Source organism: Rhamphochromis longiceps, linkage group LG7, assembly GCF_057381845.1.
Source record: "Rhamphochromis longiceps isolate RC_006_pf linkage group LG7, R_longiceps_female_GT1.1, whole genome shotgun sequence".
Taxonomy (NCBI): domain Eukaryota; kingdom Metazoa; phylum Chordata; class Actinopteri; order Cichliformes; family Cichlidae; genus Rhamphochromis; species Rhamphochromis longiceps.
Window position 1 is genome coordinate 51,250,243 of NC_140563.1, and position 60,948 is coordinate 51,311,190.

At 41.9% G+C, this 60,948-nt stretch overlaps 4 protein-coding genes across 4 annotated transcripts in view; 3 read left to right on the forward strand and 1 right to left on the reverse strand.

Annotated features, from left to right (window-relative positions):
* LOC146666257 (uncharacterized) overlaps positions 1-10,911 on the reverse strand; it is a 56,489-nt gene extending 45,578 nt beyond the window's left edge. The window contains exon 1 of the mRNA XM_085414178.1: positions 10,326-10,911. The gene's annotated coding sequence lies outside the window, so the exon portion shown is untranslated. The remainder of the gene's footprint in view (positions 1-10,325) is intronic.
* A 7,426-nt stretch (positions 10,912-18,337) lies between these two features.
* LOC146666258 (BCL2/adenovirus E1B 19 kDa protein-interacting protein 3) lies at positions 18,338-24,602 on the forward strand. Its single transcript, XM_085411333.1, has 6 exons — positions 18,338-18,559; positions 21,467-21,617; positions 21,880-21,961; positions 22,077-22,150; positions 22,790-22,936; positions 23,872-24,602. The coding sequence occupies exons 1-6, from the start codon at positions 18,517-18,519 to the stop codon at positions 23,918-23,920; spliced, it is 546 nt and encodes a 181-aa protein (XP_085267459.1). The 5' UTR covers positions 18,338-18,516; the 3' UTR covers positions 23,921-24,602.
* A 10,469-nt stretch (positions 24,603-35,071) lies between these two features.
* thbs4b (thrombospondin 4b) lies at positions 35,072-53,692 on the forward strand. Its single transcript, XM_085414179.1, has 22 exons — positions 35,072-35,392; positions 39,153-39,350; positions 39,727-39,986; positions 40,104-40,206; positions 40,339-40,421; positions 40,539-40,590; positions 40,961-41,112; positions 41,931-42,068; positions 43,270-43,347; positions 43,442-43,594; positions 43,671-43,775; positions 43,865-43,972; positions 46,636-46,795; positions 47,682-47,800; positions 48,270-48,322; positions 48,415-48,608; positions 50,680-50,858; positions 51,475-51,523; positions 51,657-51,853; positions 51,964-52,136; positions 52,317-52,456; positions 52,783-53,692. The coding sequence occupies exons 1-22, from the start codon at positions 35,314-35,316 to the stop codon at positions 52,839-52,841; spliced, it is 2,832 nt and encodes a 943-aa protein (XP_085270305.1). The 5' UTR covers positions 35,072-35,313; the 3' UTR covers positions 52,842-53,692.
* Positions 53,693-59,025: 5,333 nt separating this feature from the next.
* On the forward strand, positions 59,026-60,435 carry LOC146666260 (urea transporter 1-like). Its single transcript, XM_085410974.1, has 5 exons — positions 59,026-59,034; positions 59,511-59,648; positions 59,856-59,975; positions 60,013-60,045; positions 60,139-60,435. Exons 1-5 carry the CDS (start codon positions 59,026-59,028, stop codon positions 60,433-60,435), a joined length of 597 nt encoding a protein of 198 aa, XP_085267100.1.
* Positions 60,436-60,948: the final 513 nt, after the last annotated feature.

Consider the following 60,948-nt stretch of genomic DNA (forward strand, 5'->3'; position numbering starts at 1 on the left):
CCGTTTTTAACATAAAACAACATAAATCTGCTACCTTGGCTCTCCATTTGCATGAAATGAGCAATATAATACAACAAAAATTTCTTGCATGAAATAAAAGACAATTTCTGAACTCACCAAGTCCCGTTCGGTTATGTTCACAACGTCACCAAGGCAAGGACAGGTCGGAAAAACAAAAATACATTCTCCAGAGTACAAAAATGGCTTTAAGTAGATTTTTGGCTTATTTTTTACCATTTTTTCACTCATTTAAGCAGCAGCTCTGCAAGGACTGTCTGCATTTCTCCCTCTCGAGCATCAAAAAGAAGGAACAACCCGATTGGGTGTGGCTAATCACAGGAGTCACGCTGCAGCGTGCCCTTTCACAATAAGAGTCTCAACACATATTTTAGCCATTTTACCTGAATTAACATAAAACACCATGAATTAGCAAGTTCTGTACCCTTTTAACATGTTTTTAAACACAAATGAAATCCTATACCATGAATTATATCATTGCTGATGTTTTTAATGAATTTTCTAACCATTATGATCTATTTATTGACTATTTATCACCTGTAATATATTTCTTATGACTGTTTTTACTAACAGGCTTTTATTTGTTGTTAGCTATGTTAACCAGGGTTACACCCTCCCCTCTTAAATGTATGCAAGTCCCTTTGCATAATGCATACTCAGACTACCTGGATATCATGGATTTCAATAGAGCCTGTGACAGCTTCACTTAAGCTTTGGAACAAAGACTGAACTATGCCAACAAGAGGGTTGCCTAATTGAGGGTATGTTAAGTGCTTGGGCTTTGTTCTCTCTCGGGATGATCTTCTGACTGATTGCTCTGCTTCGGGGTCATTTCTTTCAGTTTCATTGTTTACAGGTTCAGTTTCATTCACGTGAGTTTGAGTTGCTTCCTCATCATTAGTTTTCGTTGAATCCGATGCATTGTCCTTTTCATTTGGTGGAGTTATTTGAGCTCCTTCCTTTGCAGGTTCAGGCAAGTTTTCCATTTCAGGTGGTTTCTCCATTTCAGGTATTTTGTCATTTTCAGGTAAGTTTTCCATATCCGGTAGGTTTCCACAATCAGGTAAATTTACAGTTTCCGTCATGTCCATGTGCTCTTGAGCAATATCAGGCACTGTCACATCTTCTGAGACTTGAGAATTGTCTGATTTGGGTTGCTCATTAGCATGGTTTGACTTAGCCTTGGGAGGAAAAACTACCTCGTATTCCTCAATCGACCTTGAGATCTCCTTGGGAGGAAGTGGAGGGTAATACAGAGGGTAGTTATCCTCCTCAGAGTGGTATTCAAGTTCAGGTTCATCAGGATCAGTTGTTGGGTGTTGACGTGTTCTTGGCCGATGAGGCTTTACTTGGACTGCTGGAGGATTTTCAGGGGCAGTTGGCAAAAACCCACAAGGTAACAAAAGGTCTCTGTGGAGAGTTCTAGTGGAACCTTGGTGATGCTCGGGTTTGACTGTGTATACTGGGAGGTTGTCTTTTTGGCTTACAACCACGTGGACGACGGACTCCCACTTATCAGCCAATTTGTTTTTTCCCCTAATCCGAACATTCCTTACAAGCACGCGATCTCCGACACCTAAGACAGATTCGGTTACATGTTTGTCATATCTAGTTTTGTTACGTTCAGCAACTTTGCTTACATTTTTGGTAGCCAGTTGGTAGCTCTCCTGAAGGTGAGATTTGAGGGCTTTAACATACTGTGAGTGAGATTGCTGCTGGCGATGGTTCAGGGGGACATTGAAGGCAAGATCAATGGGTAACCTAGGCTGTCTGCCAAACATTAACTCGTACGGCGTAAACCCTGTACTTTCATGTTTGGTGCAGTTATACGCGTGAACGAGTGGCTTAACAAAGTCACGCCAATGTTTCTTGTCTTCGTCTTTGAGTGTACCCAACATGTTTAGCAGGGTTCTATTAAACCTCTCCACAGGGTTTCCCCTGGGATGGTAGGGTGAAGTTCTGACCTTCTGAATCCCAGCTAGGTCGCATAACTCTTTGATAGTTTTTGACTCAAAGTCTGCTCCCTGATCGCTATGCAACTTCTCGGGAAAACCGTAGTGGATTATAAAGTTTTCCCACAGGGCCTTGGCTACAGTTTTAGCCTTTTGGTTGGGAGTTGTCATTGCTACAGCATACTTCGTAAAGAAATCTGTAATAACTAAGACATCTTTAGTGTTGCTGCGATCTGGTTCAATTGTCAAGAAATCAATACACACCAACTCTAGAGGTCTGGTGACTTGAATGTTTACTAGGGGCGCCGCCCTCTCTGGCAGGGTCTTTCTGCAAACACACCTGCTACAGCTTTTGATCTTTTGCTCTATGTCTGAGGCCATTTTTGGCCAGAAAAATCTGGTTCTGGTTAAATCAAGGGTCCGGTCAAGACCAAAATGACCCATGTCATCGTGAAGGCTTTTGAAAACCATAGATCTTAGACTTTCAGGAAGAACCAGCTGGTACTGTGTCTCTTCACCTACTTGTCTTTTTCTGTACAAAATCCCGTTCTGCAACTCAAGTTTGTTTAACTCACGCAGAAGGATGCTAAGTTGTGGGATCTCGTTGCGTACAGTAGGAGGAGATGTTTCACCTGTTTCAAGCTGGTGTATGATTTCACTGATAGCAGGATCGTTTGTTTGACTTTGTCTTATCTCTTCTTCTGACAAGCTTGGAATGACAGGAAAAGCATCACACTGGTCGAAACTGTCGGGAACAGCATCAACGGACGTAGACAGTGAAGTTACGAGTGGGCAGGCGAGAGCATGGTCTGTGTCAAGAGACTGGACTAGATGTTTCTCACATATTGCACTGACAGCTTGAGTGGGAACGTGAGTGAAAGGATCGGTGCCAGGCAAGTGGTGTTGCACAAACTGACGGATCCGCTCCTGTTCCTTCAGGGAGACAAGGTCATTTAATGGCTCGAGATGCGGACGACGAGATAGGCCATCTGCGTCCATGTTTTGTTTGCCTGCTCTGTACCTAAGCTGGAACTCGAAAGAGGACAGGGCGGACAACCAGCGATAGCTCGTCGCGTCTAACTTAGCGGTGGTCAAAATGTAAGTTAGGGGGTTGCTGTCAGTTATTACTGTGAAAGGACTGCCATACAAGTAATCACAAAACTTTTCCGTTACAGCCCATTTGAGGGCAAGAAACTCAAGCTTATGAGCAGGATAACGGCTTTCGCTTTTGGATAGTCCTCTACTTGCGTATGCAATTACTCGCAACTCTCCCTCCTGCTCTTGATAAAGAGCTGCCCCTAACCCGATTGTGCTTGCATCTGTATGTAATACATAAGGCAACTTGGGATCGGCAAAGCCTAGAATTGGGGCAGAAGTCAGTTTGTCTATAATAGTCTCAAACGCTTTCTGACAACTCTCTGTCCATCTCTCCCCGAAAGGAGCTTTTGGCTGAAAGTATTGGACGTAGTTGGACTTAGAGCTATTGTTTTTTCGCAGTGGGGGGTATCCAGCAGTTAGGTTGGTAAGGGGTTTTACGATCTTAGAAAAGTCCTTAATAAACCGCCTATAATACCCTGCAAACCCTAAGAAGGAGCGGAGTTCTTTCAAGTTCTTGGGACTTGGCCATGTTTTTAATGCTGCTACTTTCTCGGGGTCTGTTTCTACACCGTTTTGGGAGACAATGTGCCCCAAGTACCGAACTGACGTCTGAAAAAACATACATTTTTCAGGCGATAGCTTCAGACCGTATTCTTTGAGACGATTAAGCACATGGAGAAGGCGGGTCTCGTGTTGTTCGAGGGTTTCGGAGTAAACTATAAGGTCGTCTAGATAGACCAGGACTTCCTTAAGGTGGATGTCGCCCATACATTTCTCCATCAGCCTTTGAAATGTGCTGGGAGCGTTTGTTATGCCTTGAGGCATCCGGTTGAACTCAAAGAACCCCATCGGACATACGAAGGCTGTTTTGTGCTTATCTGCCTCATCGACCTCAATCTGGTAGTACCCACTTTTGAGGTCAAGGACCGAGAACCACTTCGATCCTGTCAAGGCGGAGAACGCTTCTTCCAAGTTAGGAAGCGCGTAGGCGTCTTTGATGGTGTTCAGATTCAACTTACGGTAATCTACACAGAGTCTTACGTCTCCATTCTTCTTCCTTACCACCACTATCAGTGAGGAAAATGGCGACTCGGATTCGCGAATGACACCTGCATCGCTTAGCTCCTGCAAATGCCTCCGTACGGCGTCAAGATCTTGTGGTCGTACGGGACGGGGTCTGTGCTTAAAAGGGGTTTCATCGCTCAGTTTGATTTGGTGTTTTACTTTGTTAGTGCAACCAAAGTCTGTATCGTGTAGTGCAAAAACCTCCGACATAGCACTTAACTTTTGTGTGATTCGTTCTTTCCATTCAGCAGGGACTGGAGAATCAGCAAAGTTAAGATTAAGCTCAGCAGGGTTTGAGCTGGGAGTCTGTTTGGACTGCTCTGTGATCTGACTGTTTGGTATGATCTCTTGAATAGCATGCATTTCAGCAATGACACTTTTCGCAGGGATAACTATGTCATGCTTACTTTCATTTCGCAGGACCACTGGAAGCTTTTGTGAGGGTTTCTCAGCAAGGGTAAGTAGACAGTTGGTGACCAAGACTCCACCTGGCAAGGAGGATGTAGAGGGGGTCTCGACTACTACCCACCCGCCTGAGTGTTCAGTTTTTGCGTGGACTAAACCCTCTAAGACTCGACTTTGGCCTGCAGGAATGACTTCAGGCTCTTTCCCTGACAAAGTGACAAGACCAAGGCTGTCGTCCTCTTTTTGCTTGTGTCTTTGTTGTAACACGCTCAGCACTACTCTATAACCATAAGGCAGGATACTGAGGTCTGTATTAGCCAAGGAGAGGCTTTCAAAGACAAGGTCAAGAGTGTTAGTGCCAATTAAGAGAGAAGACTGAACACTAGAGCGTGTGTCTGGAACAATTAATGCAAGAGAAGACACAGTAAGTTCAGTACCAAAACAGTTCTTTGGAAAGGTAATGTCGACACAAATATAGCCTGAATATGGAACATTCTGACCATTTGCAGCTTCGACTTCTAGCAGGTCCTGTATTGGATGGATTTCAAGGTCTGCAAGATTGTTTTCATAGAACGATCGGGACACTGTGGTCACTTGCGATCCGGTATCAAGAAGGCAGTTGCAAGCTTGATCATTGATTTTCACTTGAGCAGTGTACTTAGCTCCAATTAGACCCTTGGGTAGTTTCACAGTGGCTGATTTATTGTTTGAGAATCGTTTTTTGGGTTTATGTGAAGGTTCGGTGGGACTAGTTTTGTCCGTAGCACCCATTTGTCCCGCAATGAGGGCTCCCTTTAGTTTAAAGGCTGTGTTTGCTTGTTTTGTCTATCCCACAGCAACTGTTTTTCTTTCAACTGTTTCCTTTTGTCAGTGACTAAAGACGGGTTTGGGTCATTTGGGCACACAGAGGCAATATGGCCGTCTTCGCCGCACTGGTAGCAGTAACCAGGCCTGGGCCTACTCTTCGCAGCTTGGGATGTCAAAAGGGTTCGTTCGGGTACTTGAGAGTTGGTCTTAGCAGTAGCTTTTGGAGGGTTAGACTTTTTCCTAGGAGGGTTCGGGGTTAATGTTGCGAGATGGCTTTGAAGCTGACTGATTTGTGCCTTTAATTCTGTGACCAAATCCTTTTGAGCATCTACTGGTGGGTCTACTTTCTGGGGTTTCAATCTTGTCAGTTCACTCTGCAGCGCAGTTATTTGTGTTCGCATTTCAGTGAGATCGTCTTGCATGGTGAGCGCAGGAAAGTCAGCATTTGCAGCAATAGAGTGAGAGGCTACTTTTGGCCTGGTGGCAGCAAAATGTTTTTTCATTCGGCTTTCTTTTGCAGTATGCTTGTCCTCTTCCACTCTCAACTGTAGCAGCAGCTCGGTGAATGAGGGGGGTTTATCTTTTTTCTTTTCGAGCTGAAGATCTGTTAACAAGGCATTATCCCAACACCCCCGACAGAATTGACGCAGAAGGTGTCGGTCTGCTTCACTAGCTATGACACCGCCTTTTTTCAGAGCTTTTGAGAGAGCTGTTTGCAAGCGATGGAGGTAGTGTGAAGGCTTTTCACCTGCATCTTGTAATGTGTTGAGGAATTTGGCGAAAAGCTCGTCGCCATCCTCCACAGTGCCAAAAGCTGAATGGAGTAGTTCAAGATAAGCTGAGGGCAAGGCTTCAGGGCCCAGAGGTTTCACCACGTTGGCAGCAGGCGGTACAAGACTGTGTACGATTTTCCGTGAGCGTTGCAAGTCAGACAGATTGGGATCGTGAAGTATGAGCTCTACACTGTGGCGCCATGTATCAAAGTCCACCTCATGACTAGGACAGGGCAGTTTGCCTGAAAAATTTCTGAGGCGGAAGGAGGCGCTCACTGGTGAGACAAGAGCTTCACTTCGCACTATGTGCTCTACTACAACCTTTTGCACATCAGGGTGTGTTATAAAGCTCTGTGGAATGGTAGTTTGTAGATCTGGTTGTGTCTGGTTGACTGACTCAGAATCGCTGATGCATATATAGCTTTGATCAGTTCTGCAGTTTCACTTTGGATAGGTTGGTCATTTGCTTGTACTTGGGTTGTTAGTTCACTATGTGCATCTGGGGTAGGAGCTTCTGTGCTGTGTGTGACTGACTGAGCACATTGGGAAAGGTGTTCATGCAGAACAGCTTCAAAAGATTTGCCACTAAGTCTAGCAATGCTTTGCAGTTCATTGAAAAAACTGTTGGTGGCGACGTTGGTAACAGCTGCGATGTACTCAGGTGACAGGGCTCGTATCTGATAAGTGACTTCATTCGGACATTCAAGTGTGTAGGGTAGTAAGGGTTCAAGTGTCGACAGAGCAGATCCACTCTCATACTCTACAATAGCATTTTTGTGGTAAGAAGACTTAGGGTCATCTATCTTAAGGGTTCTTGCTGTTCGACCATATCTGCTTAAAAAGTCTTTTAAAGCTTCATCAGCGTCTGTGCCTGTAATCCCACTAACAATAACTGAGTTTGGGATTTTAACATTTTCTCTGTCAACTATTTCCATTTTGCCGGACTTGGCCTATTTTTGAGGTCTGGGTCAGAAAAAAAACTTGAGGGATCAATTACTGCTCCTGGCTGGCTCGCCACTTCTGTAACACTTCTGGAGTCGTTACAGTATACTAGGACCAGTTAGGTTCGACTACTAGAGCAGTAATGAGCGTAGCATGTAATAAAGACCACAGACCAGTAAATACGTTTAAATTGCCGGCTTATTATTTTGTGAAGACAGAGAATAGACAGTTATAGACACATTACATAAAACATTCAACATCACACATTTAAGGAAAACAAGATGTTTTCTTTCCCCTTCTTAGTTCAGTATGTTCTGTTAGTTCATCCTATTTATCTCAAAACCTTTTATTTGGCTTTAGAAGGATGTTATTCTCAACCTAGGTTATTGTTTTATTTATTTCAAGTTCTAAGTTCAAGTTTATCCTTTGATCTATTTGCATTAACACTGTGTTATTTTAAATCAAGTTCAGTTCTTTAGGCCCAAGATTTAATTTAATCTTGGTCTAGGTTCACCTTTAAATTCTCAACCAGTTCTTATTTTGTTTTAACCCAACAAAATTATTTACACTTCCATTAACACCATTACAGCATTAAAATGTAAGGTTGACCAAAATAAATTACAAAAATAAATAAATAAATGTAAAACTGAAAACAATTCAGCAAAAGGCTGAATAAATCCCTTAAACAAACAAAAGAAAGTTTTCTTTGTGTCCTTTAACTATTAATCCTGGAATTGCTCCGAATGATTATCCAGTGCTTTGAAAAGTCCGCTGTTCTTTTGCAGAGGTGTATGGATTAATCCTACCAGTTTTATCAGCGAAAGAGCTCAACGTCCAGCAGGGGGCGTTTTCCTTTTTCCTGCTCGGTACAGTTCAATGGGTCCGTGGGTGGCTCGCCATCTTGTTTCTCGCTCAGCGGATCAAACTCCGATTCTAGCTCAGCATTTCCCGATCCAAACCTTAATGGCCTACCATAACAACAAAATAAAGTGCATAAACATTCGAAAATAACACACGGGTAGCCCTTAAATAACAGTAAAAGTCCGTTTTTTCCAGCTTATTTAGCCGTAAATGAGGTGATGCCAATATGGCGCGCTGAAACACCGTCAAAGGCCTTTGAACTGCAGCCTGTGTGTCGTTTAAGCACGAATCCACCGTTTTTAACATAAAACAACATAAATCTGCTACCTTGGCTCTCCATTTGCATGAAATGAGCAATATAATACAACAAAAATTTCTTGCATGAAATAAAAGACAATTTCTGAACTCACCAAGTCCCGTTCGGTTATGTTCACAACGTCACCAAGGCAAGGACAGGTCGGAAAAACAAAAATACATTCTCCAGAGTACAAAAATGGCTTTAAGTAGATTTTTGGCTTATTTTTTACTATTTTTTCACTCATTTAAGCAGCAGCTCTGCAAGGAATGTCTGCATTTCTCCCTCTCGAGCATCAAAAAGAAGGAACAACCCGATTGGGTGTGGCTAATCACAGGAGTCACGCTGCAGCGTGCCCTTTCACAATAAGAGTCTCAACACATATTTTAGCCATTTTACCTGAATTAACATAAAACACCATGAATTAGCAAGTTCTGTACCCTTTTAACATGTTTTTAAACACAAATGAAATCCTATACCATGAATTATATCATTGCTGATGTTTTTAATGAATTTTCTAACCATTATGATCTATTTATTGACTATTTATCACCTGTAATATATTTCTTATGACTGTTTTTACTAACAGGCTTTTATTTGTTGTTAGCTATGTTAACCAGGGTTACAAACACCTCGTAACTCGTGGTCAGACGGACATGTCCAGTGCACAGCAGCATGTTACACGTATGCAGCACAGTCCACTCCCCTGGGGGGGTTACTCTCTGCCAGGCTGCGACGTTGCTGTCCAAACTAATGTCCCAAGAGTACATCATAGTGTGTTACCTATGAAGCCAGCATGCTGTCAGTCCAGTGGAAACACCTGGCCCGCAGATAGGCATATTCTCCAAGTGCATAAATGAAATTAAGAATAAAAGAAAAGGACACGTTAACTTCTCCTGGGCAAAGACAGAAAATGAAGTGACGCAGATAGATGACAGATTCTTTCTTTTAAAAGCAATGTGCTAAAAGAAAAAAAAAGTGCTAGACGGAAGAGCCGAGAGACAGCAATATCTGACCTCTTTAGAGATGAGAGATGAGATGAAAGGGAGCGATACAGTGGTGCAGCGCAGAAGGAGGGAGAGAACAAGGGGGAAAGAGTTGCGCGACAACAGTCGGGATTAACAGCACAGCGTTTCTTCACACAGGAAAAAGCGGGCGCACGAATCTGCACCTGCGCACGTGCACGTGGAGGTGTGTGTGTGTGTGTGTGTGTGCGCACCCACGCGAAAGAGTACGTGTACGGCTGGGATTGTTTCATGCGCGCCAGTGACAAGATTGCGCCAGTGACAAGATTGCTTCAGTGACGGATGCAAACACATATGCAAACTATGAGAAACAATTACTCTCACATGTGTGAGAAGATTACTGAAGCATGTTAATATGATTGAAATTGAAATGCTCATGTTGCCAGAGCAGCACACACACGCGTGTACGCGTGCATAAATAAACACACACACACACACACACACAGATCCATACAAATGGAATTCCCCCATTCAGAGCCTCCTCCTTAAACTTTCTGTGCATAGCTCCAAACACTCACACACTCACACATGCACACACACACACAATCCTGCTCATGACAAATGTGCAATGAAAGCACGCTGCTGGAACCTGCAACGCCACACCACCGACAAACCAATCTGAGCTTCTCACTCTGTAAGCTTCTCATAAAGCTGCCCAGTATCAGTAAATGACTCCCACACCTGCAGTAAAGCAAAAATCCAGAAATCACTAGATTTCTCACACACACTCACACTCACAAATCAGCAGGGGCACACCCCCACTGCTGGAATATGTGCACACACACACACACACACACACACACCTGCCGAGTATGTAAACAAAATGTATGCAGGCACGTGTGTGCACGCATGCGAGGACCATTCAGCGGGCTGATGGGAGCCAAAACAAAACAATAAGTCAAATATGTCCTCGCTGCCAACGTCCACTGCACGCAATCAACACAGACACTTGTACGCTGCTTTTTAAATCTCACCTCTTCTCTGATTTGCCTAACTCTCCATCTCTATGGTGATGCTGCAAGAAGGCTGCTGATGAGATTGCTGTACTATCTTCCATCAGGACACAGAACTGAGTCACACATACCTCATCTCTCTCTCTCTCTTCCTGTTTTCCTTCTGTGTTGTCTTCCCACAAGTGCTCGCTCCCTCTTCCCAAGCTATTCCTTCACGTCGCTTCCTCCCATTCTTCCATCCCTCTGGCATTCATGTTTGCTTTTTTTTTTTTTTAATTCCCACCTCTGTCACTGCTTCTCAGTGAGCTTCGCACCGTTCCCCTTCCTCTGTGCAGAGTCCATCTGCTCCTCTCTTGTCTCCCTTTCCTCTCCAGCTCACCTCTTTCTCTCTCTCTCTCTCTCTCTCTCTCTCTCCTCCTCCTCCTCTCTGGTTGTGTCTTCCTCTATTTCACCCTCCTCTTTTCTCGTAGATTCATGCCTTTCACGTGGGAACCCTTTTATCCATCCCTCACAGCTTTCAGCTCCGCTGTGCCTACCTAGTTGTCTGAGCGTTTGTTCTGTGTGTGGAAGTGAAAGGACAGGAGGGGGAGTAAGAAGGCAAGAGTGAGCAAACAGGCAGTTATCGTCTCAGATGCTCCTCTCAGTTCTCCCCGTCCTGCTCCTTTTTTGCTCTCTCGCCTTTTCTCTCTGCATCTCTTCATCATGACCTCCTCTCCATGTCGCCATGCAAGCCCCCTGTCTCCTTGTAAGCAAAAGGAGGGAGGGGAGCGAAGAGAGGCTGGGGGAGAAGGAGTGTGGGATGGAGAGTAGGAGGTAGGGGGAGGTGGAGCTAGTGAGTCGGTCTAATTAAAAAGCAGAGTATGTACGGCTGCAGAGAGCGAAGAGAGGAGACAGTGAGAGGAGGAGAGGGGAGGAGAGAGGGAAGGAAAGTGATCTAGGGGGCGGATCTAAGGGACATGGAGGAAAGAAGCAAAAGAAGCAGTCAGTGGGGGGTAGAAATGAAGAGCATGGGGTTGTTTAAGGGGGCGGTGGTACGTAGAGGCTAGTAGTGCGAGATGGAGGAAAGGAACGATCTGACAGGACACCAAGGTCAGCTGGAGAGGAACGCAGAAAGGTCATTCATGGAGAGGGGGAGGAAGGAGGGGGAGAGAAGCAGGGAGAAGGCGATAGAAACAGACAGGTAGAATTATTCTACAGATATCTCCCATATGAGCGGGGGCAGCAGAGCAGGGGGGAACCGTGACCAGCAGGATAATAGAGACTCATGGACAATGGCCCTCAAAGGCAGAGGAAGCTCCGTAGTCAATGAAGGTTAAACTGCTCCCATGGTTTCAGGCCTCTGGATTAACATGCATAAGTGCCGTGCATGCAAATTAAAAAGGAAAAAACACCGACCTGTATTACATCAATCGCAGATTTTTTCTTTTCACCTCATTTTCTTTCCTGCCTAAAGTTCCAAGCTCACTTTTTGTTTTTCGGTGGGGCGAGGGGGTGCTGACCAACTGATGTACATCGAAACTATCATCGCTATACTGGCTGTTATTACCTGAGGCTAGGCAGCAGAAACCACTGTACTCTGCAGAGATAGAGAGATAAAGTCTACACCTAAATGCCTTCAGGGCTGAGACACCTCATCCCATTTTATCAGCTCTGATCACTTATCTTGTCCCATCTCCTCCGTCTCGATCAGACTTACATTAACATCCCAGCAAATCTTGTTGGGGGTTTTTTTTCCTAATGTCTAAGATGTTCTGTTTTTTGTTTTTCTAGAACTGTATGGATTTAAAGTGCAATCACATGCATAAAGTGCATAATGACTCCCAGTGATTTTAGAGCAAGTGGAGCTGAATGGAGAGGCACTCCCCTGCAACATACATACAGAACAGGATATAATATACTATAATGCATGGGTACATGTGAATACTAAGGCTTGCAGCTACATGCACTACTACAGATACTGCATTTAACTTCCTGGCAGACAGACTAATATATAAAAAATATATATTTTTGCTTTCCCTGGAAATTGCCACTCAACATCTGCATCCCAGTACTTAAGCAGAGTGACACAGTGTTTGAAAGGATCACCCAGGGTCGCACGCTGGATTGAGAGCTTCAATTTGCACGACCGAAGCCACTTTGACTCCTTTGAGAGTTAAAAGAGCTCGTAATGTTAGAATCAATGTCTGCGGCTGTCAGCGTGGTGGAACGGCAGATGGAGCAGCGGAGGATGATGACAGGAGGACAGACTCAGTGAGGCATCTAAACAGACAGAGCAGGCTGCTGATTAAAGCGAGGACCTTGAGTTTACGGACAACAAAGAGCTTCTGCTGGCGGAGCTTCAGGTGGTGTTTAGCGTACTGTCCATTAAATTTTGATGACGTTTGAGGCTCTCTACAGTCTCATGCGCTTCACTGTGGATTATGAGTTGCGTGAGGGTCAAGCCATTTTTAGGAGATCTTAAAAGCAGCTCTTTATAGCTTCAGAGACTTTCAGATATGGAGGCCGTGCGCACACTGCTTTATGAAGAGCCACATTTTTTTGGTGCTAGTCCACAACTTCAAATTCCACTGTGGTGATCCTTTGACTTTTTCCATCTAGTGCTAATATGAAGCAGAATTTCACTTTATTCAAATACTTTGGTTTGTGACCAAGCACAGCCACACAAAGCTACAAGTTTATATTCTGCACAGAGCTGTCATTTTAAACCCTTTGCTTGGCTTTCTCTGGCTTTGTGCTGCCCACGGTTACCATGCACTTGGGTGAGACGGGGGATTGTAATTATTATTTAAACTAATCCAACGGTGGCCTGCTTGCACTCAGTCAGATCTTGTTTTCAGAGAGCACCTACAGAGCCACCAAAGGAACACCACTAGTTTCCCGTGGCACTCATTAATCAGCCTTTGTGTGTCTGCAGACAAAAAAAAAGACTTTTAAGCAGATCCTATGATGTACACTCAGATCAAGTCATCAATCACAGCCTAATACAAGGTTTGAGGCAAGGGGGCATGTCTAATGGTGATATCTAACTGTAGCCATTACCTGAAAAGCTTTTATTATTTTTGCTATCTTCTTTTCAAACATGATGGATGAACGAGGTAGCGAGTCATTTGCCGGACCTGAGTACAGTTGGCATCTCCCTCTTTGATCTGAGCCATGCCCAGGACAGTGTCAGATATCTTTAGTTGCTTTGATGGATGAGGAGAACTTTTCCCGCTTTGTTTCTGGGCTGAATAATGACTTTCCGTGTCTGTCCCCTCGTCTCGAAACAAGGCTGGAGGTCAGAAGGGAAAATGCTTTTTGGCAACATAATAGATGGGTGAGAAGATGGACTGTGAAAATCGAGAGGTTTCTGGCTACTGCTGTTGCCCTAACAAAACATTGCATCATCCCTAATGCCGGGGCCTCACGTCCACCCTCAAATAATAAGTCTTGGAAAGTGATTTACAAAACAGTTTAGAGGCTCTAAACCAGTTTTACTTGGATCAATGAAATGCCGCGCAGCATGTGGCGGCTCTAGCTTTAATAGAGGTAAATAAAATTGCCTCGGGACGTGGTGCTTTTTAAGGCCTCTTTCCACCAGGTGGGGATGTTGTTCATAAAGTGTTGGGCAGTGTTGCGTCACAATACACTTTTCCAAATGATTCAGGAAAAGAAAAGCAAATCTATTTCACCAAAATGCTCTTTTAACTCATTGGACACTCAAGGGCTTTATGTTTGCTAAATTAGAAACTACTAGCAACTATCAGAATAAACGTGATGATCATGGTTATTTTTTCCTTTTCTTGCACGACTGTGCGCATCCTCCTGTGATGAATGAAATCCAGCAGAGCCTCTGTACCGCCAAGCGTCTTAAAGAAATGTCGCAGAAACAGATGAATCACTGGCCATGGGGTTTATTTGATGCAGAGCAGAAAACAGAAAAATCTGACACACGTTCCTGATTTAATTCATTCAAACTTTTTCCCCCTTTCCCTCTTTCCCTTATGTTCCAGGTACATGTAGCTGATAAAGTGATGATGCAGCAACCATGAACGCCCTGATCTGCTTTGGTCCGTTTCATTTGATGTTTTTAAGGCGCACATCAAAGACGACTCTCCAGGATGTTCAGCTTGCCAAAGATTAAAAAGGGAGGACGTTAGAAGTGTTTTTTAGAGTTGAGCAATGACCTTATCTTAGAGACCTATGAAGCTGTGATTTTATCATAGAAAAAAAAATGCAATAATTATAACAGATGTGCCAGTATTTGAAAATATTTTAGTTTGGTTATAGATAATATCAAACAGCAGACATTTTGCATGAGCCTCCTTAGGCTGAAATGTGAAAGCTGTAACACAAATCAAAGATACATATTTTAAAAGTGTGTGCGTGTGCCATTACTTTCATGTACTCTATCATTAGTTAGAAACAAAGGCAGATCTTATTGTTTCCCTGCATTCTCTCTGTTGCCTTTAGCCTGCAGTATTATTTTGGGCTTGTGGAAATAACAGGTGGGCACTTTATGGGGTTGCTGTTGTTGTAGCTTGGAGATTATAAAAGTGGACTAGTTGTCTGAAAGATGCTGGTTTGATGGCAGATGCTGTCATGTCTTCCTCCTCGTGTTTTTCGCACACAATCCCTGACAAAAAAAATAAGCATAATCCATAAAACCTTAGTCCACAGACTTGCATCGTTCCAGACTCAAACCAAAACAGGTTTGTGTGTCATTTTTCACAAGCAGTGGGGGCATATTTAGACTGTTTGCACAGTCTGAGTTCATTCAGTGCAGTGGAGGGGACTGCCTGCTTCAGAGTAGTCTGATTAAATAGCCAAGATACACTTTTGGGTTGTAAAGACTATGTAGCTATGGGATTTAGAGGAGACAAAGAGTCATTTAATGCTTTATTGTATACTACAGCCCTGTAAAAAGTAAGTACACCACATGATTCAGTAGCTGTAGACAAACCTTTAGGTTCTGTTCTTTTTCAGACATTCTTTGACTCTTGAATACTTTGTAGAGAAACAATCCCCAATCATCATTTCTCCACCACTGTGCTTGACATGTATTATGACGTGTTTGTGCTAAAATGCTTTGTCTGCTTTGGTACTGTGCATTATGGCTAAACATCTCCAGTTTGGTCTCATCTGTCCAAAGGACATTTTTCCAGAAGTCTTGTGGTTTGTTCAGATGCAGCTTTTCAAATCTGAGCTGTGCCACCATGTTTGTTTGTTTTTAAAGAGGCTTTCTCCTGATAACCCCTCCAAACAAGCCGTACTTGTTCAGTCTTCTTCTAACTGGGGCCTGTAGAGTTTGAGATGTAGCTCTTGGGTTTTTTGAGGAGTCTCTGAGCATTTCAGTCTGACCTTGGGATGAATTTGCTGCGATGTTCACTCCGGGGAAGACTGTGGCATTTTGTCAACACACACCTGAACACTACAGAGTGGCCAAAGCGTCTGTTTTGATAGAGGTCCTCACACATGATGATGATCAATTAAGCAACTGCATTTGATTTGCAGCACGCTCTTAATTCCTCTGGTAGCAGTAAAAATGTATGTAGTTTTTATTCGTAATGCGCAGAATCGCATGATTACATATGGTAATTTAACACTGTTTAGGTCTTTTGGTTGAATTATTTTAAGTTGCTAAAGATCTAAAGTATCTGTAGTAACCACAGAGGTAAACTGATCAGAAGCTGACTTTATTGGCACACACTGGGCAAATTAGAGTATAGAAAACTACAATGAAGAGTCAGAGGAGCAAATAACTACAACTCAGACACCATCACATCTATCACACATTTCAAAGCCCTGAGGTCTTCTCTACCACTAACTGTGGGTGCAAGAAAAGAACAAATGGATAAAACATATCAATAGCCTGGATTATTTTAATAGAAAGGAAGAAATGATGAAAAAAAATAAAAGAGAATAAATAAGAAGGATAGTGTCCCCTTAAAATGAAATAACCTATAACCCATTGTAAACTCAAAGAGCTCTGTGAAAATTAAGAATGTCCACTCACTCTTCATGCTGTTTGTCATTCACATCTGCCAAACAGCAAGAAAGCTCCTGGTTCAAACCCTGGCTGGGGCCTTTGTACAGTTTCTACACGCAGTAATTGTTGATTCTAAATGGAGTGTGGATGCAATGTAAATAAAGTGCTTACAGCGTAAAGAAGAAAGCATTGTGACCTGTAGTCTAAACCACTTGGTCAGTAAGAATATAAAAGCACTATATAAATTCCAGTCATTTCCTACAATGCAGTACGCTCTCATTAAAAATCTGCATTATTATAATGGCTGAGTAAGCGGATTTTTTTAAACCAACAGCAGCACTTAATGCAAAATACTAAAAGATTTACAAAATGCCTACAAATGATGCATATCTGTACGCGTGGGAAGGAAGAAAGGAAACGCCTTTGCATGTCTGTGCCAATTGGCCCATTGTCCTATAATCCATCCATGAATCAAACAAATAAACTGCTCTCGTGCAGAATTAAGGTGATATAAATATAAATCTCCAGAGGAATGTAAGAGCCTGTTCCCAGAACCAAGAAAAGTATACTTAATCATCTTTTACAAAGTAAAACAATAATTAAAAGTATTTGCTTTGAGAGAGTCTCAAAGCATGACACGCTGACATGAAGAACAGGCCTACAATTCAGCTTACTGAAATGAGGTGCTGTGCAAAAGTTTAGACCTTTATCCATCACAATAGCTAAAGTGTCCCATAAATGAGTGCAAATATACAGACAGAGGCTGAATTTAAGCCACAAGAAGAGCAAGGAGTTTTGCAACAGATGGAATCACCCCCCGGAGTCCGTTTTGGGCATCGTGAAGTCACTGTGGGCTTACATGAAGAGGCAGAAGTAATCCACAGAAAAACCGTGGCATCCAAGATGCTGTCAAGTACTATCTAACTCTAAATACACTGCTAATGGAGACACTACTAGTTAACTTTGTCTAATAATAAAAAAATGAAAAATGTAATTGGAACAAATATACATAAAGAAAACATGAAGGGGGCTAACACTTTTTCACTGTATTTCTGTATCTAAGTGTTGATAAAAATCTACTACAAAGTACTTTTAGAAAATGTAATGCATTACTTTCAGTATTTAGTCCCTCTAGAAAGTCATTTGCTCCATTAATCTTTAAAATTTACAACAAAGCCAACATGGGTAGAATTTCCACCTGTAACGATACTAGACTGTTGACCTCTGCCCATTTACAATCAAGTGTTGGCTGGTTGATTGGCATCGCCATCAGTTTAAGTATTTATTCAAGCACTTTGATTCCAGAGGTCAATCACTACTTGCTTTGTGTTAACATAACAGACTGCGGTCTTGGGCTTTCAGCTCATTGTGGCCCATTGAGTTGATACAATGTTGCATCCACGTCCATCTGTCCACAGTTTACAAGACCTGCTACTCCTACAGTATCGATCAGAGTTTAGTGACTCTTGCACACAGTGATCACCCAGTGGCTCTTTACTATTACCCACACTGTGCTCAAGGCCAATATCATATTTGTTGTTTTACAGTCATTAACACATAAAATGTTTTACTTTTGTTCATTCTCCCTGTAAATAATTGCTAGTGCTGTACGATATTGCAAATGTTGGTATTGATCAGATACCAATAAATACACAACAATAGCCATGCCAATGCTAACAATAGTTCAACATATGCAGAGCAGAGTAATGGGGCACAACTTATGAGAAGATTATTATTATTTTATATATTAGGATTGTGGGTCAACTTCTGTTGTTTAAATACTTGTGTTGGCAATACATAAAATAGATGTACACAAAAGTTTCAGACATTTTCTTTACAGCGCATGTTTGAGGTATATTTTTTCATTTCAAAAAAAAAAAAGAATTAATTTAATCCAATTCAGTGGGTTACATACTGAACCTAGAGGATAGAAACAAAGTATCAATCTTATCTTGTAGTATCGATCCAGTACCCACACCAGCGTCGGTATAGATACTAATTACCTAGTAACTGCTCTTAACAGATCATTAATGGTGTGAATGGTGGGTGCAATTTGAATAGGTGCTCAGGACTATCTATCCATCTATGTGTGATGTTAAGCTGCACAGTCTGTTTGTTTACCTCTTCCTTCTTGACACGTGGGAAAGCGGAGAGGGAGGGGGTGCGCGCGGGGAAGGGAGGGCACGGGGAGCGGATTAGCGCTGCGTCGGTGTCATTTTTAGACTACACAACAACGCAGAGTGACTGAGGGTAACGTGTACAGGGTAGAGACCGGTTTTGCACCTGCTTGTCCTCCTGGGTCAGTGTCAGCATCTCTCCGAGCTCTTTCTCCAGCCTCTCCCCAGCGTTCAAACATGTCTCTGTCCGGCTCGCAGACGCCAGAGGACGGACTCTACGGTGAGTGATGGTGGCACATGGACCAGGCCGTTGTTTCTTTGTTACGTCATCACTGTTAACTATTTGCCTTTTAATAGCGTGTCTGTAGCCGATTGTTGCATACCTTAAACAGGCTGTAAATTAATTTTGCGTGCGCACGGGTCGATTTATACTCCAATTTCACGATGCAAATGTCAACAGTGTGTGGGCAAAACATTTCAGGCAATGAGAACATTCATTCCCTCAGTGTGTTTGAATGAAGAGCTAGCCAGCCGTGGCTGCTTATCAATGGAGACAAGATACTAACAGCCTGTCAGACTCTGAGAGCAGGTGTGAGAAGAGGCCACAGACGGAAACAAGGCACAGGCAGTTTTATAGTTGTCATTGTCGTTGCTACTGTCATTGTGTAAATGGATTCCCTGACTCACCTGTTTGTATCTCTGTAAGCCAATTAAGCTGCGGAGATTTTCTGATACTTATAGCTCCACTTAGCTGGCTGCACATTGCTTGGAACAGAGGATGCTGGGTAAAACATGTGGATCACTGTGAGCTGTATCATTGGGAGCTGTACAGTGGAAATCACTGATGTGCAGGTTGTTTACTAAATAAATAAATAAATAATAAAAGATCAGTTTGACAAATATTTGATTTCAGCCCAAAACTGAAAACCCATCGCTGATATGTCATCTGATAGTTTCTTGCTAAACAAGAAACTATCAGATGGTAATTTCAAAATCCAATAATCCAATATATCCACCAGCATTTTTTTACTTTCACACACACAAAACATAAACAGATTTCCCTCACATTTGTTGCTAACAGGGAAGGTAGAGTGGGTTGTCTACCAATTGGAAGCTTGGTGGTTCGATCCCTGACTACTTGAGTCCGCATGCTGATGAGTTGTCCACAATGAATCCATTGGACTGTGAGTGTGTGTCAATTTTAAACAAGGTGCATAGATATGTAAAAGTGCTTGTATGAATGTGTGTGTGATTGGTTGTAGTAAAAAAGCATTTTGAGTACTCGATTAGGGTAGAAAAGTGTTATATAAGTACCAGTCCGTGTCTTCACATTTCGTTAATAGTTAGCTAGCTAGGTATTGATCTTCTTTTTCCCACTTTATTTCAGGGTCTCCATGCCCGTTTCTATCACAGCCTTTTTAAATGTAAAAAGAATCACAATTATTGTCTGTATCAATACATTAAAAATATAAATGCAACCATATTTTCATATTTTATTTATCTTTTTTTATTTTTACATCCACATGAATAGGACACAGCTGCTTTAAAGGTAACTTTATATTCAATTCTAGAAAGACAAACAAAATCTGAATCTAATCTGATTGCCCTGCAGCCATTCTTTCAAACTGCACCTCACACCCTAATTTTTGTTTCTTTTTCTTGGCCCTAAAATGGAAACAGTCATTCTCATCCTAGCAGAGCACAAATTAATCTGTTGTGCTGCAGTTCATTGAGTCTTTTCACATCCTGGCTCCACATTACATAAAGCTGATTTGGCAGCGGCACAGATGAATGTGTACAGGACTGCGCCATAGAAACTGATTTAGTGCTGCAGAGTGGCATCACATAGATAAGGCAGCCAACAAGGCAGCTGTTATGTCACAACTCCCCTCTGTAGGAAAATAACTAGGGCAATGGCACAGTTTCCTCTGCCCTCCCTTCCCCCCATTACTTGCTTCCACCCCCTTCAGCACTGTGCCCGCTCATGCATCCACCGCCTCTTGTTATAAAGCGTCATAAACCAGGTAAAGTGACAGTCAGAGAGGTCAGATGAGGAAGGATACTTTGGTAGGTAAATGAGGGGAGCTGTTTCGTAAGTGCTGCCTCTGTCCGAGAGATGTGGGGCAGCATGACAAGGGAGAAACAGCTAGAGGAAGGGAGAGGGTGAATGGCTAATCTCTCACAGAAATAAGTTCTTGCGTAAGCAAGCATGCTGTCAGGCTGAGTTAGCCCTGCCCCACTGTTTAGCTGTGGGAGCGCACACACCATACAACATGCGAGCATGCATATGTGTATATGCGTGCATGTGTAAATCCCTTTCTGCTCCTGTGCCCGATCACCAAACCCCGCCCCCGTGTCCATTCATTCATATGCAGTTTATCTTTTCAGCACTCATTGATGGGAAGAAGCAGGCACACTCTGCCTTGCTCTCACTGTTTATATATGATAATATGTGTGTTTTTTGGACGCGGCTCAGCGTGTCTCCATCCAGCCACGAGCTCTGTGATTCTGAGGTCATTGCGTGTCATGTCAGGACAGCCGCAGGGCAGCTTCTAAATCTCCACATGCCAGTGGACAACAACACACACCTGTCCATTCACTGCCCACTCGGCGCTAAAGAGATTAGAGTTCTAGGAAGGACCTAAAAACGTGCATCAGTAATGCAGTGTGAAATTTGCTCTGACAATGTTTCGGAACCGGGTTAGGATCAGTTACTTGGCAGTAAAAATAATCTGAATATGTCATTATGACAATAAAGCTGAAGTAATCTGCATAACATAGTTGGGTAATCAAATGACTTAAGTCACGTTAATGGCAAGTATAAATAAAAGAATCAGGAGAAAGTGTGGGCTAACTGCATCATTGCATAGAACATTAAAAATGAGTTTTTCACATGTAAAACTATGCACAACACGGTTACTTTGGACCTTTCTGGGATCACACAGACTTCAAAATGAAATATGTACAGTTGTAATTATAGTAAGATTATAAACAAGACAACAAAATGCCCATAAATGTTAAAAGCTCCATAAAATGGCTTCTGTTTGTTTACTTTCCACATCATGACTCCTTCTTGGCTTATTAGAAATCTAATATAGGTGTACTGAGAAGCATTGTTTTTTTTCCCCTTCTTACCGACACCTAAGCGTCAGCACAAACTCAGCTTGCCCTCCTTTTTTCTTGTCAGGCTCCTGGGTCGAGCTGGAGGAGCTGATTGCAGCCGTGAGCCGCAGAGAGAGCCTGACAGGGCCGCAGGACAGCGTTTCCACCGCCCTGCAGGGGGAGCTGGAGAGGATCCTCCTGGAGGCACAGCTGGAGTGCGAGCGGAGTAGAGACAGGTAATGATGCAGTTTGTTGGCACGAACTTGTTTTGTTTGGGGAGTTTGGGGCGGGCGAGCTGCACAGTGAGGTGTAGAAGTGATTTGCACAGTAATGAGGTTTGTTTTGTGCTCAGAGGAACTTTGCTTGTTTTCCACGGCGTGTTTACTTTTTCTGTTCTTGTTTGTTGGGCTGTAAAATTATCACGCTGCAGCTTGATTGTTTCTCCAGACCGCACCCACCTCGTACAAGTTCACTTGTTTGTTTGTTTTTAATCCACAGTCCTCCACAGGCCACGACTCCACAGTCCACCGGCTCACCAAGACCCACCAGTGAGCACGACAGTGACTGTGTCACTATACAGGTGCTGGTTTTCATTTGAACACAGAGACATGGTTAATATTTATCAGATAAAGACATCAAAAAAATATATAATTTTTTCAAATTATTCAACATCATCTGATTCTTGTTGCGTTCAGGAGGATGGTGAGCGACGGGTGGACACTGACTGGGTGTGGGATTGGTCCAGTAGACCTGAAAACATGCCACCGAAGTAAGCCTAGCTCCTTTGAATGTTACTGTTATTTATTCCTGCTGTGATGATTTACTCCAGCAGGCAAGTAGCTTAGTTTGGCTTAAAGACTGACAGCAGGTGACTCGAGGCCCGCGCCTCCAGAGGTACATAATTAAAAGATTCTTTCTAGTTTAAAAAAATAATACATTTTAGAAAAAATGAATTGTAACACGAACCAGCCAAGATTCATGACGTCACCCTGGCAGTATGCCCTCTAAATATGCATACAAGTATAAGTAAACAAAAATAAGCTTTTTGTTTGTTTGTTTTGGTTTGTTTGTGTGTTTATAAAAAGCCTGTTTTACTCACAAAACATTCAATAGCACATTGTTCTTGTCTTTTTTTGTTTTTTTTAATTTAGTTGGATTATACCTTTGAAGCCCATGAATCGCTTTCATTTTTATTTATGCTGCCGCACTTGACATTTAATCTCCTGCAATAAAATAAGCCTGTTTGACAGGTAGCAGTTCTCAGGCTCTCGGTTTCTTTCTTGTATTCTCAGGCTTCTCTCTTGTGCTCTCATTATCTCTGTTTATTTTTATTTTTTTCCCCCCCGCCTTTCAATCTCCGTGCTTCCGCATCTCTTATCTCCGACGCCTCTCTCTTCCTTCTCTGCAGAGAGTTTGTGTTTCAGCACCCAAAGCAGCAGAGCTCCCTCAGTGTCAGAAAGACAGAGGTGATGAAGAGAGGCATCTTCTCCTCCGATGTTCTCCTCATTCTTGTTCCCTCGCTGCTGGCTTCACACCTTCTCACGCTTGGAGTCGGGTGAGATTCATTCACATAAACTTGACATTCTTGGTAATACTTGGGGAAAAAATAACTGGATGCTTTTCATCCTGGTAGAATTTGGAAAGTGTGCAAATTAAGAAAGCGATCAAAGAGTTGACCCCTGTGTGCCCTTCTAAGTGGGTTTAAAATGACGTTGCTGATGTGCAGCTGAAGCTATAGATGTAAGAAAAACAAGCTTGAGACAAGTTAACGGTAGGGAGGGTCTACCTTTTCACTGACAAGTTGCTACCTTATGATAATGCAGTGCCCTTAGTTTCTGAGTTATAGCCTTCACTTATTTGATACATCGGGTGTCAAAAAATCCATATACTACAGCCGGTTGGTTTGTGAGTTACTAGGAAAATTTAGTCACAAAGAAGATGCTGCACCAAAACCTTTCTGTGATTGCTTTGGTTGCTAGCAGATTACCATGGTCTCCTGTAGTTTGCATGGAAGATGCTGATTTGTCTGCACACACTGAAACAATGTGATGCAAACTGGAAACAAATAACTTTCAAAGAACCATTTTTCCCTTTTGCTGAAACCAAAATGTTTCAAAAGGCACATTTTTTTTATATTTTAAAGGGTTTCTGTCCCTTTCTGTCACAGTTTTTGCAGTTCCACTGTTACTGATTGGTTAGTTAGCAAATGTTTGCAGATAAGTCGGCATCATACATGCAAAATAAAATATGTTAGCAACCAAAGCAATCACAGGGAGGTTTTCTCTTTGCAACCAAATTTACCTAGCAGTATTCTGCAACTTCCCCCAATCACTTTCCAACATGTTGGGGAATACATATTTTATCCTCATGATCAGCAGTTGCAAAGTGCTTGATTAACAGTCTCCCCGCCTGTGTGACTGGGGTCCAAGGGCTATAGCAAAGGATCAATCATTGATTCCTGTTTTTTTTTTTGTTTTTTTTCCTTTTTAGGATCTACATAGGAAAGCGATTGGCTGCATCCACCACCAGTACGCTGTGACAGCAACTATACGCCAGTGCCCCTATTTGCTAACAGTGTGGCCAATAAGGTCAAAGTCCACCCTCTGTAATGCACTAATTTGCCTCCTTTCTTTGTCACCTGTCTCTCTATCTATCCAGCAGTACTCTGTCTTTTCTGTCAGCCTCTTTGTTGTCTGTGCATTTCATAGGGCCCTGGGAGCAGATGGCTGCTGACCAGTGAGTCAGACTGAGGTCACTTTTACTCTCCCGCAAAGTAACACTGATCTCAACCAGCTAATCAGGAGTGTAATCCGAGGGGGGGTAGTTTTCCTGACACAAAAGAAGAGAGGGAAAGAGAATTCTACTCAGCTAGAATAATAAATCCCTTTGATGGGAGGAGATGAAAACTGTTTGTTGGGAACGGTGTGTTCCAACAAAATGAAAAGGATAATGTGCGATACCCATTCACCCAACCTCTGAAAAAGCAAAATGTCTGTCATTTGTCAGAAGCAATGATCCTCTGTAAGACTGAGCTGCTTAAAGCGGTTCTTAGCTCTTTCCTTTTTTCTTTTTTTGGTCGGCCTGATGGTGAATCTAATGTAGGGACTTCTAGTTGGCTGAGTGAATGTAGGAGAGGCTCTGGTTGTGCTTTTTGTCCCGTAAACCCATTAAATATTTGACCTCCGACAAAGGCAATCACGATCCCATTAAACTTCACTCCTCCAAACCTTAATGTGTCTCTCGGGTCTTTTATTCCTCTCCTCTGCTCTCACCCTGACAGCATGTATTGTACACATGCTCGTCTTTTCTAATACATGTGGGGAAAGTGAAGAATTTTTAGCCAGCAAAGCACAGAGATGTGCTGAAGTAAGCGTTGGCCACTGTATGTGTACATTTCTATGCTTTGCTAGTCTGGAGATTACTTGCAGGCATGCAGAGACAACAGCAGCAGCAACAACAACAAAAAGACTTTTAAAACATACTGTGATGTTAACAACCTGCAAATGAACCGCAGCATCTGTTTAAAATTGATTCCTGTTTTCATATGAGGTAAATCACTGCTAATGACTTTGTTTGTTTGTCCTGATGAGCTCTTTGGTGTGTATGCCACCGGTGCTCCTTAAGCACATTGTTCCCCTGTGAGCACTCTTTCTCTTGTCTAACCGAAACCTTCCAGGAGCCTTATGACATCTGCCTTTGTCATTCTTACCTCACATAAGTCACCCTCTTCCCTATATTTTTTAACAAGTTGCTGCTTTGACTTGAATCTAGGATTTGACATTTTATTGCCTTCCCATATACTAAAAAGCTGTTTCCTCTTAACATGTTGTAAAAATAGCTGGCTTGGATTTTGAATGGTGGGGTGGGGCTGGGACTGAGAAGCCACGAGGGTTTTGCACGGTTGCCTTGGACATAAACGTGCCCCATTTGTTTTCTGTCCAGCCTGACCAAGCACAATTACTTTATCAGCCATTAGCAGAGCGTTTGATGTGAGGGGTCCTGCTGCACTAATGAGCACAGCAAGCAACTTCTAGACACACCAAGCTGACGATGCATCAACAGGCCTGCTTTGGCAGAGCACAAGAGCACCTGGTTTCCATTCACAGACCCCAACACATAACACGCCCAAGCAATCTATGGGTAGTTACTGGTGCATGTTTTGGCACCAGTTTTACTCAACAGCGCAAAAGGAAACGCTTAGTTCATGAACGAGGTGAATGCACGTGCTCCGGAAATGCCCATTCATCATCTTTGACATAAATGAATTTGTCACACAGCATAGTAATTCAAGTGTGTTGGAGCTTGTATAAATAGAAAAGCAAGTTGAAATTTTTGTTCTATCCGTCGTGGTAAATGAAATGAGCTGTACTTAATACATTAGCAGCAAATAATAATATAACTATGAAAAGAGCTCATTTCACAACAGCAAATTATAATTCTGGGCTGAAATTATTCATGCAAAAAACCATTATAATAGAGCTTGCAAAGGCTCCCAGTGGTTGAAGGCTATTTCTTAGTGCCACGTGCATCGTGAATGTAACCAAATCACCGCTCAAGCAACAACAAAACAACAGCAGCAAAAGGTAAGTCAAATGTGCACCAAAACTGTTCAGTCTGTAGAGCTGATACTTTCCTTCATGACAACTGTAGAAGGATCGAATTGTTCCTATTACAGTTCTCTAAATTGTATTAAGGTCTAAATTTAGCATTATTAGGGGCGTGGTCACTATGCTGCCATAGCTGTGTCACTCTCTGAGGTCTAAGTGGTCACACAAACCCTAAAAGCCTTTACACACCAGACACGTAAAATCAGCTAATATTACTTGGGTCAAAAATATTTTTCACCTATTCTAATTGCAGCTTTTAACAGTGACCATGTAATTTCATCTGACGAATTTGTGACATTTTTTTTTAACCAAGCCCAAGTTTTCCTATATTTTGAATCAAAATAACCAGATCTAAGAGTCCAATCGCTGGATTTGGCAACACGTGAAATACTAGTGGAACTGGTGCAATACCTCAGACAAACTGCCTCCTCAGATTTGGTCCCAACTCTCCGAACAAGAGCTCAAACTGCCCCCACTGACATCCTGAAATATATATAAAGCTGCTGTGATACAGCTCCGACTGCTGGATCACACAATCAGATTCTCCCTGCTGAGGTCTTCTGAAGATTGGATGCATCCAGAATCTGTTTCTTCCTGTTCTTCCATCACGGTGCCTTCTTTATCTCTTCTACGCATAAGATCAGTAAAATCTTAAACAGATTACACAGTTTGATGTATTTTATTGGTAGGTTTCTGTTTTGGGGGGGTTCTTTTTTGAGTCAGGACACTGGAGAGAAGATGGAGAAAACACATGGCAGATTCTCTCCAATAACCTCCTGGCTTTAGCTCAGCAACCAGGAGGTCTATATTTTAATCTGAAATTAAAGTAAACAAAATGCAGTAGAGTAAAAAGGTGAAATACTTTAACACAAAGTAACACAAAATACATCCATGTCTGCACAAAATCGTATTATGTGGATAATGTCTGTATGAACCTATGTGGGTGACTGACCAAGAGCATGTCCCTCAGGGTGGGAGAGATTTAGATAAGGCTTCTAAACTATTGGCTCCTTTGCAACCCACATAATTGTTTCTTGCCTTGTCAGATGACATCAAACGATACAAAACTCTGTGAAAAGAAGAAAATCAGAGGAGTGGCACACCTGAACTGTTCTTTAGACTGTTAATTTAGTCCTGTGAATTGTCCCTGGTTCAACCCCCTAAGCCGTTTATCTTGTTATTTGGACAAACAAGCAGCCACAGGTGGCACTGGCTGTTGTAAATCACCGTGTTCCCACACAGCTTCATCTTATTTTGGTGTGATCCTCCATGGCTTCTTTATAGGACAGGACTGCGTTAAGATCTGCCAGCCCTGTAATATCCTCCCTCAAGATGGTAACAATTACAACTACTATCAAAGAAGTAAAATAAAAATCACCATTTTCCCCACATCGTTTCTTTAAAGATATTACTAGACAATGAGATTTATGCTGAATAGGGTTATAGATATGACTTTGAGCTTTTGGTGTTACGAAAGAAAATCCAAATCCTGTTCTTGAAGTGAGAGGAGACTGAGGCCCAGACAGAATATGGGAGAAATCTGTTCATTTCCTGGACCACACTTCAGAGATCAGACATCTGTCTTTCTGGGAAATCCATTATATCCTCCTCCTATACAGCTAGACAGGAAATAGAGAGTCCAGTTTCGAAGAGTTTGGACACAACAAAAGAATCCAGTTGAACTGGCACGGCGTTTGCGCCTTAACTTTAAAACAAGGTCACTAATTTGAGCCTCCATCTCAAGTAACATCGCTTTACCACATGTGGCCCACTTCCCCCTCATGCGCCACTCATAATGAGGGACAGTAGGTTATAATTCCACAGAACACAATGACGTAGTCAAATAGCAGACACATAACCACACACAGCTTACCGGACCGTGAACACTCCCACACAGGAATGAAAAAATGAAAAACCCTTTTTTCTGTTTGCATTGTGTGGGCTTAAATAGTTACACTCATGTGGAATAAACACATTCATCTCCAATATTTGATATTTGCTACACTGAGTGTTTGTAGAAGGGAGTCGCTGCGTCTCTCTTCAGATGTAATTTGGCATTCAGTAGGCACGATGAATGCATTGACGGCAACGTTTTTGTTTTGAGTTTTATGCATTTTTCCATTCTTCCTGTCACTCTTGAGCAAATAGAAGCAATTTGTCTAATAAGCCTGAAATGTGACAAGCGTTCGATGTGGAACAGAGTGAGTGAAAGAAGCTCTTTTGTGTGCGAGCAGAATTTGTTTTCTTTCTACCTGTCATGTACCCAAACACACGTGTTCGCCTTGTGCTCGTATCTGCTGGGCCAGACTGCACACCAGGAAGAGGCAATAATTGCTTCCATGTGCTGGCTTCCCTCTCCACCTCATGTGTGCGTCCTTCTTTCCTCCGTGCAGCGCTCAATCAAACCAGGTGAGCGCGGCCTGGGTGTGGACGTGAACTGAACCCAGTGTGCTCTCCACTCGAGTGCTTTTTTTCTTTCCCACAGCAAGGTGGACCTTTCTAGCCCAGACATGCTTGGTCTCCGTGCACCAGATGTGTGAAGGATTAGATGAGAGCACCCGGAATAAGACTCAGTGAAGCACAATGTGTCACTGCTCATGCTGTGTAAACAAACCAACTCAATTTTTAAGTGTACACGTGCGCTGTCCTGACATGCCAAGAGAACCGTCCCGTTCGTGTTTTGCTGAGTTGAGTAGAAGATTAGGATAGGTGGATTAAGATGTGTGCCTCCAGCATATGCTTCCTCAGATCAAATATCTTTAAAAAATTCCCTTTCCCATAAGTCTTGCTGACATCAAATGGGTCTGTGTTGACCGTTAGCCTTTAATTTGCTGAGATTCACCAGCTGTTCGGAGGTGAAAAAGGAAGCTTCTCCTGACAGCAATCCTCCACCAGTGATTGCCTTGTAGGCCAAACTGTCTAAAAACATGTTCTTATCTTTATATTTAAAGCATAATCCTCTGCATGAGAGCTATAAGCTTGATTCAGATTTTGGATTTAAAGAAGAAGAATTCTGTGGTTGTCTGTCCTGCTAGTGTTGTTTCTACCTCACCCTCGGCCGATGTGTTGCTGCTCTATTACTCTATTGCAGAACTCGGTTTGTCTGGACATGCAGTTCTCATATTTCAGCTAAAACAACTCATTTACTGCTATCTCAGATTCTAAGCTAAGTATGTGAAGTTACGTTGGACACTAGTGACTGGTGTCTGTTGTCCTGTTGTCTATATTGTGAACAAAGAAAATATTGTTAAAGGCAGAGTGTCTTTTTTCATGTATTTGGCAATGGTTGGCTTTGCTCTGACTTTGTATAATAGCAGACAAGACACACACACACATACTCGGTTCATTGAGTGCATCCTTACACACAAAGCTGAGGAACATTAATGACAACTTAAGCTTTGGAAAATAATACTGAATGCAAAACAAATAAGGCTTTACTTCACACAGAGTGCCCCTGTCTGAGATCACACACTCCAAAAAAAAGAAAAAGAAAAAAAATTCTGGCTCCTTTTAGATGGTAAATATTTAATCCTGCTTATTTCTTGTGTTAAGTCTACACGTATAAATCAGTGTACTGCTTCAGTCTATAACAAGTTCACTTTACTCAGTCAAATGCAGTAAGATAAAGATTTGTAAAACCAAATAGGGCTCTGTTGGTTTCATTTACGCAAATGCAGCATTTTTTCACTCTGGAGGATCTGCGAAGTGTTCTTTACTGAAAGCTTTTCAAATGTTTCTGAATTTGGTAAGTAAGCACAAGTTCATTGCCATGTCGCTTTGTGTTACAATTGCAAAACTATTCATTCTAGCAGCAAGCTACATGTTTTAAAAGTTTCTCTGTAGCTAGCTAGCTAAGGGTAGATGCAGAGTGGGCTAAAATACTGTTTCCATTACAAGCTTGAGTATTATTTGTAATTTTTTAAGGGAGTAAATTAGGCACAAAACTCTTAGCAGAACATTCCTTTTGAATATGGACACATGAAAGTGAGGGGGTACTGTGTGTAATGGCAGTGATGCTAAAATGACTGGATGCACCAGTAAGAAGAGGGTAGCTTTATATCCCATGTAGTGGAACAAATACACAATTTATACATAATTTAATCGTTGACATCCACTGATGTAAAGTGCACTCATAGGACACTAGTTACACCTTACTAATATTGGGTCCGACCCCGTTTGCCTTCAGAACTGCCTTAAATCTTCCTGGCACAGAGAAGGTGCTGGAAACAGTTGCGCACCTATTATGCGATTCACCCGTTCCACCACATCCCAAAGAAATAATTTCTACTTTACATGGCTGGTTGTCCTTCTGGAAGGAGCCATCAGAAGACGGATGCACTGAGGACACAGTTAACAACAATATTCAGGTAGGCTGTGGTGTTTAAATAATAGGTGGTACTAACAGGCCCCCACATCATTACACCACCAACAGCAATCTGAAGTTATTGGCCAACATTCTTCTCATTCAATTTTGATGAGCCTGTGCAATTTTCAGCCTTGGTTTCCTGATTTAGCTGACAGGAATGGCACCTGGTGTAATTTTCTGCCTCTGTAGCCCATCTGCTTCAAGGTTTATTGTGTTCTGCCTTCAAAGATGCTTTTCTGTATACCTTAACAGTAAGAAGTATAAATTTGAGTTGCCTTCCTATCATCTCGTCCTCTGACCTGTCAAAGTGTGCCTTCGTCCAATCGATGTAAAGATTGGTAGCACTGGAGAAAAAGTTAGAGACTTATCAAAGTCTGTAAAATTCCTTCTCTGGCGAACATAAATGTCTGTATCAGTTTTCATGGCAGTCCATCCGGTACTCAGTGAGATGTCTGAACCAAGGCAAAGGTAATGTCTTTTAAAGTTGTGCTGCTAGCATGGCTAAAAATAAAAACAGTCAAAAACTGTCAGAAAAACAGGAAAAGGTTGCATCGGGGTGGTTTGTATGAAAAACAGAAAGAAAGGAAATGCACAGCCTAGCTGACTGGGTGTCGAGAAACTAAAGCAGTGATTTACAGCAGTCTCCATCTACAGAGTGAGGTGTGTAGGTGTAGGCGAAACATCCACTCAGTTGGAGTGAATGAGTCTGAACGCATCCAGCTGGTGCGAGTGACTGAAAGAGCAGCTGTATAGTCTGAAATGATCCGAGAATGAACTCACAGTTTACACATGGCAAAACCATCAACCATAACTTCTAACGCTGACTTTGCGGGGGCTTTCATTAATACCCTTGCATAATACTGAGTAATCTAGCGAGACACTAAGGCCGCATTGTTGTTTTAAAAACGGTATTTTCCCTTATTGCACGGAGAATATCTTTGTGCACCTTTCATCAATCTTCTAACATAATAGCTATGTTTTTCCAACAAGAGCAGGTTCACGTTACAGTGTCCATAACTGACGCCGCCTTGAGCGATTTTACAGGGATATGAAGTTGGGCAATTTGGTCAGGTAAATAAAAGTAAAGAGGAAAAAAAGCAGCAACAGTTTAATCGGTATTCTGTTATTTCTAAGTTTTAGACAAGTCCAACTTCAGCTCGAATACCTCAAGGCCTGGTACTAATTGAATCTACAACAGTAATAAGTTTTGCCTCATTTCTACACATTTTTTTGTACCATATTACTTCTACAACATTTGATGTATAATTTGTATTCATGTCCTCTGCGCCGAGTTCGACGATTCCAGGAAACTCGGCGGCGTTATCCACCATGACATACCAATTTGGCTCAAGAATTTGCAGACTAAATATGCTGCAGGATGTGGGTCCATTTATTAGGCCTCTGCCTTGAGTTCAGAGCTACAGTCTGCCTAACACCAAAAATTCAGGCAATTTAATGCTGTAATTTCAGGTTTGGAGTGAGTCCTCTCCACCAGACTGGGGTGAGGTTTCGATAGAAGCGACAGATTTAATGAGGTGTTGGCTCAGACCCCTGTGACTTGCCGACTGGCTGCTGTTACATAACTTCATCAGGTAAGACAGTGCAGTGCCTGTTAAGGCTCTACATCCTACAGCGTAATGAGCCCTTAACCACTCAGCGCAGTAGCAAGGAGACTTATGGTCACCTCCAGCTGTGTCTGTAAAAGTCTGTCCGTTCTTCAGACCTCCTAATGTAAGTCGTTTTATGAAAGAGCTTCTTATGAGGAATGTAATTATTATTTTCTTTAATAGTGTAGTTTCCCTGACATAAAAAAAAACACTTTCCCCAAAGTCTGTACCTGTAAATCATTTCAGTTATGCCAGAAAATGTCACATTGACCAGATAAACTTAGTAACTGTACAGGATTTTCTTGTGTGTGCCGTGTGAATAATATGATTCAGAACTAGGGTGAAAAGTTACAAACAGACACACACACGCACAAACTTCTGCACAATCCAAACAGCTTGATCTCACACCAGAGGAAGGAAAACAGCAATTACGTCTCCTGATCGCAAAAATAATGCTATAGACACACTAGGGAAACCAGTGGTTGGATACTGCGACACGACCAGTATTATTCGGATTATTCGGATACACGATGGCTTTGAAATGGTTCCTTCTTAGACATGGACCAGGTGTGTGACATTTAGCAGTCAGCTGCAGTCTTCAACGCGACTATTGTGCGTCAGGATGTCAACAAAACAAAGTCAGCCTGCTGTCAGCCTACAAATGAATGGGGTTAAGGTGGCAATGTTTGTGATAATACAGCGATTAACTGTGAAATCAGTGAAAAATCACAAATCTGTTGCCATGTACATATGCAGAAATTCACCTTAAATAGAAATGTGAAATAATTTTTCTACATCTTCCACAAAAGGAGTGATGTAGTTAGAACTACAGGAGTGGTGTAGTCTAGAAGAACAATTCAGCTGCAGAAAAACATATAACATTATACCAGAACACAACCAGCTGGCAACCAGTTGTTCATTTCTGCTATTGCAAAGAGTTACATTGAAGGACAAGCTCCAAACTGGCTCAGATCGATTGCAATGTGTTGGCAATCTCTTCGAGAATGATTGCATTAAGTCAGTGTCAGACTGCCATTGTTTGGAGACAGGTTACCTCCCACCAGGTGATCCAGCATATGAATAAAAGTATCTGCCCGAAATTTTGAGGCTGTTGAATACCTCTCGCTGCAGATATTTGCAATCAGACATCAAGTTCGAAAAAAATCAATGTAGTTGATTCATTTCAATTTTATTTTATTTATATAGCACCAAATCACAACAACAATTACATCAAGGTGCTTTATATTGCAAGACAAAGACCCTACAATCATGCAGATGACCCCCTACGGGAAAGCACTAGGCAACAGTGGGAAGGAAAAACTACCTTTTAAGAGGAAGAAACCTCTGACAGAACCAGGCTCAGGAAGGGGCAGGCATCCAGTTTTTACTCTAGTGTGACAGAACCACAAACCAGTTCATTATGAGTTAAGAAAAATGTTGAGTTTAATTTAAAAAAAAAACCCAAAAAAACATCTTAAATAAAAAAACATAAAAGGTGAATCTGATTAAAATTAAATGTGATCATAAAATATCTGTAGTTTCTTCATTTTTCCTACAATAAAACATCTTTTGCTTTGCTGTTAATGCCTCACCTGCCTCCTATTATGGACATTTAATCACTCTTGTTTTTTGACCTGTTTGTCTTGTCTTTGTTTTGAGTTGAAAGGTTTTAAAAAATGCGAATTGTCAGACCTCCTCTGAGCGAGGGAACAGCTCTCAGTGTTGTTTTATGTTCCGTAAAGCCGTAACTTGAAGTCGGCTACGTAGTACTTATTGGTAACACAGTACGTTTTGTTGTTTTTGGAGTTGCAGCAGTGTTGTAATCTTTAATGTCTGTTACACGTCATGTAAGTTGAGTTACAGAAATCTGTTCATTTCCTGGACCACATAGTGTGGGTATGAGGGTCTCGGGATTTGGTTGTATCGATGTCACAAATAAAAATAGTCAGGCGATGGTGTCAGACACATTTGGGCTTTAGTTTTATCTCTGAGCCAGCTGCAGCGCTCACTGTCTGACCTCATCAACCGCACCATGATGTGAGTCAGTCCAGGGCCTCCAGCAAACTGATGTGGTCTGTTGAGCTCCTGGCTTGGGCTGCCGACCACGCATGGAGGTCTGTGGAGCTTTCTGTCATCCAGAACCCCGACGCCTGCAAAGCATCATTCTAAAAGCCAATCAGAGGGCAGATAAAACTCTGAGCGCCCTGCTGCTGACTGAATGGAGTCTGTAACAGTTCACAAGCATGAAAAAAACCCCAAAAAACAGTGCGGCTGTATTCTGGATAACCACAAGGAGCACCTGTATTGGCGTATGGAAACTGTGACTCATTTGGTGTTGTTTGTTGCTATAGGTACTCGTGTTTATGCTTTTAAGTGGGAACATCATCTTGTAGCCACTAAGACTTGAAAGAGTACAACATAATTAATACAGGTTCTGTGGTAACATGGAATTAGGCTGGAGGAACTTACTTAAAAACATAAAATGGAACAGTGAAAGAAAGAGGGAAAAACAAGCAAAGCATAACTCTGACCTGAGCTTCCTCACCTCTACCAACTGTGGCCGGTCACGCGGTGCCAGACATGCTGACGACCCGGAGGCCATGTGAGCCAGCAGCCTGTCTGAAGCTCTACTGGCCGCTTAACGCGGCTTGTTGAGGCACGAGCAGCAGAGCGCTTGTTTCCTGACCTTGCCCAGGGATGGAAGTGGCAACCAGGGGCAGATAGGAAAGGTGTTACATCTGATCCCTGTAAGGAAAGTTAAAAAAAATCTGTCTTTTAGTTTTTTCAGGCAGAGTGTTAATAAATACTAGAAGTCTGTTTGCTGGAAGTGGGAAACACATTTTCAGAAATTCACCCCAAGCTTGAACTCAAGAGTCTAAAAATATTCTGACTCCGGTCTGGTTTGAAACGTGTTTTTGGTGGCCAAACGTGGGTTCCTAGACTCTAAAGGGAGCAAACCGTGTACAGCAGATTTGTGAAGGCGCCTGTGGGAATTGGTAGCAGCCAGCAGGCACCTATTTGCCAAAAGAAAGAGTTTTCCCAGGTCACTCCTTCTCTGCATGGGGCCGCCTGAGGAGGGTTTTAAAAGCAGGTTCTGGCCCTGTTGCTCCTCCCTCAATAAGACTCCTACAATCCCTTCTTCACACACTCTCCCTCTCTCTCACACACACACACACATAAAAGCAGTCAGCACCCTCTATTAGGCTTAACATGACAGTTTTGCCTCATTTTTGATTCAGAAAGGAAGACAAGTACACAGATACGCCTCAACGGGGGGAAACTGCTGGAGTTTCAGACACATTTAAGTAGCTACAAAGAGAACTGCAGATCTGGGACCAGTTGGAAGGACAAAATGAACGTGTGGACGGCCCTCACACTGGCCTTGCAGCTGCTATTAAAAATGTGCTTACACGTGGAAGCACAGGCTTTGGGTGAGTGTCTTTTTTTCTTTTTTTGAAGTGTTTTGAGTCGCTTTTATGTCAGTTATTTAAATGTCACTGCATTTTTTTTTTATTTGGATTATATGGTTGCTGCTTGGGATGACAAAAAAATCAAGAAGTGGAAAAACATCTTTCCTTTTTTTAGGTTTACACAAACACACATAAGGAACGATGTCTTTAAGGTTTCTTTTTCTTTTTTATTTCTGACACCCTGCCTGCAATGTAATCGTCCATTTTCATTAGCTGTCAGAAAAGATTCAATGGCTCCACCTCTCAGTATTTTAACACACTTATGTATGAGTTTTAATGCATTATGGATGAAGCAGACACTGTGAAAGAGAATATGATATGCAGGCCCAAACACAAAAAGATCAGACAATGTGTGTGATACTCGCTGAGGTGCGAATAAAATGCTAAATATCCCAGTGAGTTGTAGAAGATATGGGGCAGTCAAATGCTTTTATTTGGGCTGGGTGTGTGTGTTTCTGACAGGAAGCAGGCAAAGATAAGAAAAAAATATTAAAAGTAGACAAAAGTTTGAGTATTAAATCCCACCATCTTTCCGCTGAAGTAAAGACATCCTGATTTTGATATCCATCTAGCCAGATCTGCTTGATTACTTCGGCTCGGGAGATTCAGCTTCCTGGCTCGTTTTAATTTAAAGAAAATCCCAGCTGGGTCACACACATGGGAATAATCAGAGATGATCTGGGTGCAGTACTGAAGTTCAAGACTCTCTTCTCTCTCACACTGTCTGACACGCGCTTGCAGTCACACACGCACGCGCCCGCATTTATTCAAGGTCACACACAAACTCGGGGCTACGCGACGCATAGAAATGTTGGCGTTTAGAGTTTATCGCCCTTCTTGCAAACCCCACCAGGTGATTGATGGCATACCTTTAAAATGCCCATTAATCCCTGGAGTCTTTTGGCAAATAGGTGCCTGATGGTATGTATAAAACAAGTCCAGATTAATGGAGTTTGTCATCTATCATTTCTCAGGCTCATTGTCTGCGTGACCACAAAACAAGGAGTGAGATCCATTTAAACCAGCCAAGTCTGGTTTTAGGTGCTCAAAAATGACATTCCATAAGCGTTATCTATGTTATTGATTAATATTAACATCTCAAGGATGGCTCACTGAGAGATGATATTACTGAAGTTTAAAGCGGACTCTCTTTCCTCTGGGCCATCCTCCAGGCCGAGCTATATCAAACTTTAAAATGAGGTAAAAGGGGGGAATATCCAGCTCTGCTTATCTTTGCAGAGTTTATGGTGAGTCTTAACTCACTGTTTAGCTCAGCTGACAAGTTCAGTTCAATTCAGTTTTTACTTATATAGTAAAGGTGCATTATATTGTAAAAAAAAACAAAACCCTACATTAATAGAGCAAAAAACCAAACAATCAAATGCCCCTCTACAAGCAAGTAACTGGCGACAGTGGGAAGGAAAAACTCCCTTTTAACAGGAGGAAACCTCCGGGACAAACCAATAAGGAGTCCACCACAACTAGTTGGGGTTGAGAGGAGGGGGACAGGACGAAAGACACGCTGTAGAAGAGAGGGGGAATTAATGATAACAGGTGGCAGAAAGTCAAAGCCAGCAACTTTTTTCCATTCATTTTTCTTCCGCTTACAATTCAAATGTCAGCGTGGATCTAAGAACAAAGCTGAAAGTAAACGTAACCTAAATCAGTGATAATGACAATAACACATAGAGTTTCTGTGTTTACGTGAATATATCTTTCTGTAAATGTACACACGGCTAGCTGATTCATTGATTCACGTAGGCTGCACTCATCCAACAGAATATATTTCATCCAGTTTATTTAGTTTCACTTTTTAAGAATAGACACAGTGTCAGCGCAGAATCATGATGGTCTCCTGGAGAAATACACATTACAGAATACTGCTCTGTGTTTACAGTGGGGGGGAAAAAGCTTTTGGACACTGCTCAATGTGTGCTTTGTTCTTGTTTGAAGCTGCGACATCAGTGCAGTGGGTTTCTGGGTTTATGACAACTCCCCATGTCAGCACAGACCATGTGATCTGCTTTCCAACATTATCGCACCGTAATGTTAAAGATCGAGGGTATTAACAAGTAAATCAATTAAAAACACATACAGCAATGCAAAAATAGCAAGAGAAATGCTGAAAGCACGTTTTTACTTAGTTTATACTTATTTTAGTTTAGTTTTTACTCAAGTTTATTCAAGACTTAATGGAAGCCAAAAGGAAAGCTAGTGTCAGAAGTAAAGTAGGAGTGCACGTGTAGTTACATTTGTAAACACTTACACATCTTAAAAGTGACAATATGCCATGTGATGTTTAAAAATGTCTAAAAAAATACACATAAAAGCCTAATATTGTTTGAATATCATGGTTTTGGTCCTGGGTAGCTAGATGACTCTTGGCTAAATGTGACTTTGCTTCTTCTGTTCTATACACTACGATGTTGTTAACGTAATTACTTCACTGCTGTTATGGCTGGCCTTTAAATGTGATGCGATAAATTAAAGCTTGCCACACAGAAATGCTCGAGTGCGAAGCGTGTGCTGAAATGCTAAAACAAGGAATGCCAGCCATTTGCACTCTTTACAGTAATCGCACCGTGACAGATTTATATGCTGGTGTTAAGGAAAGGTCAAGACACTGTTTTCCTTTATGGCTTTCAGCTGAACTAGTTTTATGAAGCTTGAAATCTGAGGTTAATCGGGGGGTGAAGTGAGACACTTTCTCAGGGTCTCCTGTGTAAGACAGCCCTGACCCTGCGAAGCCCTTTGTCCAGAAGACTTATGAAAAGCAGGACTGTGCGCTTCGTGTGTGTGGATGCCACTAAAGACACGATGCACACATCGAGCTTCCTTTGTTCTCTTTTCTTTTCTTTTTTTTTATATATTAAAAAGTTCTTATCTTGATAAAAACCAAACACAAAGGATTCGAAAAGCTTTACATTTTTAGTGGAAGTAGTGTTGACAGCACGGTGCAAGCAGGCATTTCGGTGGCTTAGTCTCACTTATCTGCGCACATATTTAAAGGCTCTGTGTTGTGTCTGACAAAACACAAGGGACCCCAGGCAGACGAGAGAGATAAAAGAAAGAGCGAGAGATCTCATCTGGGGCAATCTTGGCTGACAACAGTCAGCGGAAGCATTTGGGAGCAATTTCTGCTCCCTCACGACAGAGGGCCGTGCGGACCGTTTCAGTGGTACTTGTGTATTCACGATGGTGCAGATGCGGGACTAGAGATTCAATGCGCATCCTCTTGTGGTTTGCCCAGCTCCCAAGCCACTTTATTAAAAGGAGACTCTGACCATGAGCACCAGTGTTCTGCTCCTCTCTGGCTTTTTACTTTTAAATTGCCTGTCAGTTGAGTCAGAACATCTAAATTTCACTGTGCTTTTGTCTGCAAGCGGAAGCTCCATCTCATTTTACAATTCAAACAGTTTTAAAACAAACCTAAGAGAAGATCATAAAAACAGCACACATCTAACGTCACTGTATGCTGTTTACTTACAAATCCGCCTCCTTTTGATTTGCCTGAGCCGACCCAGCCTGCCAAGTTTGCGCTGACTGATTGACACAGCGTCTTGCTAGAGCATCTAATGCTGGGTCAACATCATCATCTTCTTCTTGTCGACTCGGAATGTGTTTACTCTCGGATCAGAGCGCCGCTGCGGGTTGTAAATATTCACATCATCCATTACTCACGTGCTTTCCCGTTTCCCTGCCTTGCTATCTGTCTCAACAGTCTACGATCTGCTCACCTCACCCGACTGCCTGCCAGACCTGCTGCAGGGGGGCCTGACCGGGCAAGGGGTGAACGAGGCTTTCATCCTAACCTCCTTCAAGTTGCAGCCCAAGACCGGAACCACTGTGTTTGGCCTGCACAACCCCAGGGACAACAGCAAGTACTTTGAGTTCACAGTGATGGGGAAGCTCAACCGAGGTAGGAGGACATCAAAGAGGCGCTGGTTGTTTAAAGCTATGCCAATCAATGTCTTCATATTAAAAATGGATTAAACGTGATAATGTTTAAAGACTCTGCAGACAGACCTGAAATCCAGCAGACAGTGTTTGCCCCCACATAATGAACTGTACTGAGTTTGTGCCCCAAACTATTTTGGTTGTGGCCAAATAGCTACACAAATAATGACGTTGCTGTTGCTATGTGCTAAGACGCAATCCAAGCACAGATAGAGAAACAAATAGCAAACAATATCAATGCTTAACATCACATAAACCCTTTACAGCAACACAGTCAATTTTGCTCTATTCATTACCTCTTCTTCCTTCTTCCTCTTCCATGCCGTGTCCTCTTAAAGCCGTGTTACGGTACTTGAGGAGTGACAAGAGGATGGCCTCTGTCACATTCAACAACCTGGTGCTGGCAGATGGCCAGCAACACCGACTGCTGTTCCACCTCAGGGGGCTGCAGCAGCAGCAGCAGCAGGGGCCAGGTGGGGTGGAGCTGCATCTGGACTGCAGGCTGGTGGAGACAGTCAGGGATCTCCCTGCTGCCTTCCAGGGTTTGCCAGCAGGCTATGGCACAGTGGAACTAAAGACTATGCAAGCCAGAGAGCAGGTGAGCCATCGCTTACAATATTTCCACACAATAGTGAATGCCCTTCTGTCACGATAATGACTCTGTAGGTTTCCAGATGGCTTAGCTGTGCACTTTCACTCGATTGATTTTAAACAGGAAAGCTTAGATGAACTAAAGCTGGTGGTTGGGGACTCATTTGAAAATGTTGCGTCGCTACAAGACTGCCACTTCCAGCAAAGAGACTCAGTTCAGACTCTGGGTAAGGTTCTTTCTGTGGAAATGTCAGTGAAAACATTCTCAGCGATAGGAAATGTTGAGTCAAAGGGGGGCAGACTCTGAGAAGCCCTTAGCTCTGTTTCAGCTGAATAAAATAACAGTCCTTCTCCCTCAGGGGTCAACACAAAGCAGCTGTCCAATCAAATGCTGGAGTTAACGAAGGTGATAAATGAGCTGAAAGACGTCCTAATTCAGCAGGTAACCACCTCTTAGCAGTCCCTCTGAGGCCACTTAATCTCTGCTCCGTCAATCCTGACCTCCCTGACAACTCGCCTGACTGAATATAAACTTTTGTTCATTTTTGACCCGTTCCAGGTTAAAGAAACATCCTTTCTCAGGAATACCATCTCAGAGTGTCAGGCCTGTGGTAAGATAATGTCTATAGTAGCTGTCAGTCATTGTAGAGAGAAAAATTGAGGACCAGTTTCCAATTGTTTAATTTATCACAGCTGATCACTTTCTTTTTTTTTCATTATCTCATGTTGTGTCACAATGCAAATTAAAATGGCACAAATGTGCACATTTTAATTTAATGGAAGACTTTCTTTTTGCTTTGTTTCTGCACTGACCCCTCAGACTCAAAACTCTCTCAATAAATTAGTTATCCTATTAGCAGATCGCACGTGATAATGGTATCAGTACATCCTTATCAGTATCCGTGCCTACATGATATTTTGATATTACTGAATGAATAACAGATGGTTAAAAAAAAAATCTTTATTTCCTCCTATTTAAAGGTCTAGGTGGCACAGAGGTGGTGAAGCCAAGGTGTGCACCGGGTGTCTGTTTCCGTGACGACATGTGTATAGAAACAGCAGAAGGTGTTGAATGTGGACCATGTCCTGATGGGTACACTGGAGATGGTTTTAACTGTGATGATGTCGACGAGGTAAAGCTCAATATCGCTCTGTGTGTGTGTGTGTGTGTGTGTGTGTGTGTGTGTGTGTGTGTGTGTGTGTGTGTGTGTGTGTGTGTGTGTGTGTGTGTGTGTGCGTCTTGCCATGCTTCTGTCCTCATGACAATCAATATAAATTTACGACCTGTGGTGTAAGGGCAAACTGTCGACATCCTTTCGAGTATTTTATGGCTACTACTTGGGCTGCTGGTTTATGAGATTATAGCTAGGGTAAAGACAGATAAATGTTTTGAGTGTATCTATTTGGCATAGCAGCAAGTTCATATTAGTGGTTTTGGATCCCGATGAGAAACAGTGTGAATTAACAGGCTGCGATTAAGGAGTACACTCAAATACACCTTGATGTCACTGAATAATGGTGGCTCCAGAATTGATCCATAAATGACTTTTTTGACGATCTGTTTATAGGTGAAAGAAATGCATCTCACTGTATTTTTCACCATTTTCAGCATATACAGACTGAATGGCAGTGGGTCCATTAAACTGGAACATGAGAAGCAAAGATATTTCACACAGGCTAATGTTCTATAATTTAGACTATGACCAAAAAAAGCAGGTAAAGGTAGAACTTTCTAAAACAAGATGGAGAACCTTATAAGGATGGCAATACAAGATTGCGTGTTTGCCTGTCTGTCTTTTCTGTTTGCACTGACCTCTTTTCTGAGGACTGGGCCCTTCAGCATTCTCTTTCTTGCATGAGCAATGTCATCAGACCTAAAAGCTTTTGGGGAGAAGCCCTTTGAGAACCACATACATTTTGCAGCTCAACAGAGTTCATGTCCTTTCTGCAGTGTCAGTTTAACCCCTGCTTTCCTGGAGTGCGCTGCGTCAACACTGCCCCAGGCTTCCGCTGTGACGCCTGTCCGCTGGGCTACACCGGCCTGCCAGTGGAGGGTGTGGGCATAGTGTACGCTCAGACCAATAAACAGGTAAGACAGTGGATGCATCATGAAGGAAACAGAATATTATTATCAGTGTATATCAAAAAAGACACACACACATACACAAAAATGGACTTAAATGTAGTCTGAATCCAGCAGCAGATTGCAATATGTTGTTGATCTTACCATAAAATTATTTATTTAAGCATTTAAACAATAAAGGAGGGTTCTCACTTTAAAAGAGCAAAAAAGTTCAATCAATAAATGTGCCAACACAAGTGACTTTTACTTTAGGTGTTTAAAAAAGTTTGCACAAACCTATGGGGGTTTTCACTGGAGTCCAGTCAGCCAGTAGATCACGTCTGTCAAGCTCATTAGATATCATGTGCTGCATAGAACCCACTTTGACCTCAAGAGGGCCGGGCCATTGAATCCTTGAGATATCTTAATATAAGGAAAAGGGCAATTTCAGTGGTAAATCTCAGTTTTTCTACCTGAAATGCAGCTGTAGTGAATGAAAGAAATCTATTGGCACAAGTAATTGTTTATTAATTACTTAATTACTTTAGTGTTGTGTAAATGGCCACGGGCACGGTCTTTATCAGTAGGAAAAATTGCATTACTTTTACAAATGAGTTAAAACTCCAGAGTTTTACCCAACTTCACTTTTTTCCAACACCATACAGTGGGTCGGTTTGTCTTCTCCGGGCCAATTCTGGCCCCTGTGCCTTATGTTTGACAAACTTGGTCGAGAGCAATGAAGACACCAAATTTAAAACATGAAGAAAACATAACTTTTCCACCTCGTTGGACTGCTTTCATTATCTCCATCATGTCACACAGGATTAGCCACACTAAATGTTTATCTTGATGCACCAGATCCTGATTGGCGGGAACAGATGGATATCGTTTTTTTTAATTTGCTGATTTACGTTCTACTTCCATGCTTATTTATTGCTCCGAATTTGTAAATATGACCTGCAGTCTGCAGCGTGTTATTTACCCTTTTAATGCATTTTAGATTCCTACAAAATAAACACCTAAAATACCCAGTGTGCATAAATTACTCCCACTTTAATTTGTGCTCTAATACTGTAAGTATTATAAAGCACAGCTTCAGCTGTTGCGGGGCTTTAGAGGATTTATATGGCATCCTTTGTTTTGTTTTGGGGCGTATTTTTTACACTTATTTTTGGAGCAATTAAATCTGAACAAGTTGTTACAGTCTGCTCATTTTTTTACAATCCAGGTCTGCGATGACATCGATGAATGCAAAGGACCTGACAATGGAGGCTGTACTGCAAACTCGAACTGCCACAACTCTGCGGTAAGAACACCGTTGATGTATTGTATGACCATTACTACAGGTCTTTATTGCTACTCAAAGATGCTCATGTGCAGTTGTGATAATTCCCGCACAGGGCTCCTATCACTGTGGTAGCTGTAAGTCAGGATTCACAGGAGATCAGGTGAAGGGCTGTAAGCCGGAGATCAGCTGTGGCAACAGCCTGACCAACCCCTGTGATGTCAACGCTCAGTGTATTGTAGAAAGAGACGGATCCATCTCTTGTCAGGTAATATTCTTCATCACTCAAATGCTTATGTGCAGTATATGAATGAGTTTGTAAGAAGCTTCATTTGTCTTGTCAGTGTGGAATTGGCTGGGCTGGAAATGGATACCTGTGTGGAAAGGATACGGACATTGATGGATATCCAGATGAGAAACTCAAATGCAAAGATCCAAACTGCAGAAAGGTAACCATGGTGCAAGTTGTCAAGATTAGCAGCTTTGCTGTGGCAGGTATATCTTTATTTAATCATCATACTGTCACATGTCTTTGCAGGATAACTGTGTCTTTGTTCCTAACTCTGGTCAAGAGGATGCCGACAGAGATGGTTATGGAGATGCCTGTGATGAAGATGCAGATGGCGATGGTATTCCAAACGAACAGGTCGGTGGCTATCTCGCAACAAATGCCTCTAAAACATATTATACCTAAAGATTCTCATTTTTGTTTGTCTTGCTAATTTTCCTAGATTGATTAAGCTTGTAAAAGTACTAATACCTCCTATGTGTATGTGCACTAAAATGACTGCTGCTCCTGGCAGACGGTTATTTTACGACTGTAAAGTGGGCAAAGGGGCTAGCCTAGCTCTGTCCAAAGATTACAAAATCCACTTGCCGCTGTTTTCCAAATTCACCTATTAACATATCATATCCACAGACACCACATTTATGCACAGAAATGTGGATGTAGCAACTTTGAGGTCACCCACTGGCTACCTTTACAAAGCCACAAGTTTGGTGTGGATACAACCATTTGCTGACATCAGGGGAATTGCTTGCTATTTAGATTAGCAAGATGCATTGGGATGCTAATGCTGGCTTACGAAAAAGACTTAAAGCAAATTAAACTGCCTGGAGAAACTGAACATCCGATATTTAGAGTGTGTTTAATTACCATCAAACAAAGCCAAAATCCTTTATAAAGTATACCTTTAACTCTTAAAGAGGAACTGCAAATTTTTATACTTAAGGGACAAAAGTTGCTGTTTGCTATGTGCAGAAATATGAGCCAAGTGGCACTGAATTCCCCCTCACCCCAAACTACAGGGAGTGCAGAATTATTAGGCAAGTTGTATTTTTGAGGAATAATTTTATTATTGAACAACAACCATGTTCTCAATGAACCCAAAAAACTCATTAATATCAAAGCTGAATGTTTTTGGAAGTAGTTTTTAGTTTGTTTTTAGTTTTCGCTATTTTAGGGGGATATCTGTGTGTGCAGGTGACTATTACTGTGCATAATTATTAGGCAACTTAACAAAAAACAAATATATACCCATTTCAATTATTTATTTTTACCAGTGACATCAATATAACATCTCCACATTCACAAATATACATTTCTGACATTCAAAAACAAAACAAAAACAAATCAACGACCAATATAGCCACCTTTCTTTGCAAGGACACTCAAAAGCCTGCCATCCATGGATTCTGTCAGTGTTTTGATCTGTTCACCATCAACATTGCGTGCAGCAGCAACCACAGCCTCCCAGACACTGTTCAGAGAGGTGTACTGTTTTCCCTCCTTGTAAATCTCACATTTGATGATGGACCACAGGTTCTCAATGGGGTTCAGATCAGGTGAACAAGGAGGCCATGTCATTAGTTTTACTTCTTTTATACCCTTTCTTGCCAGCCACGCTGTGGAGTACTTGGACGCGTGTGATGGAGCATTGTCCTGCATGAAAATCATGTTTTTCTTGAAGGATGCAGACTTCTTCCTGTACCACTGCTTGAAGAAGGTGTCTTCCAGAAACTGGCAGTAGGACTGGGAGTTGAGCTTGACTCCATCCTCAACCCGAAAAGGCCCCACAAGCTCATCTTTGATGATACCAGCCCAAACCAGTACTCCACCTCCACCTTGCTGGCGTCTGAGTCAGACTGGAGCTCTCTGCCCTTTACCAATCCAGCCACGGACCCATCCATCTGGCCCATCAAGACTCACTCTCATTTCATCAGTCCATAAAACCTTAGAAAAACCAGTCTTGAGATATTTCTTGGCCCAGTCTTGACGTTTCAGCTTGTGTGTCTTGTTCAGTGGTGGTCGTCTTTCAGCCTTTCTTACCTTGGCCATGTCTCTGAGTATTGCACACCTTGTGCTTTTGGGCACTCCAGTGATGTTGCAGCTCTGAAATATGGCCAAACTGGTGGCAAGTGGCATCTTGGCAGCTGCACGCTTGACTTTTCTCAGTTCATGGGCAGTTATTTGGCGCCTTGGTTTTTCCACACGCTTCTTGCGACCCTGTTGACTATTTTGAATGAAACGCTTGATTGTTCGATGATCATGCTTCAGAAGCTTTGCAATTTTGAGACTGCTGCATCCCTCTGCAAGATATCTCACTATTTTTGACTTTTCTGAGCCTGTCAAGTCCTTCTTTTGACCCATTTTGCCAAAGGAAAGGAAGTTGCCTAATAATTATGCACACCTGATACAGGGTGTTGATGTCATTAGACCACACCCCTTCTCATTACAGCGATGCACATCACCTAATATGCTTAATTGGTAGTAGGCTTTCGAGCCTATACAGCTTGGAGTAAGACAACATGCATGAAGAGGATGATGTGGACAAAATACTCATTTACCTAATAATTCTGCACTCCCTGTAGTACATGTCCATGCTAGGTTATTGTTTTTGGCTTTTTTCTGCTGTTGGCAAAATTACATGCTTAATGACACTGAGAAAAGTTAAAAGTGTGGGCAGTAGATGTCATTTATATGACCAAAAACTGTTTTGTTTTTAGTTCACTTCCAGGTTGTTGCAAAGCAACATGATGATTTTAACTGATATCCCTAACAATACGAATCGGGGGCTAAGATGTACCTATGTGCTAAGTTTGGCTACTCCTAATCATGTTGACAGTACAGGCAGCCAAAGAAACAAACAAAAGATTTCATCTTTTATAATAAGATGCACAGTGATATCAATCTCATAAAAATCGAAAAGGTTTCAGCCCTGAAGCATACAGAGGCTTACGCTTTACCCACCATATTACCCACTCACATGACTCATAAATGAATATGTGCACACGCTCCTTCTTCATCAGGACAACTGCAGGTTAAAAGCCAATGTGGACCAGAGGAACAGCGACAAGGACAGCCACGGCGACGCCTGTGATAACTGCCGCCTGGTGGAGAACCCCGACCAGAGGGACACTGACGGTGATGGCAAAGGGGACGCCTGTGATGATGACATGGATGGAGATGGTGAGGAGAGAAATGACATCACTGATGCTGACGCTCTTGTTATATAATCAACATCACTGGAGGCTTTTGCTGTTATGACTTCTTACCCTGCACTCCCTTTTATGATTCCACTGCTGTGGTCTCGTAGTGAATTACTCACAAGGATGCATGCAACTTTTATAGTTAGTTACAGATCCCTTTGTTGTTTAAATGCATCACTTTATATTAGGATAGATTTTGTATGCCAGCTCAGGCTGAATAAACAACACCGTAAAGAAAAAAATAAATGATGAAAGCCGATAGCAGGCTGACCCCAAAGCGAGTACAACCTTTGATCACTCAGCAGCGATTATACCTCATGAAGCCCCCACAGGACAAGAAGATAGTTCTTCCTTCCACTGCTGCTGCTTGACCTTTATGCATTAGTAGTGCTGCTACTGCCTCCCTGTGATGAAGTAAAATACCATCTGAATGCAGGTTCTCCGGAACAACATAGAAAATGCAACAGTGCACCCTAGTGGTGATATTAGAAAGATCAGCTTATAAAATCATTTCTTTAGTGAGACAGCAGCATAAACCTATTGCTCGTGTTTCATGATAAAGATGACTCTGTCAGTAATACAGCTTGCTTTCCACAGGTATGCTGCTGTGATTATATTACAAAGAATACTGCTGATTATTTCCTGGAAAATAGTGACCCAAACTCATATCTGTCTTTTAAAGCAAGGTATTCAGTCCACTGCCGCAGAAAGCAAACAAATGCACATCTTTACAGCTGACATGCAGGATTTACAGTCTTTGTTGACTTAACTGACTGCTCATCAAATTCTTTGCACATTTATATATTTTATAAACCCACTTGGTGGCAGTTTGAGTGTTAAATGAGTGTCACCTGATCGATGTGCAGGTCTGAAGAACTTCCTGGATAATTGCCAGCGTGTCCAGAACAGAGACCAGCTGGACCGGGATGGAGACGGGGTGGGAGACGCTTGTGACAGCTGCCCCGACATCCCCAACCCAAATCAGGTCAGTCATACAGGTGGATGTATGGCGGTCATGTAAATTAACTAAATACACTGACATAAGGATAGTTTATTTGATTTTGCTCGTAGTATTTAGTGTTTGATTCACTAGATTTATCTAACCACTATAGTTATGAGTGAGATATGAGATTTCAAATTCAACATCTTATGAAATACAAAAATATACTATCAACAAACACACTGTTGAAGTGCTTCAAACATTCTGTGCTCCGTAAAAAAACACTAACAGTTTCTTTGAAATAAAAGGAAAAATTATCTAATGATCAGAGAAAAGTCAGATAAATGCAGTTTGTTCTATAGTTTGCAGTTCTAATATGTCATTCAAAAGGTCCATATTACTGCTGAACGAAGCTGTTTGCACTGTGCATTTACCTTTACAAAAATAAGATCTTAACTGCAGGATTAAAGTTGTATTTTCACACTTGTCTCATTGCTGTCTGCTCTCTCTTCAGTCTGATGTTGATAATGACTTGGTTGGGGATTCCTGTGATACAAACCAAGACAGGTGATAACACTATCTTGATATCTACAGTACCAGTATAGCTTTTATTCATTTATTTCAATTTAACTCATGTCACTGCGTCGCTTCCTGTGTAGTGATGGCGATGGTCACCAGGATACCAAGGATAACTGCCCACTCGTGATCAATAGCTCTCAGCTGGACACTGACAAAGACGGGCTGGGTGACGAATGCGATGACGATGATGACAACGACGGGATACCGGATGTTTTACCACCGGGTCCAGACAACTGCCGGCTGGTACCAAATCCTGATCAGATTGATGATAACAGTGAGTTTCAGATTGTCCCCTGATAATTAAAAAAAATGAGTTTGTAGGGATGTTCAGTTGTTTTTGTTGAGACGTTTGGCTAAAAAGCAGATTGATGCTGAAAGATTAATGGTCATAATTTCGGGAGAACGTCTCTCTTCCCCCTGCACTGTTACTGACATTATTTATTTCACACCCACGCGGATCAAACAGTAGCAACCTTGGGCAGATTAAGTGGCAATTTTTGTGAGGAGAAAAAAAAAGCGCAATTTTTGCGAGCCTAAACTCATTCGCCAATTTTATGACTCGCTGTGACATTACTTGTGTGAAAATGGATTCTGAAACTAATGGGAGTGGAGTGTCAATTCAAATAAAGAGGGGCAAGGCCATTTTTTCCCAGCAGTCAGAGTTCAGCGAGGCAGAGTTAACAGACCATTACTTACATTATTACAACACACAACTTTTTCTTGTGTAGCCAGTTGTGGTAGTAGCACAGTTTTAATAGCCTAACAAAACTCAAAAGTCAGATATTTGCTTTTATTTAATAATCAGTGCCCTTTTAAATGTCATGTGTCCAAAGCTGTACTGTTAGACAAATGTATTTTTGCCAGCTAATATGTAGCATCTAGACCTATGAATTAAGAAATGGTATTGCTCCCTTTGATTTAGATTCGGTTTTCTTTTGAAGTTTATCGCACAGAGGGTTTTGTTTTTTGTAACTGCCATCCAGGGCTATTGCTGTCCCCTGTTGAGCAGAGACCAGAAAGCACGTAGCCTGTGTCGTGATTAAGGTTTCTTTCGTTTGTGTGTCGTCTGGTGGTTAGTTGCTGTTTGCTCCACACAACAAAGTGATTCATTCTTTCTGCCCTCACAGATTTTGTTTCCCCCTCGCTGTCATTCAGGGGCCTTTGATGTGTGGCACTCTCATAATTCCCACCAACTACATAAAAGCAAAGTGGTTCCCTTTGACATTGTAATCTTTTTTCTAGATTTCTACTCAATCGTGCACTCTGTGAGCCTGTACAAACTACTGTTACTGAAAGGTAGCAGTCCATTCGTAACATTATGTGTGGTTCAACATTACAGAATAATGTATGGTTATCACAAAATCCCAGTTGCAAACGTGGACGGCTTATGTTTGTGTCTCGGTACAGCATTTAGGAAGAATCAGACACATTCAGAGCTGATTTTGACTTATTAAAGACTCAGCGAGAAGCCATATCAGTATATGTCTGTCGTACTGGAGGGTGTGGACTGTAGTGAGCTTCACTAAAAGGTCTTAATTTTTCAGCAATTTTTTAAAAACTGTGTGACAACATTTAGTGCATCAATTCATCCATTTTCATGTGCTTATCTGGGACCGGGTTGCAGGGGCAACAGCCTATTCGGAGCAACCCAGTCCTCCCTCTCCCCAGCCACCTCCTACAGCTTATCCAGGGGCAAACTGAGGTGTTCCCAGGCCAGCCAAAAAATATAATCGCTCCAGCGTGTCCCCGTGATCTTTCACGGGGCCTTCTCCCTGGTGGTGCCCAAGAGACATCCTTGTCAGATACTAAAACCTTTCAGTGTTTAGTAGTGGCTCCACTCTGAGCCCTTGCTTGAATGAATGAATGAATGAATGAATGAATTACTAGCCCCATCTCAGGTGCCCCTCAGAGAAAGCTCATTCTTGTCAGTCATTATCCATTCAGATTCAGGAAAGGAGAGAAGTTAATGGACCAGGTCACCCTACCCGGGGCAGGGTTACCGTAGCCCCACCCTGGACCCTGGCCTGTGGAGGGAGCTTGAAGGAGAGTGGCTGGTGGCTGGCCCTTAGCTCACATGGATTAAGCATAGGCCTGCCCTCCACCACCCACAGGAGTCACTAAAGGGGTCGGGTGAAATGCATCGAGCAGAGGCCCTGGCGGTCTATCCCCGGCTATCAAGGCTGGCTATTGTGTAGTGACAAAGTACAGTACTTGAGATCATTTATCCAATGAGGTTGCACAGCTTCTGAGATATTTTGATCATACACTATTGTGTTTCCAAAGTAAATTAAAGATTTGAAACTACTCATGCACCAAATTTTTAACTGTACTTTTTAACTTTTCAGGTGACGGTGTTGGAGATATTTGTGAGTCTGACTTTGACCAGGACAAAGTGATAGACAGGATTGATAATTGTCCTGAAAATGCCGAGATTACCTTGACTGACTTCAGGGCCTATCAGACTGTTGTGCTGGACCCCGAGGGCGATGCCCAGATTGACCCCAACTGGGTTGTTTTGAACCAGGTATGAACATTATTATCACTGATCATTCAAATTTATCCATCATAGGCAGATATTTTTATATACACATGCTTGACTTTACTTGACTTTTGTGATTTCCCCAAGTGTTTTGTTGTCCAGCTTTGCTGTTTTGGTTCACTCTTACCACTCTCCTTGAATAGATTTCTGGCCCAGCAGGCAGCCTTTTATTGCCAAAAAACTAAAAACCCACGCTACACTACATGTTGAGACACACTTAGTCGGTAGCTGATGAACGTGTTGGTGCATTTAGCAGCTAATGTTCAGCAGATGTTGCCCTCGGGAGCTGGAAGAACAGAAAAATTACGCTGAAAGCAGGGTGCTGATCTGTATTCAGTTTGTGGCCAGAAACTGAAAAAAAAATCAGAGCTGCTAAATGTGTATATAGGGCACTTGCCAGATCAACTTGAAAGGTCGTGTTGTTCACAGTGTGTTAAAAAAAAAGAAAAGAAAAAAAAGAGTCACGGCAGCTTTAATTCATGGCCTAAAAAAAGTACGTGTGCAAGCACATTTTAATAAACCTGAAATGCAAATACAAGCTTTTGAAATTAAAAGTTTCACGGTGCATCATTCATCATTAAAAACATCTCTTCCTTATCAGGGAATGGAAATCGTTCAGACCATGAATAGTGATCCTGGACTTGCTGTCGGTAAGGTGTATTTAGCTTTTTTACCTGAATATCACTTTTAGTGTTGTGTGCAAGAAACTACTCGTCGTATCTAATGCGCTAATTACTCTTTCTGATGTCAGGTTACACGGCTAATTACTCTTTCTGATGTCAGGTTACACGGCTTTCAGCGGCGTGGACTTTGAGGGGACTTTTCACGTGAATACAGTCACTGATGATGACTACGCTGGCTTCATCTTTGGTTACCAGGACTCATCCTCCTTCTACGTGGTGATGTGGAAGCAGACTGAACAGACCTACTGGCAGGCAACCCCCTTCAGAGCCGTGGCCGAGCCTGGCATACAGCTGAAGGTGAGAGGGCGAGTCATCTCACTTTAGTTTTACTCACTCGACCTGTTTTACACATTCTTGTTTTCCTTCTGCTTCTACAATCGCCTTACTTGTCTCTGCTTCTGCGTTAGGCTGTGAAGTCTAGATCAGGCCCCGGCGAGCATTTGAGAAACTCACTGTGGCACACGGGAGACACCACCGACCAAGTGCGCCTGCTGTGGAAGGACCCGAGAAATGTGGGCTGGAAGGATAAGGTGTCCTATCGCTGGTACCTGCAGCACCGCCCACAGGTTGGATACATCAGGTATTATAAAATTCTTACGGCTTCCTAAATTTTCTTGCCAAGAGCAAGATGAGACGGTCAGCATTGTGTGTAGGTGCAAACTGTATGTTCAGCCATTGGAAAGCCAGGCTGGCTGTTTCTTAGTCTTAATAGTTGTAATTTAATAACTAAGGTAAAAATCCCTTGTTGTGCTTTGTGCAGAGCCCGCTTTTACGAAGGAACTGAGCTGGTTGCAGACTCCGGCGTGACCATCGACACAACCATGAGAGGAGGACGACTTGGCGTGTTCTGTTTCTCGCAGGAAAACATTATCTGGTCCAATCTGAAATACCGCTGCAATGGTAAGGAAATCAAACGTTGCAACATAATTTACAAATGGGATAACAATGCTAGAAAACTGTCAGTAGCTCCATCCTAATTTGGTGTTTAGTGCAGGTAATTAGCAGAAAACTATGCTAATATGCTGATCAACATTTTACTAAAGGGCTTTCTCAGCCTCACGGAATGTGCAGCATCTTGCTGCATGACCTCTGAGACTAGTTGTCTGCAACAGCTTCATATTCCATCTTGTTACATAAAGACTGCAGCTGTGAAGAGAATTAGTTTGACCTCACTGCATATGAGATTTTAAGCTTGTCTCATAACGCCTAACTTGTCACTTCCGCAGACACCATCCCGGAGGATTTCCAGGAGTTCAGCAGTCAGCATGGCGTCGACTCGCTCTAAAGCCAACGCGGAAAAAAATACCACTGCAGAGCTACGAGGAATGCATCAGTGTGTACGTGCGAGTGTGTACGTGCGAGTGTGTACGTGCGAGTGTGCGCACGTTTGTGTGTGCGTGTGTGGATGCCTGTGTCTGTGTTTTGATGTTTATGGCTTTTGTGCATACATGGCCACAATCTTTGTACTGTGTGTGTATTTTCTCATGCTGTCTCATTTCTCTTAAATGTCTCGAGCTGAGCTTTTAGGTTTAATGGATTTTATCAAATACATTGCAATATGCCCCCTTAGAAATCCTGCATATTTGATTTTTACCCTTTGGTATCTCTCTGTAAAACATAATCCTTTTCAAAGTTTCCTCATGCAAAAAGTTACAAACTGACATGCTGAAGAGTCTCTGGTGTAGATGTCAATGTGCATTTGATGCATTTGATCTCCTGCACAGTTATTTTAGTTATTTTACCCAAACTTCATTTTTTGCGTCCATATTCAGAAAATTCAAGTGTCTTTTATTTTGTCTTCTACTCTATACTCTTCTTCTCTTCCTCTTAGTGCCTTACTCGTGGTTAAATCATCTTGTAAGCTGAATCCTTACCAAAAAATGTAGCATAAGACACCATAGCGCTGCATACAGTTTTATTAGTTTTGTTTCCCCTGTACTTGGAGTTGTTCTTTTATTATGATTTTTTCATAATAAATTCTACATTTTCCCAGGAAATAAAGTGAGATGTTATCATATAATAATTTTTACTACTACGCAGAAGTCATATTTGAACGCTTTTTGGGATATACAGTGCTTAGCAGATTTCTTAGACCACCTGTCATAAAAACCAAATAAAAAAACACGTCTTTACATTTATTGGCATGTAAGGAATTAAATTCACCTTTTTATACCCAAATTTAGCTGGTACATTTTCTTGTCAGAAATGGAAGTAAATAACTGTCAAAAGAAAAAGAAAAAAACAGGCTTTGCTGGGTTTTTTTCACCTTTTCTTGTATTTCAATCAATTTGAAAATTCATAGATAATAACAATAATTGTATTTTAGCATTTAAAATATAATTTCATCATTTGGATTAACCGGTAAAGAAATATAAAAATAATTTTGGTAATTTCCAGTACTATTAATATTGGACAGCTAGGTGGTGGGTCGTTGTGTTTGTGGGGTCAATTTTTTCTTTATGTTTTGTTTTTTATAATAGCTACCAGAAAATGGGCTGATCATGTTTCTGGTCTCGCTCACTCTAGAAGGCCAGTTTGGTTTTACATGGTTTTCTCTTTCTATTATTTGAACCTTGAGATTTTGATCATTTCACTTATCTCAAAGTAATTAGTGGGCTACATAGAAAATACTTCTACACATTATAATGAAAATTTATTTTGGCCAGGTTCATGACTAAATATATATATGTATATATATATATATATATATATATATATATATATATATATATATATATATATATATATATATATATATATATATATATATATTTAGTCATGAACCTGGCCAAAATAAATTTTCATTATAATGTGTAGAAGTATTTTCTATGTAGCCCACTAATTACTTTGAGATAAAGATATGTTGTATACACATAAAGGACATTTTGCTGTTATTTGGTTTTGTTATTTTATAAGTTGTACTAGTCTGGATTGTTTGACCAGGTTCAAGAATCATACAGAATTTTTAACATTATATATTTTTTAAAAATCATGCATGCGTGCATTCATTACTTTTCAAGGATGGGCAATTAATTATCCCAAGGGGCTACATGTCAAACTGGGACTGTTATGAAAGCCCCACATCAATAAGCTTAATTCACTTCTATGTTATCTCTTTATTAGCTTATTGACTCCATGACCTCATGTGACCCCTTAGGAAAAATGAATTGCCCAACATTTACGCTGAAAGTGCTGTTTTGTTTTGATCAAAGGGTCCTAAAATGCCACTGCAGATCCCTCTGATGGAACATTTGTTAATTAAAGAATCAGGCAGACCACACGATGCTTCTGAATCTCACCAGTGGGAACTTTGCATTCACATGGAGGTAGAGCTGTTTTATGGTGAGCTGAGACCAGAATTTGGATAAGCTTTTATAAATTGGATTTGGAAAAAAATATGCAAATTCAGATACGGTGCCACACTTTTCATCGTGACAGGAATTTAAAATGCTGCAAATGGTGTTCAAGAGCAGCAATCGGGACCACCGCTTTTAAGACGCAGCAGCAATCTGCAAAACTGTGTGTGCGTGTGTGTGTGTGTGTGTGTGTGTGTGTGTGTGTGTGTGTGTGTGTGTGTGTGTGTGTGTGTGTGTGTGTGTGTGTGTGTGTGTGTGTAAACTCAAACAGTGAAAACAACACAAAGTAATAATGAAAAATCAGCACAGTGTTTTTGAAGATAATAGCCTTGTTGTCTGAAATACCTACAGACACATTCTTTGTTTGATGGCTGTTACAGAGAAAAGTTATTGATCAGTTTCCTTCTGATCGCCTGGCTTTTTGGTTTGCAGTTTGAAAACTTACTGTGGAATCGTGTTGAGTAGTTTCCATATTTGTTGCCTGTTTGAAAATTGCTATTGTAGCAGGGAGGAAAAGAGGTTACCAGCAGAGCTGAAGAGATCAAGGGGTTCAGTACAAGCTGCACAGCATAAAGACACCCGGGCTTTCATTGCTGAGAATTGTGACCGAAGATGTTGACGATAGAACAGTGGGAAGCTCTTTGGAAAATCGGCTTTGATCACTCCTTCAAAATGAATAAATAAGGCAGGTGGGGGAGAGGAAACTCCATGGCAAAGTGGCAGCCAGGTTTCGATTTCAGCTCGCACGCCTCTGCTGGAGTTGTCTCCACCTCAGGGGGCATGAGAGAATCATTCACTGATTTATATGGTGCACGGGGAGATGTTGACTTGTCTGTAATTTGTGATGAAGCAGAGAGCGGATGACAAAACCTGATAACATCAATGTCTGTGCTGTGCCACACAACAACTATTTAATGAACATACCGACAGAGGGGGGGTTCTTTGTAACTTAATTTTGTAACACAACAAACAAGAAGCTGATGCTGGTAACAAACCAAGAGTCTTTAACCGTGCTGGCAGCTCTGTGAGGCTGCACAGCGGTGCTTTGAACTAGTGTTGCTGTCACCTTGAGATGTCACCATCAGCTGAACATTAAAACTCTGGGGATCACTGAAGATGTTGGAAGACATTGGCCGCAAATCGTTATCGTCCATATGAGATGTAGACGCTGTGTTTCGTTGAATATAAGAGTAATTCTCCCTGATGAGGGGATCACCGACGTCTGATCGCTTATCCTCTGTAGAGCGTAGATCTGGAGGTATTCACCAAAGGTACGAGCTCTGAATATCAATACTGAGGCAGTTGCTTATAGCAGCGGAGCTCCCCTCTCTGGAGAACTGCTGTCAGCTCACCTTAAAGTTCTTTCATGATAAAATTCTGCAAACTTGCCATTAAAACCACAGAATATGGTCTGATGTTATCATAATCTCAAAGATTGAGGTGCTGCTCAGTTAGTAACCCTGTCGAGGTTAAAGAATATATTGAGCAATGGCTATGAATGTTAAATAAAAGATTAATGTAGGCACTATGATGTTGAAGTGAAGCCCTGCTTTCAAGCTTTGAATGTTCTGCATGTATGTATGTATACTGCGTATATAACAAAGAGCATCCATACTGTATGGGTGGATCCCACAGGCAAAAATTTGTCTGATAATTGCATCACAAAATGTGTAAAAATCTTTTTAGAGCATTTTTACTCATTCAAGTTTGCTGACTTGAAAGGAGGTGATGCAGTGCAGACAGCTAGTGGCCACTTATCTGTAAAAGTGGCCTTGCACTTTATGGTGAAAGCATTATTAAAGTTTAGTGGGTGAGTTTGAAGAAAATCCCCTGTGTAGTTGTCACAAAGGGCTAAAACAACTATAGAAAGAAATGTTGTTGTTTGTAAAGAGCTATTATTTCTGCTGTAATATTTCAAACTGTGGTTTTTGGCAGTTCCTGCATCTTATGTTTACTTCTAGACAGATGTTGTCATCAGGAAAAACTCATTTAAAGATGCTCAACCTCATTGTGGTCCAAGCAGCACAGCGGTATGATGGTTAGCAATGTTGATGATGGTCAAAACCACTGGCCAGCAAGGGTCTTTCTGTGTGGGGTGGTTGTATGGATTCACTCCAGGGACTCCTGGCTCACTCCCACAATCCAAAAGCATGCATTGGTTAGGTTAACTGGCACTTCTATTCAGTATTAGCCCTGCAATAGATTGGTGACCTGTCCAGGGTGCACTCTGCCTGCGCTGGATGAAGATGGATGGACAGAACGCGGTGGTCATAGAGGAAAGGTCAGGGAAACACTGTCAGAGGTCTCTTCCTGTTTAATAGGGAGTTCTTCCTTCCCACAGTCACGAAGCGGGGCATTGAGGCTTTCTCTCTAATACTGCAGGGTAATTACCTTTCAATACAAAGACAACCTTTGTCGTCAACTGGCGCTATATAACCAAAACTTGGTTGAACTCCAGGCTTTATCTTCTTTTGACAATGTCTCTACAAACTCTTATACAATTCAACCTGTAGCTGCTATAACCTGTAGTGTGTACATAATCCAGTTAATGATCTGCATGAACAAGCACGCACTACAACAAAAACAGCAAAAAACACCCCCAAAAACCTTCAAAGGAAGAAAGTCCAGCTGGTTCCTTTTGCTTCCATCCTATTGGGCTTTTTACAGGGAACATGTAATGTTATACTAATAGAAGTATGGATATGCAATAGATTTCAGCAAGGAGTTAATTTTGAGTGTGAATAATTATGACTGATGGTGACTCATAGTACTACTAATAAAACTGAAGTCAGTTTATCACAGTTTATCATCTATCACTAGATGGGCTATAATAATCCAGGTGCTAGACCGCATCATTTAAAGGGTAGCCCAAGACACATTTCTCATCAGACCTCTCAGTTGGCTCCTAACTGTGGTTAACCTCATCCTACAGAACACTGGAGCGCTCTGAATGGTCTTCTAGGTGTTCTAGTTCCCACTGGGTCTGGCTTCTTTGCTGGGACTAAAGAGACCCAATGGCTTCTACTTATCTGTAATAAACCTTCTTTGAGTTCATCGTGAAAATAGGGAGAGAAAAAACACCTTTTCCTCCAAACACAAAGTCATTATCACTGTCTTTTCCCCTTATATTCCCTGGGCCTACACTTCTGTTGACTTTTACATGTGTACTTTACACAGTTTCTCATTTAGCTGCATCTCACTAATTTTGGCTATATTTGTCACATTCAGCTCAGGGAGACCACGTCAGTGGGATTATATGCCTACAACGGAACATAGTGATGGCCATGTTCTCTGCCTAAAGACACTGGCACTGGTGGCTTTTCATGTCAAATGTTTTTATGTCCATGTTGCAGTAAGTGTTCTCCTCCAGAAATTAATTTGCTGCATCCTGTAAATGGGAAAGGCACCTTGTCAAATGTTAAAGACCAGTATAATAAGCTGCACTGTGAGCAGCTGATATACTCCGGTGCAATATGTTTGTCCTTTTTTTTTCTGAGTGTCTAAATTACGATGGTTTAAATGCATCTACCATAAAGCACCCTCAAAAAACCCTCAAGGGAAAAAGGGGTCAATTACATGGTTGTTATTTTCAGCTAAGTACAGCAGCGTTCGGCAGTGTGCTGCATCATTTAGTTTCACTGTCAGCTGTAAATGTGGCTCTTTGGATTATACGATTGCTAGCAGAAAGAGGTGTGGAAGCCACGAACACTACCTTTAGCTTACGCTGTGACACTGAGACACATACTGATGAGCGAGTGAACATGACTTTACATTTTACCATTTAAAAAAACTTTAATTGGGGCAATAAATGACAGTATGTTGCATTGTAAAGGGAGTGTTTTCAGGACACAGCCATAACTCTACAGTGGCAGCAATAACATGATGATTAGTAAGTCTCAGTCCTTAATCTCAATTTACTGCAGACTGAAAAATATCAAAGTACTCGAGCCTTACTGTTTTTCTAAAGTCGTAATAGAGTGATTTAGAGGTTTTGGACAACATGTTTTTTAATTTTAGAGCAGCTTTGCCCATCAATTTTCCAGTGCAAATGAAAGCTCCTGCTGGCTGAATTTTTCAGCTTGTCAATTGGATGGTTAAAAATAATGGTCTCTGATGTGTTTGGTGAGCGCCTGACTTTTGCATAGAACTACCACGCTGTTGCCTTTCTGTTTGTTCTTTTCAAAAGCTGTGAAAGCGCAATATCCAGCAGGGAATCTGCTCATCTGGCTCTCTTTGATTGGACATTTGCCCCATAAATAATAACAAATATAATGTCACCCTGTAGCGATTCCAAGTTTCCTCTTAATTCATTTCCTGCCCAGTAGTTGTCAGTGCTTTGCCCTCAGTTGCTAACAAATGAGATCCTTCCATCTAATTTTGTGGATGTGGCTGCACATTGCAGCTACATGAGCTACTCACACAGATAATCTTACAGAGTGCATAAGATATGCAAAAAACCTCATGTTTCTGGTCCACTAGCTATGAATATCTAAATGGTGGTTTTTTTTGTGTTTTTTTTGACATTTTTCTATCAGCGCCATTAAAAAAACAGTGCTAACTGTTTAAAATGTAAATAAACGGAGGCTGTCATTTTGCAGCTATTCTTGTCAGTGCCAGTTGGTGCTGGCCAGGTGTACGGCTGTGACAGTCCTTGGACAGGAGGTCTCATCCTTCTGTCCCTGCTGCTCTGCTTACCAGCTATTTGTTTTCATGCCACGTTTGGGCTCTGCTGCTGGCATGTTTGCTGCTGAAAGTCTCAAAACAATTTGCATAGAAATATGCATAATGTCTGAGCCTCAAGAATGACCTCTGGCTTCTTTAAATGGCACAGTGGAATGTTTTCTTAAATAATGCACACGTTCAGTTTTCAGATTCATGCAGTTGCTTGTTATTTGTGTAATACTTCACACAAATGGGGGGATTAAAGTGTTTTTCACTGATGTGTGGTGGATGGCTTGCTCTGGCCTGCTCCTCAAAGGGATATTTACACAAGGCTGTGGGGATGTAATAGTGCACTATCCTCCAGTGCCATTGGGGGTGTCTTCCTCTGGTTCTGCTGTTTGGTGAAACTCATAAACTTTTCTGCACACATACACACAGATGATTGCAGCAACCTCAAATCTGATGTCTGCAGTAGCTCAGAAACTTTCCTCCCAAGTCTGCAAACATCATTTCCACGTGCTCATCATGTGTCACGCTCTCCTCTCCTATGGCATCCCCTTTCAGCTTGCATTACCGGCCTGCACGTGGCCGTTCTGCCTGTCGACTCTCATCTCTCTCCTCATTTCCTCTGAGATTCCAGCAATCTGCAGACTGCCTCTGTCTGTGGTCTCCTACCCCGAGGTAAATCTCTGCTACCAGAGACAATTAAAGAAAGCTCAGCACAGTCAGCAGAAGAGCGGCCAAGAGGAGGCCCCGCTGAAGGAGAGGGAAGGACCAAGTGTCTATCTGGCTGCAGAGAAGAAGAATTTGTCCTTAACATTTACCTTTGTGAGCATTTATATTGTAGGAATGGAACGGTGATGGAATGGCTGGCGCCCCCCCCCCACCGCCGCCCCCCCTTTACATAACTAAATTTGTTATATAATTTGGCATTGTGCATGGTGACAAATGATGAATTTCTAAACAGCAAATATTTTCTTCTTCAGTATTTATTCTGCCCTGAAGAGGGCAGTACATTCCAATAAAAGGGTGTAACAACAGTGGATGTAAATCTAATCATACTGAGAGAACAGGCTGAGCACATCTGTGTGTGTGTGTGTGTGTGTGTGTGTGTGTGTGTGTGTGTGTGTGTGTGTGTGTGTGTGTGTGTGTGTGTGTGTGTGTGTGTGTTTTAGCTGTAGCATATTTTATTAAGCTTCACTTTGCAAACCACAACATTTGTCATGCTGATTAGTTATGACTGCAGAGCAAAAAAATTAGGGGGGGCTGGGCAGTCTTTCCTCGACAGCACAGTAGTGGCTGTTGGTAGAGGATATGTAGGGAAAATGCAGAAGTGTTTTCAGCTGTGCAAAAAATGAGCTGCAGGGGAGATTT

Coding starts and splice junctions, on each gene's coding strand:
- LOC146666258 (XM_085411333.1), top strand. CDS start 18,517: ATGTCTCTGTCCGGCTCGCAGACGCCAGAGGACGGACTCTACG. Junction 21,618..21,879: donor TGCGAGCGGAGTAGAGACAG/GTAATGATGCAG, acceptor TTTAATCCACAG/TCCTCCACAGGCCACGACTC. Junction 21,962..22,076: donor GTGACTGTGTCACTATACAG/GTGCTGGTTTTC, acceptor TGTTGCGTTCAG/GAGGATGGTGAGCGACGGGT.
- LOC146666260 (XM_085410974.1), top strand. Junction 59,649..59,855: donor CGTTTGGGCTCTGCTGCTGG/CATGTTTGCTGC, acceptor TTTCACTGATGT/GTGGTGGATGGCTTGCTCTG. Junction 60,046..60,138: donor CCTCAAATCTGATGTCTGCA/GTAGCTCAGAAA, acceptor ATCCCCTTTCAG/CTTGCATTACCGGCCTGCAC.
- thbs4b (XM_085414179.1), top strand. CDS start 35,314: ATGAACGTGTGGACGGCCCTCACACTGGCCTTGCAGCTGCTATTAAAA. Junction 39,351..39,726: donor GATGGGGAAGCTCAACCGAG/GTAGGAGGACAT, acceptor GTCCTCTTAAAG/CCGTGTTACGGTACTTGAGG. Junction 40,591..40,960: donor CTCAGAGTGTCAGGCCTGTG/GTAAGATAATGT, acceptor TCCTATTTAAAG/GTCTAGGTGGCACAGAGGTG.